A 72,089-nucleotide genomic window follows, 5' to 3' on the forward strand; every position below is an offset into this window, starting at 1 on the left:
CACTCTAATGTAGTGCAGATTTTTAGAAGCTGATGTTTAAAAAAAGACAAGCACAGCCGTGCTTGTGGTTCTGTGGGGCTGAATTTTGGCACATCGGGGCTTTGAGTTGAACGACACTGATGCTATGCCGTTACATTCTCATTCCCAACTCGTCAAATACCTACGTTTGGTCAGTGCCCATATGCATCAAACTATGACGCTCTGGGTACCCCCTCTCGAGCTTGAGATGCTCAGGGACGGCGTTTTAGTTTATGTTCATTACACATGCACACGGTCTTCACAAGATATACTTCTGTTTTCACATGGAATCTTCAATTTCCACTCATAACATGCCTCCAGTCTCCAAAATAAACTTACATCAATGCAGTTTTGTATTTGTTTTTAGGTTTGGGCAAAGTCGTGGCTAGATGATAACTCTAGATTTAGTAAACTCTCGTGAACCATTTAAAAATGTTTTTGTCTCAGTGTTTAATGTTGTCACAACAATGTGGTTGAGGTCCAGTTAGGTTTAGGCAGAAAATTAGGTTTAGGACCCAGTTAGGGGTACAGAAAGATAATGGTTTGGGTTAAAATAATTGAATCATGGAACATGAATTCTCTGGGCAGTTATTGCGAATCTGTAATTACCATCTAGACACGACCCAAAACTACTTGGTTAGGTTTAGAATAAAAGTAGTAGTTTAGGTTTAGGTTAATTATGCTTATTACTGACGTAACCTAACCTAACCTAACCCTAACCTAACCTAACCTAACCTAACCTAACCTAACCTAACCTAACCTAACCTATGTCACATGACATACATCATGTACATTGGGTTAAAATAATTAAAACATGGAACATGACTTCTCATGGGAGTTTTCCTGAATCTGCCCTCTGCAATTGCGGAGTTACTATCTAGACACGAGCCAAAACTACTTGGTTAGGTTTAAATTAAAAGTGTTTTTTTTATCATTTATCTTTATTTTAGTTTATTTGTAAAGGGACCATGTACAATATTCAACATAAATGTTGCCATTTGATGTATTGCACCAGATTTAGCTTAAAGCTAATTTGCATCTGCAGTCCCTTCACACTTTAAGTTAAAATAAGCATGTTTGTAATGTAACATAACATGACATAACGTAATTAAATGCCACGCCACATAACATCCTGTAATGTATGTAAAGTGACATACATCATGTATCTAACTGGAGATACTACATTACGTCATTAAAATAACTCAATGTTGACTTTTGATTTCACACAGGACAAAAACAGCAGTCTCCAAGCATCACTATTTGACAAGTTATGAGTAAGAACACCCTGGCTAAGCAGGTGTAATGCTTATCATTTTAACCATCTTGTGTGTTAGCACGCTATCATTTGTTCATTAGCGCTGAACATAAAGTACAGCGGAAGCTCATTGGAATGTCTTTAGATTTGCAGATATATGGTCATAAATTAAAGTTTTGGTCAATATTGACAAAAGTTTGACCTCTTGTAAAGGGGACATTACTACGCCAAATTTAATGTCAATCCATGTGGTAGATGAAACAACTAACAGGCCGACATTATTATGCTGCTGGCATGATTGAAAATCTCAGGCCATGACCCTGAGTTGCTGAAACCTGACAAGTAAGTAAACCTCCCTCACTCTCTGCCCTATAAACACAGTAAAGATTTGGTCATAACTGAGTTAAATCATGAGGCTGACATTTTTATGTTACTGTCAACAAATCTCATAAAAACAAAAGTAGCATCAACTAAACAAGTTTAATTGGAAGAGTTTATAACCGTATCAATCTCACTAATATGTGATTTAATGTGTTTAAACCACAGTTGTGGATTTTAGACTTGAGATTAGGATTCAAGTCAGGATAACTCATAAAATGAGGACCTCAATTTTTTCCTCATTTCAATTTCAGATCACATCAAATGCGTAAGGAGTCGAGTCTCAAGTGAACCAAGTCTTGCAGCGGTAAGACCAACTCAAGACTCAAGTTTTGACCTGATAATAATCTGAAAAAGCAATACAGCAACAGTCAGGCCTTCTATTGCAATATTGTATAGCTGTATTATTTCAGTGTTAGGTATTGAAATGACTCGAAATAAAAAAAAAAAGAATGCATTTTTCTAAAATAAAAAGTTGAAACTTTACTAGAACTTGACTTGTTTCAGTGAATTTAGAATTGTTTCTATTAACTTGAGACATAATTTGGAACGGTTCCAGTAGACTGTGCCTTGTTTTAGTAGACTGGAGACTTCAGACTTGACTCAGCCTTGTATTTGACTGACTTGAGACTTGATTTGGGCTCATTTTTGATACCTCTGTGCTAACTACAGTCATTGCCGGAGGCATTATGTGTTCAGGTTATTCATCTGTTCCACTGTACCCCCATACATCCTTACATCCATCTGGTTCTTGTGAATGCGATATCTCAAGAACCCCTTAAGGGAATTTCTTTAAATTTGGCACAAACGTCCACCGGGACTAAAGGATGAGCTGACTAAAATTTGGAGGTCAAAGTTACTGTGACCTTGCATCCATCTCATTGGCGAAGGTGGTATTTCAAGAACGCCTCAAGGGGATTTCTTCAGATTTGGCACAAACATCCATCTGGACTCAACAATAAACTGACTAGAGTTTTGTGGTCAAAGTCACAAAATGTCAAAGATCAACTTCACTGTGACATAATAGTGTTCTGCAAAAACACTATTATGGCCGTTATGTAATGTCATAACTCAGGAACAGAACGGGAGACGTTTGTTGAGAATTGGTGACACTAATCTTGGGTGTCCACCTTGAAACTGTGCTGATTGTAAAGATCTTCCGTGGTCTGGGTTGAAAATGTGTGTGAAGCATTCACGTTCTGCCTTCAAATACACTTATTATCTTTTGTTAAATTTCTCCAAAGTCTTCACTACATATATTATATGAGTCTGGACAGACATGGATGTAAACTATAACTTGAGTGGTTGGCAAAGGCACACAACCGTGAGGCAGTAATTCTGGTGAATTTACTTTCGACTTGACTCAGAATTGTTTCCATTTACTTGAGATTTGACTTGGACTTGCTTTGACTAACGTGAGACTTGATTTTGACTTGATGATAAGGACTTTGGACTTGCTTTAAGGAGACTTGAAACTTCCATCACACTTTTTTTGATCGACTCGAGACTTGACTTGCACCTGCCCTGAAAGACAGCTCTGGGTTAAGCTACATTTAATATATATTCATCTATAAATTAACTAGGGCATAAGATCAGACAGACAAGAAAAGCTGGAGCTAAAGAAACATATTTTCTTTGTAGCTACATTGCTTTCGCCTGCACATTCCCTGAAGATTGTCTGAAGGCAGGCAGAATATACAGTAGTGCCTGCATTTTTTATGACTCATGTGTCTGAGACTGTAAATGTAGGTGAAAAAGAGGAAGAAGAAAATATACTTTATTAATCCCCAAGGGGAAATTCAGTTTTTTGTACTCTGTTGTCATAGACACACAGGCCCAAAATACACACACATGTACAAACACGACCTATACATGCATTAAATGGAGAGATATGAGAGTGAGGGGGCTGCCTTGGAAAGGTATCCTGAGCTGTTGGGGGTTCAGTGTTTTGCTCATGGGCACCTCAGCAGTGCCCACGTTTCATGCTTTGTCCGTATGTGGGACTTAAACCAGCGACCTTCCAGTTTCCAAGCCAAGTCCCCATGGACTGAGCTAAGGTAGTAAAGGCAGTGAAATGTGTCTATCTTTTACACAGTTGCTCAACCAGCCCCAAAATATCCACACCATATTTTTCCACCTTTCCTTGTTGCTTAAATAATCAGCGTTCATCTGGCTGGACACAGTTGTCCAGAAAACATGGTTGTGACTAGATAATACTTTCTAATCTCTTGAGATCAAAAACACTTCAAGTGTGGGAACAGAATGTTCCTCAGCATCCACAGGCTAAAGATGAGAGCTCATGTGAGGAGACAGAGCTGACACCACGGTCATTGTAATTCTCTGATTGGGGTCAAGGGTCAAGAAGAAAACAATCAGAAGTCATTATCTTTAAAACAAAGATGTTGGAGAGATGCTGATTCCTGTTCCCTCCTAACTGTGGGCAGTGAAGTGAAATGGTGCAGTCCACAGCTGCAGGCATTCTTTGTCCTCCGACAGTACACAGAGGAAAGTGGATCTGGCAAATTTTGAAGGAATGTAAAAAAATTAATCCTAAGTAAAGTGAGTGATGTGGGATGTAAGAAATGCGGCCCAATCGGGTGAGATATTGTAATTTCACTGGTTACTAATGCTGAAAACTTTCCTTTCCAGGCTCCAGGCGGTTGGAGCGAAGAGAAGCCCCGAGAGGGAGACAGATGTGGACATCCAAGGCTTACGTCAGTGTAAGAGGATGCCTTTACACTGTCCTACACTGCAAAAAATATCATCAGAGCAAACCGTGCAGCAACTATGGAGTGATCAAATCCTGGAGAAATTACAGAATTATAAACTTTTCCACTTCTATACGCAGTTTCTTTGTCAATAATATTAAATCAAGTGATGCGTCTTAAGTCCTTTGAACAGTGTTCTGGATGGTCTTCTAAATATAAGAAAACAAGTAAAGCTGCAGCAGGAGTATGTTGCATCTTGCTCCCACTTGTCTTTCTCTTGCTTTCTTGTTTCCCTGCCTCCTCACAGCGGTGTCTCTACCTCTAAACGACTCGTCAGGGGGGACATGTTTTTTGTTGTGTTTTTTGCAGCGCGCTGCATGTGGTGCTGATGCTGCGCGCTCCTGAGCCAGAAAAAGCCCCTCTGGAGGCTGGAGACCAATCAGAGCGCTTATCAGACTCCAGCATCCCGTCTCTCTCTGCAAAGCAGCCGGCGCACTTGTTCGCCACAGTCCCTCGACTCTCACACTCGTCTTCCTCCTCCTGCCTCAGACAGGAAGATGGTACCGTGCACAGAGCGTCCTGCACGCGAACCCAAGGCGTCACTCATCGACTCGCTGCGGGACTTTTAAACTCACCATGCCGTGTTACGCCAGGTTTCTCTTTTTACTTTTGTGTTTGATCCTCCTCGGGGAGTGCAGGAAGCACAAAAGTAGGAAAAAGCGGTGGTCCGCGCCGGTGGAGACTCACAAGCCAGGCACGTAAGTACTGAAAAGCTTTCTTTATTTTATTTTAAAGTGAACTTTGACCTCGAGAGATCATTATAGGACAATTTTCCACGAGGAGAGCAGGGGACATCACATGCGCTTTCTCCATCGTACCTCTAAAAACTCACATTTACGCACAACTCTGTGCAATACACCAATTAACACTTGCATCTTATATATCACACACTTGTCTGACAGCAGACATCAGAGGCCAGTTAAGATTTAGAAGAGGCAGCAGCTTTCCCCTCCACTTCATTTCCAAGAACATCCAGAATGTCAACATTTGCATGCAATCTGCGCATGGCTCCGACTTGATCCTATCAATTACCTGCCTAAATCATTCTTCAGTGAGGTTGTGATAACTAAAACCACCCGTCACACCGCAGGCACACCTCTATTATGTGGTTTAATTGTCTGAAGCAAACGGTGAGTAAAAGGCAGGCGGAGCGCGCCGACCCGCTGTCCTTCACTGCGCGTAAAAACTTGTGCGTTTGTTCGCAGCTGCAGAGAAAAATCCTTCCCTGGAGATACAGTATTTTTGCATGTTTGGCTATTTCAGGTGATTGCCTTGAGGGGTAACAGGAGGGACTCCAAACAGAGAAACTGAAACGTGGAGGGATTTCAGGAAGGCTATTCTCTTTAAGTCTGTTGTTTGGCTGTGTTTTTTCCCTGACTGTCACACTTCTGTCATTTTCAAACAGGATCACACATCCCTCAGCCGCAGCTGCAGTTTCTGTTCTCATGTAGCCTAACGTGCATGAATTTATAGCTCTGGTAAAACATGGATTTGATGTCTTTGCATAGTAAACTGTAGCAGTAGTGCTTCATTCCATTTTTCAAAAATAGGGCCCTGCATAGGACTGCAAATTTTCGTCATCATTTTATCTTCCTATTATTTTCTCCTGTCATCTGTTTTGTCTAAAAGTTGGTCTTTGACTTTACCGCAGCCTGAGATGACCTTTTCAAATTGTATCTTGTGTCAAACTAGCAGTCCACAGTTTATTATCATAGGAAGAAGGCTTAGAAAGCCAGCAAATGTTTGTTTGAAAAGCAAGAACCAGAGAGTGTTTGGCCTCATTTCTAAGAAAATGAGATTAATCAAAGAAGTCACAGTTGTCGCTGATTATCCGTTAATTGGTTAATCAACTAATTGTTTCAGCACTCCTTCAGAGACAATCCAGCACAAATTGTGACTCCCCTCAGGATCAGGCTGAGCATGTGGGGGTATAAATGAGCCAAATCTTATTTTTACTGCAAAACCAACTGGTTTTAAAATGAACTTTGCTACATGTAGATTTACAGAATAGCTATCACCTACAATTATAATCACAGGAAGAAATTTCATTCAACCTGGTAGCCTGCTCAGTGTTTCTCTTATTAGGAAGTACAAAGGCATAAACAGTATGAAACACAAAACTGTGTTTTAAGTCAAATTCTGTGACAAAATACATATATCAGAGAGCTTCACATTTGTAATTAAGGGCCTCTGCATAGCTATAGATAGCTGTATAAATGTGCAAAATTATAGGTCTGTTGATATTCATTGTGCTGTCTATTGTCATCAAATCTCATGTGCAGACCAGAACCAACAATGAATGCATCCTACTGCCAAACCCTGATCCTCTGTGCCATAGAGCTTCATTGTTGTCTAAACATAATTAAATCAACCCAGTCACCAGAATAAATGTTGGCATGGTATATTTCTGCAAACCATGGGTATGTTACATTTGTACATTTTATATGTAATGGATGTGTTAAAACTATACTTTTCTTTATGTTTCAATTTTATGTTATGACAACGCTGTGATTAATGTGTGGTTAGGTTTAACCATAAAAACAAGTTGGTCAAGGTAAGGAAAAGATGATGTTTTGGCTTAAAACAGCCACTTCTCTCATGTCAAACATTGCTGAACATGTCCTGACCTGTTGTTAAAAGAAATACCCGGTTTTGTCACTACAAACAAGGCTGGACATGTCCCAAACTGTCATTTAAATACACCTGCTTTTGTTGCTAGAAACGCCGCTCAACATGTCCCAAACTGTCATTTTAATTAGAAACGCCGCTCAACATGTCCCAAACTGTCATTTTAATACACCTTCTTTTGTTGCTAGAAACGCAGCTCAACATGTCCCAACCTGTCATTAAAACACACCTGCTTTTCATCACTACAAACACAGATGGACATGTCCCGAACTGTCATTAAACATACCCACTTTTGTCACTTCAAATATATCTGCACATGTCCCAGTCTGTAATTAAAAAACACCCGCTTTTGTTGCTATGAATATGACTGGATATGTCTGAAACTGTTGTTAGAAATACTCACTTTTGTCACTACAGACACAGCTGGACATGTCCTAAAATGTTGTTACTGTTGCCACTTGCTTTTGTTGGTCTCAGGCAGTAGTCTGCTTCTGTCTGCTGCTTGGCAGTGTTTCGTCTACATGTCAGACCATCCACTGTCCTCTCCTCCTCCAAATGAAGAAAGCAGCTCATAAACATGTAAACTGAACTATGCCACTTCAGAAATCGTGATTTGCTTTGTATGAAACGTATAAATTTAACATATGGTGGTTTGCCGAGATGTACAATGCCAACTTTTTTTTGGTGACTAGGCTGGTTAGAAACACGACAGTGAGCTGCACTGTTTCACTGGATGACATGTTCCTCCATTACCATGAACACACATGTCGGAGTAATTTGATAAAACCCACAATGACTGAGCTTTAATAGCATCTCTCCTCTCTGTCTGCTTGTTGCCAGTCCTCTGTCCAAGAAGGTTGCAGATGGAACCAAAACCCGAAAGGTGAAGACCAGCCACCTTCTTCGCATAGATGAGCATGACTTCACCATGAGGCCCGCCTTTGCAGGTAAGCTCTGTGATCTTTAGGAGACGTGTCGCTGCTTGTTGACAGTGATCATGTTGGTGACAAAGTGTTGTTGTGTCTTTTAAAGAAGTGTGTTTTCTGAGTGATGCCACACACCAACAGGATTAGATTGGGTTCACCTGAGTGTGAAGTGAATGCTGATGCCACGCTGACTGAGAAAGCAGCAGCAGGTTTATTTTTCCCTACTTCCTCTCTTCCATCCAATTGCCAAACCTAAAGAGGACAGAAATAGGCGAGATGTGGAGCTCACAGCCCCGAGCGAAAGAAAACAGAAAGAAACAGAGAAACCTCAGCGGCTTCTCTTACACTGTAAATACATTGTGACACAGAGCTGAACAAGAGGTCACGCTGTAGAAAACCTGGAAGAATACCCTCTGAGGCCATTATTTGTCACTTCCAACTGTTAGTATCATCCAGCACTGACACTGATCAGTCATCTCTTTGTCATAAGTCATTAAGAGCGTCGTGTGTGTCCTTGTTTTACACCTTCAATGTCAGGACAATGGCAGTGCTGCTGGGATTTGGGGAAGCAATTAAAAATAAGAAGCTGATTTGCTGAACTAAAGAGTCCCATTCTCTGGTATTTGGCATAAACGGCTCCTGTTTAAGCACAGGAGGAGGTGGTGAGCTAAATGAAACGTCCCACAGTGAATTTCATGCTCCTCTGGGACCACAGTTGCAGCCACAGATGGGAGCGTGGATCCCACTGAGGACCACTTTTTTTGTCTCGAGTCTGTCAGCTTTTGTTTGCCAGCATAGGCAGCTTCAGCAGCAGCAGCAGCAGCGGCAGAAGAAGAAGAAGAAGAATGTGATCGTCTTATTCAAACATCATCAAAAGCTGACTTGTGTAAGCACCCCGCTGCTGCCTGTGAGACTGCCACGCGTTCATTTGGCTGAGGAAAAAGTGTGTGTGCAGCAGCTGCTGTGGTTCCTTCTGGCTTCAAAAGGAGCGACTGCAGTGTTACTAATGAAAGCCTCTTACACGGCTGCTTCCTGTTTTGCTGGGGGAACGTTATCAAGAACAGCGCTGTAACGTGCCAATGGGGATGTCAGTGTAGGGATGGGAGAAAATTCCCGAGTGACAATCAGACAAATCCTGACTGTGGAGCGTTTTATTGTCCAAATGTACACAATAAACAGCTTTGTTGTGATGCCATATCCCAAAGAACAAAGATATGGAATAGAGAAATGGTAATTGTTTGGTTGAGATTCTTCTGCTTCTGCAATATGCCTCAGAGAGCAGCGGTGGGTGAGGTTCGTATTATCAATAGTGTGCAGGTGGAGCTGTGAATGTGGATAAGGTTTCTGTTATCCTAATTGGAGCACCTGCATTGCTCCCACTGGGCGGTCCCCTACTGTGGCCCGACAAATCAAACACATCCAGGGAGCTGAGGGGAAGAAGATGTTTATTTGGATGGAATATTTGTCATCACATCCAGTTGTGATTTCCTAGGTACATCTATTTATGGAGCTCCTCCTTCCTGTCTGCCTGGGGTTTAAAAAACATCTGATCGGATGGATAGACCTGTCATGCATTAGTCACATTTGCATTAAATAGACAGCACGTTTTCTCCTCGTTTCACCCAGTCTGAAGAAGCCCTCCACCACCAAATGAATCCTTTCACTTGGATCTCTTTCCAGCCTTAGCAATATAGTGTCTAATGCTGTCTAATCTAGCCAGGGTAAACCAACAGTGGATTTACAGTTGCTAATCCATGAAAAGAGGAGCAGTCCAGCATCATTAGGTGGAATGGATAGGGTGTTTTTTTTTTCTCCCCCTAGTCTAGACACATATGTAGAAATTAGATTCCGTCACTGAGTAGATGAACAAACGAGACTCCTGCAAAGTGCAGCTGTGAGCTGAGGTATTTGACTTCTGTAAAAGCTTTCAGTGAGTAATTCACAAGATGAACTTGTTTTTGTGTGTGTGTGTGTGAGGAGGATGATGGACAGGTTTATGCATTCAGCAAACCTGTGTTTTTTTAATGGAAAAAAAGGAGGAAATAACACATTCTTCCTCATACAAATAAAAAGTGAAATAAAGAAACAGCTCAGTCGCCAAAAGAAAATGTTGGCTTAGTACGTTGCTGCAAACCACAAAAACCTTACATTTGTACGTTTCATACACATCATATCAGGCTTCATAAATGTATCCTATATCATGATGTGATATAGGAGCTGACTTTATCATTAGGAGGTGGAGGGGATGGTCGATGACGTGACAACTAGGCACAATGCATGCCAAGCTGCCGGCCACTGTTCAAGACCAACAAACAAAACTGGTTGTTTTTAGCAAGTACTTGCTGTGTTTTCTGCAGCTTTTCATTCCCCAAATGTGAGTGTTTGTCAGCAACTTGCGGCTGGTTTTCCAGCTGCTTTTAAGTCCTCAAATGTGGGTGTTTTCTAGAAACCTGTGGCTGTTTTTCCAAAGGCTTTTCGGCCCCAAATGTAGGTGTTTTTTTAGAAACTGTTGTTGTGTTTTCCAGCAGCTTTTTAGTCCCCAAACATGGGTGTTACCTAGAGGCATGTCACTTTTCCAGCATCTTTTTAATCGCCAAACATGGGTGTTTTTTAGCAACCTACGGCTGTTTTTCAGTGGCTTTTCAGCCCCCAAACGTGGGTATTTTTTTAGGGACCATCACTGTGTTTTGTGCAGATTATCATCCCCCAAATGTAGGTGTTTTTTTTGCGACCCATGGCTGGTTTTCCAGTTGCTTTTTAGTCCTCAAACATGAGTGTTGTTAGTGACCTGTGGCTAGTTTTCCAGCTGATTTTATGTCCTCAAACATGGATGCTTTTTAGCGACCTTTGGCTGGTTTTCCAGCTGCTTTTTAGTCCTCAAACATGTTGCAAGGTTTTTAGCAATCCATCACTGTTTTTCCAGGTGGCTTTTATTCCTCAAATGTGGGTGTTTTTAGGGACCTGTGGCTATGTTTTTTTGTTGTTGTTGTTTTGCAGTTTTGTACCCTTTAAACATGTTTTAGTGACCTATAGCTGTTTTTCTAGCAGCTTTTCGACCCCAAAATGCTGGTGTATTTTAGGGACCAGTCGTTTTTTTTTCCTGCAGCTTTTCAACCAGCAAATGCAGCTGTTTTATAAAGACCAATCTCTGTTTTTCCAGTGGCTTTTTTTGCTGCCAAACACGGGTGTTTTTAGTGACCCATGGCTGTTTTCCAGATGCTTTTTAGTCCCTAAACATGGGTGTTATTTAGCAACTCATCACTGTTTTTCCAGCGGTTTTTACTCCTCAAACAGGGGTGTTGTGTAAGTACCTGTCACTGTTTTTCCAGCTGCTTTTTAATCCCCAAAGGTTGGTGTTTTTTAAGGGCCCATTACTATGTTTTTCCTAGTTGTGTAGCCCCCAAACTTAAGTGTTTTGTAACAACCTGTGGCTGTTTTTTCATTTACTTTTCAGCCCACAAATGGTGGGAGTTTTTTAGGGACACAACGCTCTTTCCTGCAGCTTTTTATCCCTCAAATGTGTTTTTTTGTGTCTGTTTTTGTTGTTGTTGCTGTTTTCCCCGGCTTTTTAACCACCATATGTAGGTGTCTGTCAGCAACCCATCACTTTTTTTCCAGCAGGGATGCTGCCACGAAAATGTTTTTTTTTTGTGTGTGTGTTTTTTACAGAGAAAGAGTGTTTTTTGTGCCTAAACCTAACCACACGTTAATGTGCATCCTGTAATCACCACTGAATTATTTTGTAAAGATTCAAGAGTCAATTATTTATTGCCAGTCAACCTTTACAATTGATTTAGAATTTGTTCCCATGCACTATAGGCCTACAGCAAAACATAAAATCACCTGACTCCTGCAACAAGGAGTGTCTACAAAAACACACTGTCACAACTACAGTACAGGAACAATACAACAAATACAACAGTGCAACCATAAGCCTCATGCCTTCGCAGTGACAAGTTAAAGTGCATGTGCTTATTTATACAACCAGTGAAGCATTTAGGATACGGAATGCTTCAGGATAAGTGCTACTGTGAAAGTGAAATGTTCTGGGCTTCATACTGCGTAGTGTTTTACCCAAAGAAAGTAGAGTGAGTGGAGGGTTTGCAGGGTGTGAGGAGTCCTTTAAAATTTTCAGACCTTTCCGCTGAATGTGGATGTGGTACAGATCAGAAATGTGGTGAGTACACAGCCAATTATTTCTGAAGCTCTCCGCACGACTCTATCAATCATTTTTTCTTCGCAGGCTGTAGAATTGCTATACCATACATTTACTGAGAAGGTGAGCACACTTTCTAATACTACTTTGTAGAACAGGAAGCCAGGACTTTAAGTGCGCAGTATTTTTAGAGGACACTATATAGAGCATAAATTTACTTCTCAGACAGTAAATATAATGCATTATATAGTCGATAGGAGAGTAATTACAGACACAGCCATTTTCTCACTTCCTGTGGTGGACACTACCCATGCAGATAGATTTGGGATTTATGTGTTCAGGTTCGGAGATATCTGTCTCTGAGATTTATGAGCTCTGTACTTAACATACAGACGTGAGATTGATATCGATCTTCTAATATCACGCACATAAACACATTTCCCAAAATACTGATCTATTGCTTTGAAGGCTGGAGCAGTTTTTCAAATAATATTTTAGGGCATTTGATGCCTTTATTAGATAGTGGCCATAGAGATGACAGGAAATTAAGCAACAAAGGTTCAGGGTCAGATGCAAACCGGGGACGCTGCTTTCACGTATCCAGCCAGGCTACCAAGGCTCTTTTATTGCCCCATATTCCAGCAGCATTGTGCAATATTTATACACAAAAATAAAATAAACATACATATAAAACCAAACCCACAGTGTCTGCATGGCTAGACTGCCCTTCAGCCCTGGACCTCAAGGTGATTCAGGACCCCTTGAGGTTGAAAGTGCCAGGTTCACTGTGTCAGTTTGTTTGTGGTCTTACATTAAATATTCAGTATGAACTGTTTGTCAGATTACAACAGAGGTCCCCAGCCAGATGCAAACCACGGATGTTGCAGCTCTTGGACAGTGCCAAGGGTGCTACCAGGGCACCCCAAGTTTGTTTTATCCCCCCATATTCCTGCATCATTCTGCTATACTTACACGTACTGTGTGTTAGATACTGCAGTTTTGGTATGTTTGTGTTTGTATATGTATCCATAACATTCTTTATTGAGAAACAGTAAAATAACAAAATGTTGAAGTTTTATCAACTGTAACTGATATGACTCCTATACAGCTGAAAGCAAAATGAAACAATAAAATAAAGCAGATATCTGACAGTAGAAACGGGGACACAGGAGAGAAACTGAACTCTAAATCACAGAGATTCCATTAGCAGCTCCTAATGCACTGAGAGCTGAACACAGAGAGACTTTAAAAAACGTCTCTCTCTCTCTGGGCTCCTGCACAGACATTAGTTAAGTGTGGCAACACATGCTTATAAGGGAGGGGGTAAAGGGGTCGACAGGAGTTGACGTCGGCAAGACGTCACTGCTACCCGCTTGGGGGCAGTCGGGTGCGCATTTAGTCTGATTCTGGAGATGGTCTATCTCAGAACATTAAAACTGACAATGGAAAAGCCATGTTGGTGGCCAAGTCGACATCTTGAACTATGTCACATTCTTCTAGCCATTCCTGAGCAGGATTTTGGGGGGGTGCACTGCCATTGAGGAGTGCTGTTGCTGGAGGGGGTATATGTGGTCTGCAACAGTGTTTGGGAGGATGGTGCATGTCATCTGGCATTCACATAGATGTCCCTTGTAGCCCTCAGTAGCACTTCTGTGTGCTATATATATCTCTATATATATATATATATATGTATATATATATACATGTTAGGGCTGTGTCTGGCTTAGAATTATGCCATTCGCTTCACATTTGGCTGTTCAATATGAATATTCAACGATTAGTTCCTTTTGTTTCCATATAGAGTAACAACAGGTTAGAAAAGTGCAACAACATCTTTTGTCGACACCAGATATCAAACAACAGCCAGACACTGTATTATATTGAGCTGCTGTGAGCTGTAAATTTACCACTTCTAAGGAGAATGCAGCAGATAACGTTACCTTAGAGCCTGACCAGGCAAAGCCTCTCCTCTTCTGGGCAGCTGCCTCCATGTTTGCAGCAGCCTGTACCAAAGAGTGGCATGAAAGTGGGGAGCACTCACCCTGCAGCTAAATCTGGGGACTGAAATTTCTCCAGAAGTACACTAGTGACTGGTAAAAAAAAAGACTTCAAGAAATCTCAGTTGACTGAGGGGTCTCCGTCTGATGATTCAAATCTCCAGCTTTCAGGGGGCTGCTCTATCATAAACTATATCAGTGCTGTCATGATACTGGAATTCCTCAATACAATAACTTTAAAATCTCTAATTTTTAATACCACAGGAAAAAAAATAACATCGAGGGCATGTAATACAATACAAGTCTTTCTTTCTTGGGTAGTAGCAGAGAGCAGCAGAATGACTGTAGTAAACATTAACAGTAGGAAAAGGCGCTAAAGTTCAGCTTTTAATGGTGTATTGATACTGTGAAAAATTAGTATTGAAACAAATATTCATATGTATCAATATATTACATTTATTATTACTATTTTCAACAACACTACATGAAATATTCATGAATATACATAAATCATTGATCAAATTACCGCAAATTAATTTCACACACTGCAAACTTCCAGCATAGGAGCACTGTTTAGGGAAATGTGTTGTTTTTTTTTGTCAGAAAATGATGATGAAGCTGCAGAATGTAGTCTGCTGTAGGGCTGAGCAATTAATTGAATCATATTTTTAAAGACCATTGTGGCTTCCGATGATTATAAAAACAACATAACTGAGATGAAACAATTATTATAAGTATTATAAATCTAGTGCACCCATTTTCTTTTCAGCGGTGGGCTTTCACCCCTCCCTAAAAGCCTAAACTTACTCTCAGACAGGCTGTGGCCTGTATACTTCACCTCAAGGCTGTGCATCTGTAAAATTATACCTAAATTTCAAGAAAATCCACTTTTAAAAAGACACGTTTTACGGTGCTCTGGTAGCTCATCTGGTTGACCTTGCATCCCATGTAGGCCGAATCCTGGGTTTGGTTGTAACCCATGGCCCTTTGCTGCATGCCTTTCCCTTTCTCCCTTTCCCCTTTTCTTTCTATTTGTACAATCAAATAAAGGCAACAAAAAGGCTACATGCTAACGTCAGGGAAATGTGATCATGGTTGTAGATGTTAATTTCTCTTTGATTTCAGATCATATTCTGGCTGTAACATGTCCACTTGTGTTTAGAAGCTTTTATCTGTGATTTTTTAATGGGAAAGGGTGCCGCTATGCACAGTGATACCTGGGCTGCAAGTCCACTACTACATGTAGCCACATGCTAACACCAGGGAAACATGTAATCTTGGCTGCCAATGTTGTTAATTTCTCTTTGATTTCAGATCATATTCCTGCTTGAACATGTCCAGTTAGGTTTAGAAGCTTTTGTCTGTGACTTTGAACAGGAGAGAGTGTCGCGTTGTACAGTCATCCCTGGGCTGCAAGCTACATGCAGCCACGTGCTAACATCAGCAAAACGTTTAGCTAATCTCAGCTGCTGATGTTAATTTCTCTTTGCTTTCAGATCATATTCCTGCTTGAACATGTCCGGTTGTGTTTAGAAGCTTTTATCAGTGATTTTTAATGGGAAAAGGTGCGGCTATGCATAGTGATACCCAAGTTCACTGCTATATGTAGCCACATGCTATCAGGGAATCATGGAATCTCGGCAGATGATGTTATTTTCTCCCAGATTTTGGATCTTATTCCGCTCCCCTTTCCTATATATTTGTACTCCCAAATAAAGGCAAAATAAGCCCAAAACATAAAACTGAAGAAAAAAAAAGTTTTATGAAACATAACACAACATAACACAACATTTCCAAGGTCAATGGGTAGTTGTGTTAAATAACCGTGATAATTATCGTGATTGCCACAATCAAGCAGCTTGTTGTGCCCTATACATAATAAGCACTTAAAGGGCACCAGCTGCACATGTAATGTGATAGGGGGAAACAGAGGTGCCCACAGCTCATTTTTTCCTCACGTGTCTCATGGATGGATCCAGCCCTGCCAGAGGGAAACTGGCCCTTTCTTTCTTTCTTTCTTTCTTTCTTTCTTTCTTTCTTTCTTTCTTTTTCTTTTTTGCTAGATGCCTGCTCAGAAACTCAAAGTTTCATTAGATTAGCATGGAGCAGTAAAACAGGATTAAAACTCAGAAAATTGCCTCCACAAGTGAAATATTCCCCTGTTGCCTAATTTTAGGTTTTAGACTTTAATATGCCTGAACATTTGCTGGTACAGATCAGAATTAAAGTCCCTCCCCAACACTGACACCCTGTATTTCTTAGATTAATTATCATTATGTAGTCTACAAGTTTAACTTTCTTAATTAGAGACATTATGAATTTTCATCCACAGGGAGAAATGAGAGTCTATATACACAGTGACTGAAATAATTAGCCTGATAAAAAATTCAGTAGCTGGATAAATCCCCACATGTAGCTAATAAAATGTTTGCTTTTATGCCACGTTGTGAATGCATATGGATTATGTGCTTTTGTTTTCGCCTCTATGCTTTGACGATAATTCCATTTTAAAGAGTAAGACGTGGTATTAAATGGAGCAGTTGGGGTTTAGTGGAGCCCTCAGGAAAGCAGAACCGTGAAACGATCAATATGCCCGTTTTGCGTGCGGCGAGTGCCCATAAACAGGCTGTTTTGCATTTTAACTTTGACTTATAGTGTTTGCTCCTCTGCGATGTTGATCCTCAGTGTTGTGGTGTTCATGTTTGTGAGCGCACTCTTGCTTCATGCCCCATTTGAAAACAGGCCACACAGAAGTGCTACTGAGGGCTACAAGGGCCAACAGGAATTACGATGTGGAGCATCGCTATGACGCATTCATGGGTCTCATCTGATAATCAGTGACGTGGAATAATTCACTGATGCTGTCAGCTCAAAATAGCAAACGGAAATCTTCTGGCAAAACCACACGCAGGACATTTCATCTGTGCCTGATTGTCCCGCCTGAACACACACAAACCTCACTTTCTCAGCCTTGATCTGGAGCCAATATTTTAAACATTGAAACTCAGAAAACATTCTTCCATACCCTGTAACTTACACAGCAGTCCTCTGGACAGACCATTTTTACTGCTCCTGTGTCCTTGCAGTGCAGTTCAGCTCAGAATTGGTTCTGGCTGTGACCTCCTGTGACCCAGCTGCAGAGAGAGCTGAGATGAGCCAAATCACAGAACCATCCCGCTCCGAGAACACCGCTGGTCCGAGCTTTTTTTTTTCTCAGCAGGTGTCTGGTGTTACGTCCACCGAGGCAACATGTCAACAGGAGCTCAGGCTCTGCTGAGTCTGGCACGTGATATATGGCATATGGTGTGAGTAAGAGTAGGGAGGACACTCTGCTGACAGCTGGAGCTAGGCACGAGTTGATAGCCCCCCTTCCAGGTAGCAGCTTTGCAGTGCCACCAGTTATGTAAGGCTGGCACCCTTACTGCTGCTTAGATTAACAATACTACAGCAGCCAATGTGCCGTCTGTCATATCTGCCATATACAATATTACAAAGTTGGATGTTCATATCAAATGTGGCTAGAGTTTCAAATAATGGGGTAAACATCTGTAATGTTATAGTCCCTCTAGGATTTCTCAGGCTGTTGGGGGTAATTGTTGCAGCCTGAAATGTCTGATTACACAGAAGCTTTGTTAAAAATTGCAGTGCATGTTTTTATGGTTTTAGACAGTTTTCATCGATTTATTTATTTGCTAATGAATATTGCAGAAATATTTGCCCTTTTTTGTATAATTAATTAGAAACTGAAGGCAAGTTGTTCATGAATAAAATCACACTGTTCTGAGTGTTCGAAGTACCGTACCAAAATAGCTAATTAAAGATTTCACACCATGTTTTAACATTTTATTTGAGACTCTTTATACCTAAATTATTTTCTCTAACCCACAAACATGCACAAGCAGGCACCGTTTGTGATGCAAACAGGCCAGCACGCCTCCATCACTCCAGCTACACTAATTTTACCACTAGCCATGCATATTTAATGTCACTTTGGAAAAACTCATTTTGATTCTTTCAGTATGTGCAATAGATCTTGATGCATCAGCTCTGTCATGGTGATTTGTTTTGTCTGTTTTTCACACGTTTCAATCATCCTCTGAGTGTGTTTTGCCGTAGAAAATTGTTTGCCAATTGATAACTTTCATTTGTTTTCCACCACAATGTTAAACGCAGTGCAGCGCCCCCGCTTTCGTGCAGAACATTGGGGAATTGCTTTGCAGCAGTAATTTTTGTTGGTAAATGTGAGATGTTTGTGTCACACGTCTGCATCTTCACAACCTGAAACGAGATTGGTCTAGTTGGCTGAAAAAAAATGTTGATTGGACACAATTGCAAGGTTTTGCAGACTTCATGGGGATTGGTTGAATTTGCATTAATTGTTGTGATTGCTGGGAGATGCTGCTCAAAGTAATCTCTGTGGGCAAACATCTCAGGCTTCATACCATTCTGAATACTCCGCTTTCCAACAGAAACAGCTTTCGAGCCAAGCTGACATCAACTCTGACTGATTTCTTTAGATAAGGCACGCATCTGCAAGTGTTTACATTACATAGTTTGTACTGCTACATGTAGCTACATGCTAACATCAGGGAAACATGTAATTCTGGTTGCTGATGTTATTAACTCCTTCCTGATTTCGTATCATATTCCATCTGGAACATGTATGGTTGTGAAGATTTTGGTGTAGAAGCTTTTATTGGGGATTTTCACAGTAGAAAATGCTGCTGCAATAATGGAAGGCTTGGACTCTCAGGCTTGGATCAATGAAAGCAGACTGGGCGCTAAAATGGAGCGTTTCAGACAGAGGGTGAATACAGGTGACCCAGCACAGACAGTTGGAGGAAAATAAAGTGTTTTTTGGACATTAAAGCATGTAAACATGTTTTAATGGTGACCCAAATAGAACAGTATGAACTTAAAAAAAAATAGCATGATAGCCCCCCTTTCATACACAAGTCAAAGAAGGCTGTGTGGTTTTGTTATGCCATTGATGATGGGGCTAGGATATTCTTCCATATCACCTTAAATCCCCCACTGGGGACTTAAAAAAATCCTCTTAATCAGCTAAACAACACATATCAAAAATTATGAGAATACTGTGTGAGTTTTCATATGAAATGATTGAAGTTACTGGTCATGGCTTAGCAGCATATGAGCTGATGACAGATCATCACAACACCTGCATCTGAACTAACATCATACTTCTATTAAAATCAAGTAACATCTTTGTATATCTAATTTCGGTCACTTGATAGTCTTAATCAGAGACAGAAAACAGTACGAAACCTTTGAACAATGTAAATTCTGACAATACAAATGCGGTCACTTGTAGTGATGAACCTACAGAGAGTATCACCTGAATGTGCAGCTGCCCTCCTCTTGGCACAGAGCTTTGTAGTGACTTCCAGCTCATCGTTTAGATATCCAGCTGCAACTTTATTGTTTTGGTTCACTTTCATCACTCTCATAGAATCTTTTTAAGCTTTTAAGCTTACAGAGAAAAAGCTGTAAAACCCCACTGTATACTATCTGCTCAGCACCAAACAGTAGACAGACAGAGTGAGAGACTAGCCAGTGAACCAATACATTCTCACTTCCACCCAGTGCACATTATTTTGACAAGCCCTAAGCCCGGGAGGTTAGCTTTTATGCGCCCCAACTAGCTACCGTAAAGTCATATCATCATATGATCAAATAGAGACTTGACACTGGATGATACCAACATACATATCACCTAAAAATCATCATCACATTTGTGTAGGACAAAAATACAAAAGAAAATCTGAATTATTCATGTAATTGAATAGTTTTTTATACACTATTTATAGTTTATGTTGAGTAACCATATATTTTATATTTGAAAAGTATTTTGTTATAGATTGCTACTGGCTATTTTACCAAAAAAGAAAGAAAATAAAAATATAATGGAGATAGGTTTGCCTTTTCAAAGGCATATAAAGCACATTACACCATTTTGAATTAAATGTAAGTTTGTCTCTAAACATAGGCATATTTCTAAGGTGGCAATCTACATTACACACAAGGGCCAGTTTCCTTCCTAACATATGATTTGAGGGCTCACTCTATACGGGCCCCCTCACCCCATGGACCCCAGTGCAACTGCCCCACCTGCACTGTCTATATTTATGCCCCTGCGTCAAACTGATCAAATACAGTGTGTGTGTGTGTGTGTGTGTGTGTGTGTGAATGACAGCTCAGACTCTGTGTGATCCTAGACCTCACCATGAACTCTGGGCTAATTCCTTCTGTTATTTCCCTCCACTCTCTCTTGTCTCCATGGGTTTATGAAGTGAAGTCATAAAACCTCTGGATAAATGATAAGCATGCATTTCTTGCTCAAGTGAAAACATTTTCAATTTAGTGGAAGCAGTTCTTTGCCTCAATTTCATGGCAAACTTGTGGCTATTCATGTCTGTTCCAAAACATCATTACATTACAGAAGGTTCATCCTCTGGGAAATATGTGGTCAGTAACTTTCATGGCAGTCTGCCCCTCAGATTTTCATATGTCCTTTGTTCAAGTCAACATGTTCTTGTACGTAAATAAGAAAATTGTGTAAGGTGTTCCAGAACAGACCTAATGATCATTATTGAAAACAAGCATTTTCTGATCTCTTGCCTCCGTGGTTAGTGTTTGGTTGACTTTAGGCAACTGAAAGTCCTTGGTTAAGGTTAGCGATAATGATTTTAGGATATCAACATCGCCTGTCGGTAGTGGACAGTTCTGGAGTGCATGATTTAAGCCCAGTCCCATTTAGTTCCAGTGCAGAAAGCAGTGTGTTCTTTATGTAACGAAGCTGAGAGTACAGGAGTGGTGGAGGTTAGGGTGGTGTACGGACTTATAACACTTAAGCGTTTCATAACCTGAGTTTGTTTCCAATCATAATCCAGCTGTTAATGTTCCCTTTTTTTAACCCCAAACAACGCTTGAATGCATGCTGCTACTACCTAGTCACTACCCTTTTATAAAGTCATGACCTTACCTGCAGGCTGTGACCATGTCTCTGCAGACAAATACACCGCCACACACTTCTAGTGGGTCATAAGAAATCATTAAGAGGAATTACTTTTGTATGAGTCTAGACCAGGGGTGCTCAAAGTTTTGAGTGCCAGTTTGGGGGGCTAGCATATGATTGAGGGCCACACAGGAAAAGCACAGTTGAGAGTTGTCCACTGAAATCATTATTGTAGTTAACAACACAAGCACTGATGACAGATCATAATTCCTGCAACACTTGATAAGTACCACTTGTTGCCCTGCAATCAGTAGCTTTCAACAAGTTGTCATTTCTAATGCTTAGGGGAGTGCAATTTGATGCAGTCGCCTAGTAGTGTTTAAAATGTCAGCTATCAAAAGTGAAAGAAATTAAATGGACCGCAAATTATTTTTTTTTAGAAAAGCATGCATTTTGAGCAACCATGGTCTATATGCTGTTTTTAAGGAAAACCCTGCATAGTATACCTTTAATTAGAGTTCAGTTGCCATAACCAGAATCTGTTCCCCAAACCATACTGTAGTTAGCATGTGCAGATATTGTCAGAAAATATGATTTTTAAAGGTTTGGCATTAGACATTAAAAACATTGCCATTTAATTTAATTCATTCATTCATTTAATTAATCTGGAGCTTTACAGACTATCAGCATTCTGTCAGTAGGTTTGGTGAACCCACCCAGTGGATCTATGTGGTTCTCATATGTAATATCATTGGAATTCAGGGTGTCGGCTTAGTGGTTAGAGCAGGCGCCCCCATGTACTAAGACTTAGTCCTTGCTGCAGTGGCTGCGGGTTCACTTCCAGCCTGTGGCCCTTTGATGCCTATCGTTCCCTCTCTCTCCCCCTTCACACTACCCTGTCCTATCATTAAAGGCAAGAAAAGCCCAAAAAAACAATCTTTAAAAAAAAAAAAAAATCATTGGAATTCAACTGTTTGTCCTCTTTCCCCATTAGTATGGCATGCATCTTTGTATAATAGTTTGGCATGGAGACCTGTATTAGGGATGTTCTCATTCTTTAAGTCTTGGTTCCAAGTCTGCACTTTGATGTAACTTCAAAAGAAGCTGAGCTGGGCCTGACATAGTCTGTATGTACAGTACAGTGAGGTACGCTCTAATGTGTTTGATATTTATCTGCAGGTCCAGCTGTCCCTGTTGGAGTGGATGTTCAGGTGGAGAGCTTGGACAGCATATCAGAGGTTGACATGGTAAGTGGCTTTAGTGTGTAACGGTACACACAGTATGCGTATTGGGGGGGGGGGGGGGGGGTGTATAACAAATAACGTAGTAGCTGTAATGTGACTGCAAGAAGTCGGCTGCAGATACTGAAAATAACTCATTATGATAGACTCAGTTTGAACCTAATATTCAATCAGGGACCAACACAAACTCAGAGTAATGAGATTATAGAAGAAGTAGGATGTCATTATTAATGCTGCTTTTCCAGTGGATTATGTTACTGATGGCAAATGTATCCAGTAAATCTGTGTCAGATTCAGTTTGTAGCCGTGGAAGTTGCTGACTTAAACAAATGAGCTCATACTGCTTCAACACATGGAGAAGAAGCTGCTCTCCTCAGACAAAGCAGCTAATGAGGCGGGAACATTCTTCATTAACGGCACGGACACACAAGCACAACAGTGACTAAGACTGTGGGAACACTTGTCTTCTCAATCCAACTTTTTTGATTGGACACGCCAGATTAGAGCTCAAATATAGTTTAAAGTGATCAGTTGCCTTTTATCAGATACTATCTGTGTTCTGCCGCTGGCATTATAGGGATTCTGCGCTTTGAACTGAGAGATGAATGTCTCCTTTTAGTTATCGTCATTTAGCTGTTTTTTTTCAGTTGGATAATCAGAATCAGATTATGAAAACTCAGTGGCAGGAATTGTTTATTTTGCTCAAAGTCAGACGGAATGCATGTTGAGTAATGTAATTAAATCAACCTTCTGTTCTGGAACCATAAATTGGATCCAAAACTGTCGTCCTGGTGTTGTGTAAGCTCCTGTTTGCAAGGACGAACAAGGATTACATTTAATTTGGATCCCAGCATTCTGTATTTAATTGTTTTGGAGCAGAGGGGGGGAAAAATGAATGATTGCAGACGACGGCTGCTCTTAATGACATTATGTCATATCACAAAGCTGCAGGATGTTAAAAAGTTACACAGCAAACGAGCTGTTTCATCAGAGGTAAAAGGGTTTAGCAAAGACGAGATTTTAAAGGATATAGATGTATTATTCGAGACTTTTCTCACTGTCAGCATATCTCATGAAAAGACCCAAACCAACCACGTGTCAGCCTGTTTCTCAATTCTTTCTGCCCATAAGTTCAAATCAAAAACATTTAAAAACAAGTCACAAATACATAGTTTCAAACAGTGGTGCCCCCTAGAAATGTTTCATAGGGGTGGCCGGATTAGGTCACCGAAAATTTTGGGGTGGCACCACCAAAACCAAAAGACATAACTGAATTTTAGGAATCCTGTTAAGCTTGTAGTATATATTTATTTTAACATGACAGTTAAGGAATCTCATACTATACTTTGTGTGTATATACTTTAGTTGCTCATTTTACAGTTAATATTACTAATTATCTGATGTGCAGAGACTAATACCGGCCAGCCCTGTTTTAATGTGTTACTTATCATGAGAGGTTAGTCGTTGTTGTACAGCTTTAACTGAAGGATTAGCTTGATTGGGGGGCAGCAAATTTAGCCTAAAGTGGGATGTATAGTTCTGCCTAGAATAGACGCCGTATCTACGGCGTAGGCTCTGCGTCAACATAGAGCCTACGCTGTTCCCTACGCCATAGTCTGATGTGGACCTCCCCAGAAATGTAACTACATGTCGCAGCGACACAGACCTCCTGTCTATTTTTGTAAGCTGAAACCATTTCCCTCAGTGGAAACAAAGCTTTGATTTACTTTAATTTCATAGAAGAGAATAAAACCCCCACAAAATGGCATTTTAAGTTTTAAGTGTGATTTTTCCTGGCTTCATATGAGAAGAGGAAATCTCCGCTTGTCGCAAGGCTAATTTTCACAGTGTAAAATGCCATAGGAATGTTCTAATAACGTTAGCATGTTGTATTTGTTTCGTAACGTTACAAAATTTCACTAAATGTTGCTGTTGTCCCTGGCTTCATATGAGTAGAGGAAAAGTCTGCTAGCCGCTAGGCTAATTCATACAATGTAAAATACCATAGGCTTGTGCTAATAACATTAGCATGTTGTATTTGTGGGGAAAATGTGTCCAGCAAAAGACAAATGCTTTGTCTGTGAATCCTGCAAGTTATCCTGCGATTTGTGTGTTTGAACTTGTTTCTATTAAGCCATATTTAATGTGTGTTTAATGCGTGTTTTTGGCCTGTTTTTGAATCAACTAAACTTTACAGCACTTCACAGAAACTCCACCTCAGACTAGTGTTTTTGGAGGTGTAACTGCAAAGTGACACAGACACACCACTGCACAAGTATAGATTCTCACAATGGCGTTGGCTATGTGTGTAGGCTACAGTGTAGCCTCTGCATAGAGCTGAAATTCCTAAATTAGCTGGCCATTGAAGAAACAGGAGGAGAGGGCAGGGGCTTACTCACTTCCAACTCACTGCCAAGGGCCTTAACATAGAGAGGACCCCCCCCAGAGGCCAGGATTTTATATCTGCAATTTAAATGTATTAAAAGTATGATGGCTTTTTTCTACCTTTGTCTTATGCCCAAGTCACGATAGAGACCTTAACAAACACGGGGGGAGTAATGTTCCATAGCATCTGATCTGTCCAAGCCAACTTCATAATAAAAATGTCAGACAGTAATTGTACAGTGTGTTGGGAGACGAGGGCTAAAATGTGCTGAGATTTCAGAGCGTGCAGACTGAAGCATATCCCAGATGGCTGAGTAATACAAATGTTGGTATAAACAGTTCATTGCTAATAATCCTGATATCATTACATAAACATGTGTTAGGTTGCTGATTCAGTTATTTGTACATGTGTGAGAATGGATGTAATAAAAGGCAAAGGGGAGTTCTAATGCTGCTGAAACACAGGGCCTATTTTGTGCTGTTTGTGAAGAGTATTTTCAGCTACACCGGTGGTGTGTGTAATTGAGTTGAAATAAACTACAGTGTGTTTTCATGGTAATGAAGGAACATATCACCCAGTGCAACAGTGGCTCACTGATGTGTTTTCAATAGTTTTTAGACCACAATGGAGTTTTATGGCACAAAGGAATATGATTAGCTATATGATCTAATTTTCAAGCTATTTGAGACGCTAGATGTTTAAAACTCTATGTATGTATTCTCTAACTGTCGTCATCATTCTGAAACCAGAACACAACACATATTAAAGGTATCCTATGCAGAACTGTCAGGTACTGTTTGTAAACACGCTCACCAGTGAAAATGAAACTAAAAGCCAACCCGATTCATTCTCATTTTGCGTTTCTACTCACTTTATTTGCGTTTCTCGGTGCTGTGTCCCTTGGATGCCTGCTGCTTTCATTGTGCCATGTGGTCCCTACCTTTTTATAAAGTCCTGACCTCACCTGAGAGCTTTTGGGGTACACACCAGTAAACATCCTGAACACAAAAAAAAGGAAATCTCTACAGAAAAATACACTGCCGCACACTTCACAAGCAACGCCTTCTCATCACAACTTGCAAAATATCGGCACTTTGTCAGTGGATTTTTACATCTAAATATGATGCGCTAGCTAACCTCCTGCGTCTGTTGTTAAAAATTCTGGGACGGCATGTCAGTTTACACTTGTTGCATACAGTACATTGTATTTTTTAACATACACTTCTGTTTTCACAGGAAATGTACAGTGTTTGATCATTAGATGCATTTATTCTTTTCAAAATAAACTTCCAACAATGGTAAGACGCCTTGTTTTTATGTTCATACTTTGTGCAACAAAAGCATGAGGTTAGGTTTAGGTAACAAAAGCATGGGGCTTGGTTTTAAACTCACACAGTAACTGAGCAGCGGGCTCTTGGGTGAAAGTCCGTGGTTTGTTGGACACATCCACCTGCAATCCTGCCTGCCCCATATGGATTGTCCAGCTACATATTATGTTCTTATCAGCGTCTTTTCAAACTGACATGGTCTAGCGGTGTTACACACTGACGCCGTGAAAGGTGCCTTTGGCATCAGTGTCTGACACCAAAATCACTGACAAAGCGGCAATGTTTGACAAATTAGGAATAAGAACAGGCGGTAACAAGTAATGACAGAGAGAGATTTCTTTTGTTTGAGTGTGCACATTGTTTTTTTTTTTTGGTTTGTTTTTTAAGAAATCCTGCATAGTCTACCTTTAAGGATGACAGCTTTTCATACCACCACCTGAAAAAAGCAAAAGATTGTCTGATGTTACTATTTTTAAGCTACGTAACAGTTGGTAGCATCGGAACTTGGCATGAACAACATTATCCTCAACAATGCCAAATAAATGTGAAACAACATAAACATTTGTCCAACAGAAGAACATTTACTGAATTATATTACATTTTGTAAGGGAATAGCATAGTGGGATAAACAACAAACAACAACAAAGTTAAAGGTATTTTAGAAACCCTAAAGATTCAGAGCTTTTGAAAAATATTCTGGGCTGGAGCCTCAGACACCACCCTTTCTCTCCAACTCTGCCACAAGTAGAGAGGAGTCATAAAGTCATAGCACTGACTCTGTAATGTCATTTACACAGCAATAACTATCTAGAGTTTGCTAACATTAGCTGCCATAATGATAGCAGAGCAGAACCTCTGACTGTACTGCAACTTTTGCTAATTAACTCTTTGTTTAGTGGCAGTGATGAGGTAATTATGAATGCAGTGCAGTCACACAGTGATATCTATCTAAAGTTTGCTTGTCATTAGGTGTGAGGGAAAAATTGATACAGCATAGTATTGCGATATTTTTGCAAGGCAATATTGTATCGATACACAGACGCCAATGATTGTTTCTTTTGTATTCTATAAATTATTAGTAATGCAAATACAAATTAAACTTGTGGTATCCTATTACAATGATAAAATGAATTGCTTATTCAGTCCACTAGATTTTGAAATGAAAACGATTGAAGTCATATGAGCAGACTGACAAGTTATCTCATTAGATGGAACAGATGTGGTAATTTTTTTATTTTGGGGATAAAATTTGCAGTTGAAAAAAGGTAATAAATCACAATAGATTGTATTAAATGTTATTGCAATACTCAGCATATCACAAAACCATAAAAACTGCAATAACTGTGACCAAAGCATCGTGATAGTATCACATCGTGGATTTCCACCCTTACTTGGTTTTAGTAAATATTAGCCACCATCGTGTGTTTCATCGCTTATTATTGCAGCCTAATATTTTGTGTCAATTATGAGATCATGGTAAATGCCAAAATATAGCACAAGTAGAGAAGAGTCAGAACGCATTCACACTGCAATTTCTGTCTAAATTTGCAAGCATGCATTAGCCATCATAACTATGGTTGTACTACAGTAGATCATTAAAGGTTGTAGCATCAAAACCCATGAGTGAGGCACCTAGTGACTTGATCAAGAGTGCCTCTCATTGCTAATAAGTTCAACGTTTTATTTGTAAGAGAATGTGTTACATCTTCTTTCAAAACTTACATGGTACCGCTTTTAAAAATTCATATTTTACGATGGTTGAAATCGTTGTGACGTAACAGCGAATAAGCTGGCAGTTAGACATACGTTCAAGGATGCTTTGGTTAGATCACAACACTTAAAAACATCTCTCATTAGTAAACACATTACAGTTGGTATTCACTGGAGACATTCAGACATGCCCCTGAACTGAACTTATGCAACATCAAAGGTTCTTTTATGGTGGGTGCCAAGAGTACAATGTGTTGCTGCAGCCATTATTCCAAACTGATCTGGTCTTATGTAATGCCATGAGGAGAGTGGGATAGCGGATGATCTCTGGAGTGGGGGGGACCACTCCTGTCTGCATAGCAACAGGGGAAAGGAGGCGAGAAGACAAGGGTAATCTAGGACCACTGGAAGCTGTGGCCTGCTTAGTTAACATATGTTCAGCACTTCTCTGAACCATGTATGTTTAGTCATAAGCAATCCATATAATCCAGCAGCTGCGGGTCGTAGCACTGTAATCCCCAGAGGAATTCAATAAACCAGAGGCAGCGAGCAAGTAGAGTCCTCGTAGTGAGACTTAATCCCGAGGCTGTTTCTGTTTCACTCACCCCTCCCCCGCTCCCTCAGGACTTCACCATGACCCTGTATCTGAGGCACTACTGGAAGGACGAGCGACTGGCCTTCCCCAGCGCCACCAACAAGAGCATGACCTTTGACGGGCGCCTGGTGAAGAAGATCTGGGTGCCTGATGTGTTTTTTGTCCACTCCAAGAGGTCTTTCATCCATGATACCACCACTGACAATATCATGCTGCGGGTCTTCCCTGACGGTCATGTCCTGTACAGCCTGAGGTGAGGACACACACACACACACACACACACACACACACACACACACACACACACACACACACACACACACACACACAGATATCTGCCATCACAGGGTTTATTCACACCGACTAAATGAGACTTGGCAGGCCTTGTTGCAGCATGCATAGTGCTGGTAACATTTACACTCTGCTTTTTTTCCCCAGGGTTACAGTCACTGCTGCGTGCAACATGGATTTCAGTCGTTTCCCATTGGACTCGCAGACATGCACACTGGAGCTGGAGAGCTGTAAGTATTCATATGCTCCTGACACTTCACTCTATTGTTAAAAAGACAGCGGGAATAAAGTGCTGCTAATTATTAAAGGCCCAAAGCATTTTTGCAGCATGTTGCCTCAATTAGCACCACACTGACAAAAAAACACTGAATTGTTCGACATTACTGTTTTATTACTTTAAACTGTTATTTATCAGGAAGAGGTTGGTGCAGCAGGGGCAGAGTCAGATGTAGTGAATATTCGGGGCTCAGCCCAAAACCTAGGGGGGTCTGGGAGCATGCTACCCCAGGAAGGTACAGTGTGTGTGTTTTCATAAGCTCTTTTTAAACAGAAATTGCACTATAGAGCTGCTATGAAGTCCCTTTCACAAAACCATCACAGAAGAAAAAGAGCTGGATGGGCATGACATGTAACACAACAGCATCAGCCTCTTGTGTGACATATAACATATGTGTCAGCAGCGCATTATAAACAATAACTACAGCATAACATGGCAATAACAATCATTTACTCTCTGTCTTATGTGCCGGCTGATCTTGTCCTCTGCTCGGAGGGTAAGAAGCTCCCGGACCTCATTGTTTTCCAGTTTGTTAACATTTTTGGCCATTTTTCTTCTTCTTTATGTTAGCTGCTAACTACTACGAACTGCTTTTTAAGTTTCCTGCTGTGGGGTGTGCGCATAACATGTTGTCAAATTGTAGCACCCGTGCAGCCCATGATCCCATCCCGCCGGCTGTCCCGTATATACAGACCTCGTTTCGGTGCTGTAACTACTGCCGATGCTGCCTTAGAGGCGAAACAACTCTCCCCCCCCATTCTGCAGTTGTACCTTTTATAGAGAACGCCGGGGCGAGAAATTTCTGCCTCAGAGAGGCAGTGTAAAAGGGGCTATAGTAATAAAATAACATGACACCCACTGCAACAGTGTGGCTCATTGCTTGGTTTTTTAAATAGTTTTTGGACAACACTGGCTCTCAGTAGCACAGAGAAAGAAGTTATAATAGACTTTCAGGGGTGGAGCAAGATGTTGTAAACATTTGGGACATGGCCCAAAGCCCAAACCAAGGGGGGGTCTGGGGGCATGCTTTCTCAGGGTTTTTTTTTTTTTTTTTTTTTTTTTGCCATTTACAGCAGCTATATTCACTCTTTTTCAAGCCATTTGAGATAATGAATGCCTAAAAATCTGTACATCATTTGGGAAAAAATATCCTGTAGAGCCTCCATCCTATTTAGTATCTAACTGTTCTTCAACTATCTTCATCATTCTAAACCATAACACAACAGATGTTAAGGATGACTAATTCTAACTCTTACCACCAATGAGGCAAAAATTGTCCAGAATTACTTTTTTTTTTAACTCACATACCAAAGGCAGGGTCGGAATTTGGCATAAACAGCATCCCTAATAGAGAAACTACAAAACTTTCGCTCCATTGACCTGCCTCTTTGGACAGATTAGACCAGGGGAAATGATACAAAGTGGCCTTTATCCATCCAGCTACTGCTGCTGATACTGGAATGAGTACTCTATACTTAAACTGATGTTTTCTGTCCTGCAGACGCTTACACAGATGAAGACCTGATGCTGTATTGGAAAAGCGGTGATGAGTCCCTGAGCACAGATGACAGGATTTCTCTGTCTCAGTTCCTCATCCAGAAGTTTCACACTACCTCCAGACTGGCTTTCTACAGCAGCACAGGTAGACTGGCAAAACAAACACTGAGTGGAGTTTTACTTTGAAACTTTCTGAAAGACTATTACTCACTGGCCAAAAGTGGTGATTGCTCCTGGGGGCTTCAAAAATGAGTTTGACATAATTTAATTAACTAATTACTAGAAACTGAAATGGAAAGGACCTTAATGTGACTCCTCCGTTTGTACCTAATTTGGAGTCTGTGTATTGTCGTGGGGGCCTGTGTCAAAATCTACTTTTAATACCATTAATATTTCAATTGACATTATGCTTACGCGGTGCATATTCCTAAACAAGTTCATGTTTAATCAACTTATAATCAAGTTGGAGAGCACATGGAGAATCAGTAGGGGCCCTCAATTCACTTTTTATCCAAAGGTCTTCTGACAGGTTAATCAGACCCTGATATTGTAGACTCTGAAGTAACCCATTGCCTGAGCTGGACCTCAATGAGGTGAGCCAAAGAACCACAAGCAAAACATTAAATATTAATTTCTTTAACATCACCTGCCCTCCTTTGCATGCTTATTTTTCATGGCACTTCTTTGCATTGTGCAAGAATATTCAATTTACATATAGTTATACATAATTTAATGTTTTTCTTTCAAGTTTAGCCATCAATGCAATATTTCCTGTTCCTATTTGTTCTAAAGAACAGTACTTTGTCTTGACTTGACCACCACTCAGAACTCAATCTCCAATCTGAGCATATCCTTGTCTCTGACTCGAGCAGCCCTAACTACCACCTCAGTGCAGACAGTTGGAGTGCCTTCACTTTTCTGCCACTGTGTAAGGACTGCACCAGCACCATTTTGAATGAGCTCAAGTAGTATTAAGTTCCTCTTGGGTTTGAAATCCTTGCTGTTGACACTTAAGGTCCATTGAAGCTGAAACTTTGAAAAAAGGTCAAACAAATGCAACCTAAGAAGGATTTTTTTTTTCTAAACAGATGTAGCAAAAAAGCCTTAGTCCTATGTTACATTGCACAATTTGTGTTTTTTACCAATATTTGTGGTGCTCCTACTGCCTAAATGTCAAGGTAACATTACTGTTAAAGTAGGTGCATATACAAGTCAGCAAACAGCCTTCATCCTTGATTTTTGTATTGATAATAATAATAATAAATTTTATTTATAATGCGCTTTTACAAGTGCTCAAAGACGCTTACATAAAAATAATAACAGTTTAAAATACAAAACAATATAGAATAATAACACAATTAAAATACAGAAACAATGTAAAAGATCAGGGAGAGCTAGAATATGATGGGATAGGATAGAACAGAAAATTAGACATATTTAGTTTACAGATTAAAAGCCAATTTAAAAAGGTGGGTTTTTAGGAGAGATTTGAAGGTGTGGGGGTCTGTACAGTCTCTGATGGATTTGGGGAGTGAATTCCAGAGGGTGGGGGCGGCAACAGAGAAGGCTCTGTCCCCCCAGGTTTGGTGCTTGGTCCGAGGGGGTAGGGCGAGGAGATTTCCTTCTGAGGATCGGAGGGAACGGGGGGGGTGTAGTGGTGGAGCAGGTCTGTGAGGTAGGTGGGGGCCAGGTTGTTAAGTGATTTGTAGGTGAGTAGGAGGATTTTATATTGTATACGGTGTGAAATGGGGAGCCAGTGTAGTTTTTGGAGGACAGGGGTGATGTGTTCTTGGGAGCTGGTGTGGGTGAGCAGGCGGGCAGCGGAGTTCTGGATGTATTGGAGTTTACTGAGAACTTTTGATGATGAACCGTATAGGATGCTGTTGCAGTAATCTAGTCTGGATGTTATGAAAGCATGGATGAGGGTTTCGGCAGCAGAGAAGGTGAGTGAGGGGCGGAGACGGGCAATGTTTTTGAGGTGAAAAAAGGTGGTCCTGGTGATGTAGTTAATATGGTGGTCAAACTTAAGTTGGCTGTCAAAAATGATATCAAGGTTCCGGATGTGCGGAGATGAGGACAGAGTGCTGTTGTTGAAGGTGAGGCTGAAGTTTTGGGTGGTTCTGGTGTGGGATATGGGACCAGTGATGATAATGTCTGATTTGTCACTGTTCAGTTGAAGATAGTTTCTTTGCATCCAGTTTTTTATTTCAGAGAGACAGTTACTGAGTGTGGAGAGGGTGGTGTTGGTGATGGCTTTGGTGGAAATGTACAGTTGGATGTCGTCGGCGTAGCAGTGGAACTGTAGTCCGTAGAGATGGATGATTTTGCCAAGGGGGAGCATGTATAGAATGAAGCGGAGGGGACCGAGCACCGATCCCTGGGGGACGCCTTGTGAGAGGGGACCGAGCACCGATCCCTGGGGGACGCCTTGTGACAGAGGAGCTGTGGTGGAGGTGCAGTTGTTAGTGCTGATGAACTGGTGTCGGTTGGTGAGATAGATGTCGGATGGTGTTGAATACAAAATGCTTCCACAGTTTACTCCTCAGATGGTACGGTGTTATTGGTGTTTGCAAGTAGAACATTAAACCTTTTTCACTGTAGACATTGGAAACAATAGGAAAAGCCAAGGTGTACAAAATATTATAAATGGTGGCTGAATTTAATTTAGATGCATCACCTTCAGAGTGCTGGTGTTGTGTCATGGTTTCCTAGGATACCTGAATAGAATGTAGCCATCATTAATGTCATTAGCAACACCTATGCTTTGTCTAGCCTACTGTGATGTCAAAATGTCCGCTGTAAAGGGACAATAATAGCCTGACACTGTCAAGGACAAGGATAGGGCCAAAAACAAAACATTTGCTGCTGGTGGCAAAGCGAATTGCATCTTCACATCACGTAGAGTTCAACTTTGGTGAACTTTAACCAGCAAAGTCGCAGCCTCAGCAAATAGCAAAGAAGTATGTGTGGAGACACATTGATTGTTGTGGGTGTCTAACCAGCTGATACTGTATGATATTGACCATTAAAAATACAAACTGCCCCTCATGAAAGATGCTGCCTGGCTAGCAGAGAGTTTGGAGACAGGCATGAAATGTAAGAAAATGAAAAATGTACCAATAACATTGTTTTTTGTAGTATTTATTAGCAAGTTAGCTATCATTTCTTTGTCAGCTAGCAAGCTACCTTTTTGTGTGTCACATCTAGCACGGCCCACATTCATCACGAATATCTCCTTAGCAGGTGCTGGTCACCTGCAACGTATCCTCATACAACGATTTGTATGAGATCCTGTAATTTGGCACCCCATGAATGATGTTACGTACTTAATGTTAAGTTACAGAGGTTATATTTAGAAAAGTAAAGTTACTGTGGTTAAGTTTAGGAAAAGACAATGCTTGATCCAAAGGTTGCACAGTTAAAATTACCAGGAGCTGTTAATACAGTGTGTGCAGATCTCCTGTCTGATTCTTGCCTAGGTTTAGGAAAAGGTTGGGTGTCTTTAGGTTTAGGCAAGTAAAGTTATTGTGGTTAGGTTTAGAAAAGAGAAACATGGTGGGGACATAGCTTAAAACAACTCAGAGTTGTCATGGCTCCTAAAACCGGTCTCCAAGGGGAAAGTCCTGTGTTTTGTGACACATTCACCACCCACACCTGCCACCTTACAGGACCACTCCTGTTAGTGCACTGGTCACATGATCCCAGTTCTTCCAAATACGTAGACTACATACAATTTTGGTACATTACTTTTCATCAGAAAATGTACAAACAGTGCATGAGAATAGCCTGTGATCTGCCTGCATTCAGTCATGCGTGACCTTGCCCTTAGTCTGGCACCTCTCAATTAACACAATTGGATAGACCTACAACCAATCATAGCAATAAAACGTGACGTAGCACTGAGCGACCAAAAAAATGTAAACCAACCAAAAACCAACCAACCTCCAAGGTGAAAAAATGAAGCCAGTGCTGGAAGTGCCAAAAACTGTAGTTTATTGGATGGCCACTTGAGGCTGGCTCCAAAACAGAGTAAATCCCCACTGACCCCCATGTTAAAAATGACCAACTTTACAGCAGAAATAAACATGTTTACAGCCTGGTACCTGTATAGCTAATTTCAACATTAATGACAAGTGCAAGTGGTGTGGATTATTTTATAACTCATCTGTCAACATTTTATTAAGACCCAAAGTTACACATACTTAAAGACGGGGCCACTCAAGTGAAAGGCCGTCTGAGGCATCGCTACAGTCTATGAGTCAGATCCACCCTTGCTCCTTCACAGCTCCAGCCTCTTGTCTAAATATGGTCACATCTTGCTCCAAAAAAACATCAAGATGTCCACGGCTGAAATGCTGAACTCGAGGGGAGTTGGGCAAAACATGAGTCCACAAACCAGTGGGTGACGTCACGGAAGCTACATCCATTATTCATACAGTCTATAATGTAAACAGGATATAGTGTGCGGAGGTGAGCTATGATGGAGTAGCATCAATATTTCTGTAAACGAGTTTTGCAGTTTTTACCATCAGAACTTGAAAGGACTACTTCAGCATAAAGTTCCACATCAGCTGCAGCCATCTTGGTTGTTTTCGCAAAATGCCCCAATAGCACTCTTCTTTACTAAGCTAGGTTTACACTCAGTGTATTGCCCCCAGGGTGAGGGTGCACGAACCAAAAATAATGTCCTCACACATTTTGCGTAAAGTGTAAAGGCTCCATAAGTTGTTAGTCATCATCTCAAACATGCCCCATATTAGTTAAACAGTTATGATTGGCTTTTCCAGGCCAGCAGGAAAACTGCTCGAACAGGAGGAAGACCAGGCACTTCTGCTCGACCAAATAAAACATGAGCTTACAGATTGGTCTGGTTCCCGGCTATGACAATAGCTTAGTTTACTGATAGTACAATGGGGCAACACAATTGTTGCACACAGATAATTTTTGGCTTCAAACAGAGTATTAAAGGTTTAATATCTATTTTTTCCCATGTTCTACTGATAATTCAAATGTAAAATAAAACGTGACAATCCTAGCCCCCACTCAACAATTATGTGTAATGTAGATAAATGTCTTTTTAACTAAACATTTGCAGAGAGACACAATGTCCTGGTTACTCCCAACAATCTGAAGACTACACTGACAACAGTTACCAAAGGTAGAAAATAGTTCTACTAAAGGTAGGACATTAGTCAGTGTAAAAGCTGGAAGCTGTAACAGAGTGCAGCTTTCAGTTAAAGCTCTGAAAATAATTGTTTGGCTTGGCTCAATGAGGTTTTACTCAACCAATGAGATTAGCACTGTATCCAGAGAAAAGCTGTTCCTCTGAGAAATGTTTTTGTGACTGAGGAAGTCAACCACTGATGTAAAAAAACACACCATTGGGCTATTTTAAAAATATTTCTTATATTTCCCTCACATTGTTATTCTGCCATTACCTTGCAGTGCTCTGCTGTCATAATGTAGCTATCCAATGCAGTTATCTCTTGTATTCAGCTGTTGTTTTGTTTGTTCATTGGTTTGTTTGGTTTAATACACTCATCCAGATTTTTATCATGTCTGTGCAGATTAGTTAATTTCACCTGGCTCTGTATTTATTGTGGCATTTTAGCACATCATTTCTGTTTCCAGACACATAAAACAATTTGCAAACAGTCACTGTATTTTACCTCTTCCCTGTCCCCAGGCTGGTACAACCGTCTGTACATCAACTTCACTCTGCGGCGGCACATCTTCTTTTTCCTGCTGCAGACCTACTTCCCAGCTACTCTTATGGTCATGCTGTCCTGGGTGTCCTTCTGGATCGACCGCAGGGCCGTCCCTGCTAGAGTCTCATTAGGTAAGAAGATATGCAACACAGTGACCATCCTGCCTGTTCAAATTTAATATGTTTCCACAGCACATCACCGTGACCTGAGAGCATAACCCAGTTAGCACAGGAGACCCCCAGAGGGAATCAAACTGTTCAAGGAAAGTTCAACATTTTTAGCCCAGTTGCCAGAAGAAAATGTTGGCATTGTATGTTTCTGCAAACCACAGATAAATTACATTTGCACGTTTCACACTTATCATAATAAATTTTCTCAAGTGACATAGTATATATGCTGACTTTGTCATTGGGAGGTGGTGGGGACAGTGGATAGTGAGTCAACTAGGCAAGATGCCTGCCAAGCAGCTCGTTGCTGTGTTTTAACAGCTTTTTAGGTACCAAACATGGGTGTTTTGTAGCAACCTGACACTGTTTTTTCAGCAGCAATAGTGCCACAAACAGAAGTTGTTTTTTACTGAAACATTGCTGTGTTTCAAGTGTGAATAGTGCCAGGAACACAGGTTGTTTTATCCAGAGGTATCGCTACATTTTCAGCAGGGGTAGTGGCATGAAAAGCATTTTTTTTTACGGAGTTAGCTGCATTTTTGCAGTTATAGTGGCAAGAAAAGTTCTTTCTGTTTTTCACTTAGACATCATTGCATTTCCAGTGCGAATACTGCTTTTTTTTTTTTAATTCAGATATCTGTGTTTCCAGCAGGACAGTGGCACAAAAAGTTATATTTTTAATGAGACATCAATGCTTTTCCAGTGGGGATTGTGTCACTAAAAGCATATGTTTATGCTTAGACATCAGCGGTGTGTTTTCAGCAGAAATGGTGCCATGAAAAGCAAATTATTTTTAGGAGACATTGCATCATTTCCAGAGAGAACAGTGCCTCAAAAAGCGGTTGTTTTATACCGAGACATGACTGCATTTCCAACAAGAACAGTGCCATAAAAGGGGTTTAATTTTTACTGAGACATCACTGTGTTTCCAGCAGTAACAGTGCCTGGAAAAGCAAGTGATTTCTACTCAGATATTGCTGTGTTTCCAGTTGGATAGTGGCACAATTTTTTTTATTTTAACCAAGACATCACTGCTTTTCCAGCCAGGCTTGTGCCCTTAAAGGGATAGTTCGACATTTTGGCAAATTCGCCTATTGCCGTAATCCCTATAGTCATATGAGTAGGTACATTACCTTTAAGTGTCAGTGCGTGCTGTTCTGAGATTGGTGGAGCAGAGCTGCCTGCTGAAATGGAGGTGAATGGTACAGGTCCCTCTCTCCCTCAAAACTAATCAAATACACCATCAAATGACTCCAAAACGCTCTTGTGGACAACTTGTAGCTTACACATTCACCACGCTATGAAATAATAATGTAATATTACGAGACAGAGTTGTTTTGAAGCCAAATGCAGAGCCGGAACTACATTCCAGACATACAGTACTTGCTGGGCGGAGTGATTTCAAACAGCGTATGTTTAGTGCAGTTACTCCCGTCATCAAAACAACAAGTTTGTTGAGAAGAAGCCAGAATATACAGAGGAAGAGTTACAGGTTTTGGAAGAAGAGAGAGCAAGAAGAGAGGCTGAGGCTGCCGAGCAACCAGGGGCTGAGGGGAGACCCAGAGCCGGTGGTGTAAATGTGGGGCTTACTGGCCACTTTATTAGGTACACCTGTGCAATATAAATATAGAGTACGCCTCAAAATAATCACCGGAACACGGGGAGAACATGCTAACTCCACACTCATAAATCACCACAACTCCTGAGGGAACAACAACATAAAATGTTCCCTAGCAGTCTGTTTATTCCCAACAATGAGAATTAATGCCAGTCACTTCACTATATGCTCTGGGCAAGCACTTATCCATAACATAACCACAACAACATTTGCATTTTAGCCTTATTTACCATGCTGGGTTGTAGGCTAATGTTACTCAACATGGAGGTAACGTTACAGCAGAGGGACTGCTGAGCAAAATACACAACGATCACTTACCACGTCTGCTCGTTTTGTGATGCCGACAGATGGTATGACAGTATCTCTCAAGAAAAGCGCTTGAACCATTCCTGAGCTTCTGCGCTCCGTCCTTTCAGCGTAGTCCTCCGGTAAAAAATGGCAGGAGCACACAAGCATTTTCCGGACCGTTTCCACAGGCGTGTTGGGGTCGATGTCCAGCACAAATAGCCATTGTTTCATCCTGTCCGTATTACCGGTTGGAACTACGTGAAACTTCACTTTGCTCCATGTCTTCGGCTTGTTACTGCAACCTTTTACAATGCATGTGTAAACCATGATTTACAGAAACACTTGTAAACTTTCCTCAAACCTTCTGGTGTGTCCAGCTGACGGTACCGCAAATGCAAGGCTACAAGCAATAACAACGGCACTGTTTCAGCTGCGCACTGTGTCACTCCGCCCAGTGGTTTACTCAAGACTGCGCACTGTGTCACTCCGCCCAGTGGTTTACTCAAGAAAGTAGTTCCGAGTATTTGCTTCATGTTGCGTAATGTTACTTAATTATACATTATTATTTCATAGCGTGGGGAATGCGCAAGCCATGTGTTGTCCACTAGAGCGTTTTGGAGTCATTTGATGGTGTATTTGATTAGTTTTGAGGGAGAGAGGGACCTGTACCATTCACCTCCATTTCAGCAGGCAGCTCTGCTCCACCGATCTCAGAACTGCACGCACTGACACTTAAAGGTAATGTACCTACTCATATGACTATAGGGATTACGGCAATAGGCGAATTTGCCAAAATGTTGAACTATCCCTTTAAAAGCAAATATTTGTGCCAGGACATCATTGTGTTTCCAGCAGGAATAGTGCCACAAAAACAGTCTTTTTTTTTTTTACTGAGATATCGCTGTGTTTCCAGTTTTGATTGTGCCACAAAACTGGGTATTTTATGCCAAAATATGATCTTTTCCTAACCGTAACCAAGAGTTTTTGTGCCTACGTATTGTTGAAACATAAAGTTTCAAATTATAAGCTACACATTAATAATAATAAACTTATTTTTATAGCACCTCTTATACAAGAAATACAGCAAAGAGTGCATTACGATAAGGGCATGATAAGCACCAAATCCTTAGCCTGAGTGTCAGACTGAAGCTCTCAGAACCTTCAGTCTGACATGGCTTCCATTGAAGGCGATTTACAAGGGGGAGGGAATTTGATTTTTTCTCTAACCAATCAGTAGAGATCAACGACTCACCCAGAATCTGACGTCATTAGTATCCATGCCTCGGGGGTGCCGAAAACAAGCGAGCATTGCCCGTTTAAAATGTCTCCGTCGTCGTGCACGCCCAGCTGCATCGCCGTTAAATCCAGTTTAGCAGCTTCCTTAATTTGGTCCTCCATTAACGCAAGTAGTGGCGAAATACCTCGATAGCATCGTTAATGTGGTCTGTAGGATCTGTAGCGGTCGCCATTGTTGCTATCCTCACCAGTTACCCACCGGCGTACAGCTTGACATCAGCGTGGCGCTGATTGGCTAATCGCTAGACCCCCGGCGTTCATTGGTCCGTCCATCGTTTGGACGAGATAAATCGCAAATTCATTGAAGTATGCCAGACCAGAGATGCAAGCCTACTCAGTTGAGTGGGCGGGGTCTATGGTCTGGAACCAGGCTACCAAATCCTCACAAAATAGACATAGTGAACATAAAACAGACAAACAAATCAATTCAACACAAAAGGACATTTAAAAACTGTTAAAACAATGATTAACTGATTCAACAATTTTCATTAAGTGGTGGTGATTTGAGATCCAATTAATCAAAATCTCAATGTATGTATGTAACCTCAATAATGTGTAAGTGTAACATATCCATGGTTTGCAGAGACAATCAAATCTAACGTTTTTTTCTGGCAATTTGAATTTGTGTTGCTTTCTTTTGTCTTTTTGCTGTCTTTCTGAAATTAGAGGATCAATGTCAATCTCATGTTTGCATTAAATATAGAGCTGGGGTCAAGACATAGTTAGTCCCGCTTAGCGTAATGCATGGAAGCAGGGCTAAACAGATGGCATAGAAAATTAAAAAAAAAAAAAAACATCTTAAAACACCTCTACAGCTAATCAAAACATTAAAGGACAGAGCATGCTTCTGCTCTCTTTCCACTCACTGAAACCACTCGGTCCAGAGAGCCACAGACATGTGAGAGCACACTGAGGTTGGTGACTGTCTTCTAGGTTGAGGAGTTTAGGAAAGTTTGACCCAAAAGACACTAAATTGGTGGCTAGGTGCATTTTGTTGTAATAGTCACTAAGGGGATCTTAAAAAATTAGCAAGAAAGTCGTAAAGTTGGCAACACTGAGGCTGTAACTCCCTTTAGAACCATAAACTGCTGCATTATATTTCTCTTTATGTACGGATCAAACAACAAGAGACAATCAGCAGCCAGATAGAAACATGAATGAGCTGTGAATGTGTGTAGCTAACGGCCAATATCTGATCCCCAATGTTTGTCTTGGGACCTCCTTCTCCTATCTTTCCCCAATTTCCAGTCTCTGCCCTACAAGTTTCAAAGCTGTCTCTGCACTGGGCAGACAGAGATCACATGGATATGAATTTTCCTCATATTTAATACAAGGTTGTATGTTCTGTGTACTTCAGGTATAACCACAGTACTCACCATGTCTACCATCATCACTGGAGTCAACGCCTCCATGCCCAGGGTCTCCTACATCAAAGCTGTGGACATTTACCTCTGGGTCAGTTTTGTCTTTGTCTTCCTGTCTGTGCTTGAATACGCTGCCGTCAACTACCTGACAACGGTGAGGGATGGTAAAGACCGCAAGCTCAGAGAAAAAGTCAGGGAACAGGTACAGAAACCTTTTCAGAAAGGCTGTCCATTCATTCATCACTTGTGCTTTTCATTTCTTACTCAGTCTTTATTCCTTTCCTCTCTTTTGCCCAGTCCCAGACACTCCCCTGCACCTGTGGCATGTCCCACACCAGGACCATGATGCTGGATGGAACATACAGTGAGGCAGACGCCAACAGCCTGGCCGGCTACACAAGGGCCTCCATGGCGACTGAGGATGCATCAGAAAAACAGGAGCGAATGGTGGTGCATCTCTCCCTGGACAACGAGCCCACAGGGACCAAAAAGAAGGGCATCCGCGGCTTCCGGATTATCCAGAACACCCACGCCATTGACACCTACTCTCGCATGATCTTCCCTGGCGCTTATATCCTGTTTAACCTGATCTACTGGTGTGTGTACTGCTGAGTGTGTGCATTTTAGCCTAAACTGTAGCAGTGAAAGAAAAAAACTGCTAAATCTTTTCATTGACCTGAGAAGAGAGATACAGTTTTTTCCATCCTGCATCTGCATGTAGGGGTGGACCAAGTTTGGCAGGATAACTAAAGAATATCAGATGCTTCTGGGTGTGAATATCTCCAAATCTGGTTCACATTTCACAGCTGGACTGGACCACTTATACAGCTTCTCCTCCTTTACATAATTATATCACAAGCTCATATTCACCCCGATCATACTCCAGCAACCTCATGGGGCTGGTTGCACAAGTTTTGCTTCCAGACTAGTCTAATGCCAGTTGTACAAAAATAAAAACAGACAGGTTTTAAGCCTAAGAAGGTATCCACTATACCCAAGGCTATGGCAACAATATCAGTGTTGACTCAGCAGCTCTGCCTACTAATAAAAGGCCCACCCCAAAACAGAGGTGATTGCCTACCAGATATCATGATTTTTTTATGCTTTTGTGGTCAACCTCTTGTTTTTTGAAAATTATTTCGATACCATTGTTGTGTTAAAGGGGACCTATTATGCTTTTCCTTATTTTCTGTCATATATATATATATATATATATTGTTACAGTGTCAGATGTTCACATTAAACCTAGCCAAAGTATTAAATGAAGGGCTGAGGTCAGCTCGTGATGGGTTACTTCTTAAGGTCATCTGCTTCAGGCACGCTACTGCAAGTGTTAACATTACCTTGCCTACACTGCTACATGTAGCTATATGCTAACATCAGGAATGTTGTACATTCTCCCTGATTTCGGATCATATTCCTGCTGGAATATGTCCTGGATCTTTAGAAGTTTTGTTGGTGATTCTTCACAGTAGAAAGTGCCGTTATACGCTGTTACAGTGATTTCCCGGCTGAAGTACACTGCTACATATAGCTACATGCTAATGTCATGAAACATGTAATTTTGGTTGCCCGTATTTTGGTACATATTCCTGCTGGAACCTGGCTGAAATTTTGATTTAGAAGCTTTAACTGGTGATTTTTCATGGTAGAAAGTGCCATTCTACTTTTGTTACACTGATTCTCCGGCTGCAGATACGCTGCTACATGTAGCTATATGCAGACGTCAAAGAAAAATGTAATCTTGGTTGCCGCTGTTGTTAATTTCTCCTCAATTTTGGATCATTTTCACAGCAGAGACCATGGATGTATAAAAAGAACTGGATACAGCATTGGAGGCAGGGTCCTGTTTATTCCTATGGAATTTGATCAGTGGTGTGTCATGCCAAACACAGTATGAAAATACCCAGATCTTCTGCAGCTAGGGGCCAAGTGAGACTTTTACCTGCTGAGCGACTAACTTCTGGTTTAGTGCTCCACTAACTTTAATGGGTGTAAAACAATTAAATCATGTGGCTCATGTAGACTTACAAAATGTAATTGGACTGACTGGATGACTTCCTAATAGTGAAACAAGTCATTTTGCAATGGTTGCGGAGCTCAAAAAAATGTATCCACTGATTTACATGTCTCTTTCCTGATGTAAACAGTGTTTACCTGGGGGCTTGGCAGAGATGTCAAGACATGGAAGACCCAGAAATGCTGACCAATCAGAGCAATTTGGGCTTTTTTAGGAGGTGAACTTAAAGAGACAGGCACTATAATGAATTGTTTCAAACAGAGGGTGAATACAGGTGTTCCTGCATAGACAGTATGAGGAAAACACTGTCAGCTCATTGGATTTTTCAGCTCATTGATGACGGTTTCTACTACCATCATGACTCCGCGGCGGATCCGCAGCCTTGGCTGATGGTGTTGAAGCCCTCCTTGGCGATGGCCCGGGCCAGGACTGGCCTGTTTTTTTTGCACATTAAAGCATGTAAACATGTCCCAGTAGAAATCAAAAATACAAGTATAAACCTGAACATGAGCATAAAAGGTCCCTATTAACTTCAGCGTTAACACTATTTTCCCATGCCTTTCCACTGAAATATGTTTCTCAGCTACACTCATCACTGAAGTTTTAGTTTAATGTTTTTGCAACATTTTTATGATGTGAAGAAATTTGCTGATTTAAGAGTTGTTCTTTCTGTAAGTTGTTCTGCCGTTGTTTTTCATGATTGTATCTAGGTAGCTAGCTATGTAGGAAGATTCCCATTCTTAATCCCACCCACAGAACTCAGAATGACAACAGGGGAAACAGCTGTCAATGAGCACAACACTAGATCTATTTGTTTTGCTAAAAACAATAGAGAAGTGGGCGGTAATTCACAGTTCTGGAACAATGCTACATTGATCTTCACAGCAAGCTGAACACAAGCCATGGACATCTTGCCACCTTATAAAGTTGGTTTTGGCTAACAGCTGCCTATTTACATATCCAGCAGAAATGGAGCAACATCATTCATGTGGTTTTTGGCAACACAGCGTATGCTTTAATCTCTTTTTATCTCTGAAAAAGGAGAAAAATATATTTCATGAAGTGTCATGAATACATTGATTGGCAGAGCTTTCAGATTGTTAAGAAAGCTTTGCACATCTGAAGAACTTATATATCCATCTGAAGTTGGACTCTCAGATCTGAGCCATATTCAAATCTTTGTGCAACCAGCCCCCGCCCAGACTTCCCTAAATACCACTCTCTCCTCTGAAGCTCTCTATCTTCATGATCAAACTGTCAAACTAATAAGAGCAGATAATTTGGCTGCTATTGCCTCTGTAACCTTTGGATCTGACTGAGTCACATAACTAAATGTGTCCAGAGCAGATGGCTAATGAGGCAGTAAGTGAGCTAAATACCAGGCTTTCTTCCCTTAATGGCGCTCCTACTACAGCGACAGCATTTCAGTTAAAGTGACAGTAAATGCTGCTGCCCTGTATTACTCATGGACTACTGCATTAACCAGACTGAAGCAACCCATAAAGCCTGGACTAAACAGGATGATGCTACTGTATGGGTTTCAAAGCACCACACACCATTGTTGCTGAGCAAAGTCTTTATTTATTTATGTATTTAAAGTTCATTCACTGGGATTTTAATTTATTTTGATTTATTTGACTTCTTCATTTATTTATTTTTAGTGCAGCAATGGATCCATGTGCCATTATACCTTAAGTTGGAAGATGCACGAAACAGGGCTTGTACAGAAACTGCTTGATGCATGCTGCAGATACTGTATCTTTCTAGATGTATATTTCTCAGAAAGGACTTAACAACATGGAAAGCTTTATCAGTGATGTAACCAACTTGAACCGCCTTAAGTGAACATTTTTTTATACACCAACAGGATTTAATGGCTGAATCTTTTTTTCATTTGTTTGTTTCAGTACTGTGAGTGACTGCATAGTTATTTTTGGGTCTCTCAAAGCAGAATTGCATCCATTCCAGCATTTAATCATGGTGGTAAATAGTAGCTAAGCTACAGTAGAAGCTATTCCTCCGCTGGCTATGGTGTGATGTGTGATTTCAATCATCACAAGTGCTGCAGTTTCATTCCACAATACTGGTTTACAAGTTAGTGTCGTAAAAGCAGATTCTACCTTTAAAAATGTCCACTTTTTAAAGGACTAGTTTGACATTTTGGGAAATGAGCTTATTGACTTTGCTAAGAGTTAGATGAGAAAATATATTATCAGTTTCATGTATTTGCATTATATACTGCCTTCAAAGGGGTTGTATTTACCGTGTTAACCACAAGAGTCCATAAGAACACTCCTCTCTTGTAGTATTCACAACCTCGGAAGTGGAAATCAAAGCTCAGAGTTCACAAATTGTGACATGTTTGCTTACATTTTCAGAAATGGCAGAGACCATGGCAGTTCATTTTTCCGTGGATGGTATGTTAATATATGTTTTTGTATGAGCAAAAGGTTAATACTCCTAATGGCCTCATCTAGTCATGGATGTGTATAGAAAACTGGATTCAGCATTGGAGGTGGGGCCCTGTTCATTCCTATGAAAGTTGTTCAATGGTGAATGAAGCCAAAAAAGTTTGCACTACCCAGCCCATAGAACAAGCACAATAGTGGCTAACTTCTTATTTAGCCCTCCACTAATTTCAGTCAGTATATACGATTTAATTGTACAGCTCTTCTAGACTTTCAAAATGTTATTAGACCAAATGGATCAAATCCCGCTAGTGAAACAAGTCATGCCACAAGGTTAGTGATGCTCAGAAAAATGTATCCTCTGATTTACAGATGTCTCTTTAACAATGTCTGATGCCCAATGTGTATCATACCGCTGTAAAAAGATGCCTCTGTATGTCAGTATGTGACGCCAAAATCATCAACAAAGCAGCTGTATTTGACAAGTTAGGTGTAATAAAAAAAATGGATGCAGTGTTGGAGGCAGTTCATTTCTATGTAAGCTACTCAGTGGTGCATGAAGCCAAAAAAGCTTGTCTATAAAATTATCCAGATCTGCTGCATCCTGGAACCAATAGTGCAAGCTCACTGGAGACTGCATTCACTATTTAGCGCTCCTCTAACTGGGATTGGGATAAGATTATTTAATTGTGCAGCTCTTATAGACTTTCAAAATGTTATCAGACTGAAATGATTAAATCCTAAAAGTGAAACAAACAAGTCATTTTGCATGGGTAATAGCGCTCAAAAAATGTATCCACTGATTTACAGACATCTCTTTCACAATGGAAGTCAATGGGAAAAAGTCTTTTGGGCCCAAAAGCATCATGTAACAGTCCCAGAAGTTGTAGTTACACAGTTTGGCCACTATGAAAATAAGCTTCAAAGCCTGGCACACTTCCTGTGGGCCTGTATCTTTTTCTTTGTCAATCTGCCTTTGCATCCTGCATAGTTTTCCCTGCTTTCTAACTTGCTAAATTGTTAGCCTCGGTGTCTTCGAGACGCCAATGTTGTCATTGCTCAGCAGCGGTATTCTTATGACTTACCCAACTGAACCCAAGTGTACACTACTGTGTAAAGCCCTTTTCACACTGAGCGCGCAAAGCGCAGACCTCCGCCGACGAACCCATTCATTGTGTATGTGCTACTGCGGCGCAAGAGCGTACCGCTCTGCTGCTGAGCTGAGTGGCGCCCGAGAGGGCGCATGCCACGGTGTCTGCGCGCCGCCAGCCTGCGCTCGAATTGAAAAATTTTTCATTTCACCACAACACGCTGTGACGACACCTCGGCGCGTCCAATAGCAGAGAAGAGCCTGAAGTAGACCCGGAAGCGGTCACCATGGAGCTGTAGCTCCTGAACGAGCCTGTACTCCCCCAAATCCTGTCTTGCGCACCTTGCTCTCCGCTTGCTCTGCGCCCTACCCCAGAGTGGGCGCCGCGAAAATCGCGCTCTGTGTGAAAGAGGCATAAGAAAGAAAAATGGAAGAGACAGCCTGTCCATCTGGTTTAATTGATTTAATTCAGCTTGACATTGTGTTCATATGCTGCTTCTGTTTGTGAGGGGGGGTTTCTTTAATTAGTTTTACCCTAACCAATCAGAAGTGAACCAGCCAAGGAAAGCATAGAACAACAGCAGAGCTATTAGACTTGGCAAACAAATGTGAGGTTATTCACAGGTCAGGAACCGAGCTAGGCTGACTGTGTCCCCCTGCTTCCAGTCTTTGTTGCCAAGCTGGTCTAATCACCTCTTGGCTCTGTAGCTCTATTGCACAGATATGAGAGGCATATTGATCTTCTCATCGAACTATCAGCAAGACAGAGAAAAGGGACATTTCGAAAAATGTCAAACTGCTCTTTAAAAGCCAAGGTCTCACCCTTATTTATTATCTTTTCTGTAACTAGTAATGCGCTTTAGCTTCATGGCAGCAATCATTTGCCAAAATTAAATGTGATTTTTGTTTATTTATTTGTTTTAATGGTGCATATCATTTGGAATGAAACATGATTACAGCAAGTCGGATGGTTTCTCAGAACAAAACCAAAACAAGAAAGACAAGCACGCTTGCAGATCCATCAGCTTCCAGACCAACATCACTTCTACCTTCATCTTCAGAAAATGTTCAGAATGTAATGCTTTCAGAGCAAATTTCATAAATAAAGACTTTCTTTCACACATTGAAATGTGTCCTGATTTACAGCTTTGAAGATACAGAATATCTGACCACCAGTCTACAGAATTCAAGGGAGCTGTATGTAATATTCAGAGCCTATCCGTGATTCTGGGGCATGGATGTGTGAAGAAAAGTGGATACAGTGAAAGTTGCTCAGTGGTGCAGGAAGCCCAAAAAGTTTGTCTTCCTGGGTGTAAAATTATCCACATCTTCTGCATTGTGGGGCCCATGGAGCATGTGCACTAGAGACTGCGCCAGCTAGTGGCTAACTTCCAGTTAAGCCCTCCGCTAAAATAAATGGGGGGAAAAAATCATGGGTCCTCTAGACTTTCGAAATGTTATTGAACTGAATGTAAAAAAAATAAATAAAATACACAGATTTACAGGCATCTCTTTCACAATGTAAGTCTGTGAGAAAAAGTCTTTTTGGGCCCGGAAGTTGTGATTCCACGGTATGGCCACTACATCAAATTGACTTCAAAGCCCAGCACTGCATATAGATAGTCTGCACACAGTTCTCAGAGTGCAGGTAACCAAGGCAGTGGCTAGCAGCCAAGCGGTAGTCTTCGGGGCTGAAAAATAAAGCCAACACTGAAGTGCCAAAAACTGCAGTTCCCTGAATAGCCACTTGAGGCTGGCTCCAGAGGCCAGTCAATCCCTGTAGACCCCCATGTTAAAATCCCCAATTTAATAGCAGAAATTAACATGTTTACATGGTAAACTGCACAGGGGGTGAATTATTTTTTACTCACTAGTTTCGATTTTATTAAGGCTTAAATTACCACATATTTAAGAGCAGGACAGTTTAAGTGACAGACTGTCTGCTGATAGTGTCCTCAGCTTCTCAGTCTGATCCATCCATTGCTCCTCCACAGTGCCAGCCTCTCGTCCAAATATGGTCACTTCTGGCAAAAAAACCCCAGCCGAAATGCCGAACTCGAGGCTTTAGTTGCTACATCCATTATCTTTACTATGCTAGCAGCTAACGGTGCTAACTCAATAAACAATGATAACAATTGCAACAGTGCTGACAGAGCTAATATCTTTACCTGAGGGAAACCAAAGGGTGGGTGCTACACTTCTGTGACAAAGCTGTCCAGAATTCAGTGATATCCACCTCATGAGCACAGTGCAGAGTGGCAGTGATGGACTGCCAGTGGGATACACACACACACAGACTTACATGCAATTACATGAATGCACTACCGGACCGTCAACCATAACACTGGACAGATTCCAACACACATAGAGAGAGTGTGACTTCATTCTCAGCTCAGGATGCCATTACTCCACTATATCTTGACATAGCAAATAGTTGTTTGCTGCTATATTAAATTTCTGAACGTCGTATACAGCTTCTTTAAATATCTGAGACCACAATGCTGTCAAGCTCCTTCACTCTAGTTTCTAATGACAGCAATGGCTAAGAAGCAGCTTTACTGAAACCAGTCATAACTTCCAAGAATAATGTATCAGACACAATCTTCCTGTATGACGCACATCTGTCTTTAATCCAGATTTTAGAGAGTACTCTGGGCACATCTAATCCCCAAATAAACAAATCACGTCAGATTTGCCTATGCTACCACTACTTAAAAACACACTGCTGCAGTAAGGCAACTGATCCCACACTCTCGTCTGTGTTGTTTATTAATGCATCTGCTGCTTTAAGGTAATACACTGACTCATGCTCTAATATGTCTGGCTGTGGTTTATACCCACTGGCAGATCCTTGAGGACTTATTGTCCTAAAAGGACGTCTGCGCTGTGCCTTGTAATATGTTGCGTCTGGGATAATGAATAAACATTTACACACATTTCTTTGAAAAGCCAAAAAAAGGAAACATGGTATAAATAGTTTAACAAATCCCTGTGTGTGCAAAGCCGATGCCTCTGGGTAGTTTGGTTGGATTTCAACAGGAAGGAAAGGGATCAGATTTGAACTGAGCATGACCCAGAATTAGGGGTTTTGGACAGTTTTTTCCCCTCTCATTTTTTTTATATCATTACTCAGTAGACATTAAAAAACGCCTGGGTTACAGAGGGAACAACCCTTATTTGATGCCCTGACCTTAACCCTGATCAACAGGGTAACTCAAGTGGAATGTTATGTTGTGTCAGTAAAAAATGATGACTGTCAACAGCTTTGTTGCCTAAAATCATTGCTTTGGGACTGGGAATATGTGAAAAAATTAATTTCAGTTAACTGTCCCTTACCCATCTAGTAGGTATACAAAACCAATGAGAGTGATAATCAACAGTATTAAATATTTTAGGACCACTGATGGGCCCAGAATGCTGCTTTCAGCAGAAATGTGTTGCATAGGGTGAAAACACCAAATCAGCAATGTGTCAGCTTGCCAAAAGACAGGAGTCTGTGGAAACCCACTACTGATATGATAGAGGTTCCATCTTGAGCACTGCTGCATAAAAACACACTGGAAATCTGCAGTAATGTATTATTTGACTAGTACATCCCTTCTTTTCAACTAATTGTTTACTGTAAAATAAGTCAAAGTGTCCTAGTAATCATGACATGGATGTCGACGTGCTTAGGTTCACTGTTAATTATGGTAACATTCTCTAAAATGTTTTTTGCTAATTAAAAGCAAAAGTCAACAAAGGACTCAGTACACAACTAATTTTAAGGAAGAGTTCAACAAAGAACATATACACTTGTTTGCTTGCTTTCTGAAATGAGGAGTGCAATACCAATCTCACCTCTGTCTGTTAAAGCTGTATTAATGGATTTTTTTGGCCACTTTGGCAAAGCAGCTAACATATCTGACATATTATCACCTTTAAAAATGATAATGTGACAGTACCAGAGACTGTATTATTAAGATGGACAACATGACTGCTCCATGGATGTATAAAGAGAACTGGATGCAGCATTGAACGCGGTACCCCATTCATTCTTTTGAGAGTTGCTCAGTGGCGCTCGAAGGCAAAATGGTTTAACTGCTGCATGTAAATTTACCCAGATGATCCGGGGATTATCAGCACTACTTCCACACTGTGTCCCATAGATCATGCGCACTAAAGACTTAAGGCGGCCAAGTGCAACCGAGCAGCTGACTTGAGGCTAAAATAATTTAATCATGTGGCTCATCTAGATTTATAAAATGTTATCAGACCAAATGGATCAAATCCTGATTAAAAAACGAGTCATTTCGCGAGGGTTGTGAGGCTAAAAAAAATGTATCCACTGACATCTTTTCACAAAATAAGTTAATGGGAAGAAGTATTTTTAGGCTGCAGAGCTTTAAGTGATGATGCCCGGACATTGTATTTCCACTGTTTGGCCTCTAGGAAAACTGGCTTCATAGCCTGGCGCTTATCCTAACAGGATAAGTGGTTAGGAAAAATGAATGAATGAATAAAAATACTGACTAGTGCAGCTTTAAATACAAAGCTTGATTGTAGCATGGTTAGCCTAGCATAGAGTAGAGACTGAAAGCAGGGGGAAACAGCTAACCCTGGCTCTGTGAAAGTCAAAGAAACATGCATCTACCAACACTTCTAAAGCTCACTGATTAAAACATTGCATCTCACTTGTTTGATCTGTACACCAACAGAAATGTAAAAATGTCAATGTCTGGTTTTAGGGGGAGTTACTGTATGTGCTGGAACTATTTCTTGCGAAATATCACTCTTGTCCTCATAGTGAGGTTGTCAAGTTTGGTACTATTGTCCAGGTGTGGAGACCAAAACCAAAATCTGTGCTCACTGGTCACATCTGGTGATACGCTTTAGCCAGAGCTGCTGCACAGAAATACTGAGTGGATGGACAAACTGTTGTTTTTCAAGAAATAGTCCTAACACAGCTGGAGCTCCCCCCAAAATCACAAGTTGTCTGTTGGTTTTCGTACCTATGTTAAGATTAAACAAATAAGTTATGACTTGATAATTAGTGAGCTATGGAGGTGGATTTTTGAACTTAGGACAAAACCAGCTTTTTCCCTCTACTTCCAGTCATCATGCCAAGCTAGGTAACGCATCCTAGCTCCACCTCTGTACTTAATACATAGACATGAGACCAATCTTCTCATTTCACTCTGAAGTGAATTAGTATATTTCCCCAAAAACTGAAGTATTCTTTAAGCAATAATATAATAATATATTCTGGAAATATAAATGTGTAAGTCTAAAGGGGACATGAGAGGAGGCTTAGAAACAGCTTTGGTTTGTATGCTTCAAAAGGACCCTCGTGTATCCAGCTGTTAGGGTCAGATCTTTTTCACAGCCTGTTAGACAAATAAAAAAGCTAATGGTGCACAGTGGGAAGTAGCCTGACTTTACTGAACAGAACGACACTTCAATCATGGGTAGAGTCCAAGAGTTTACTCTGCTCTCAGCTGGAGTTTGTCAGGGATACAAACTTCCAGAACTGAGGACGTGCAGCTTTGAAGACACTGAGCAAATCAAGTCCTGCTACTGCTTAAATCTACTGAGACTATTCCTCTCGTGGCCTCAGAACCTTGATTATATTCATAATTCTATCCTCACTTGTACTGAAAACTTGCTCTGTGAATACAAGCCATCTCTGCAGCCAGCATGTTCTTAAATGTGGATGTGCAGACTGATCACAGCTTGATTTAGTTTTGTGCTTGCTCAGTAGTTTTGTTGCTAATGAACTTCCCTACTTTGCCTTCATCATGCTGGTGAAAGAGGTTGGTTTCTGTAATTTGGTCATTAGTCATGTCACTCCCCGCTATTTCAATAAGGAGAGATCGATTCCCTCCATGCCCTTGCCCCCAAGGGGTTATCAGACCTGCTCCCCTATATCCTGTCCCGGAATCTGTGGTCCTACATGGGTCTGCTCACCAGCCCCCGTACCAGCCTTTTGAGGACAGCGTCTTCAGTGTGAAAGCCCCCTCCCTTTGGAAGTCTCTTTCCTGGGAGAAATCAATAATGCTGCATCTATGAACTGCTTCAAAAACTACTTACAGCTGTTATTATTAATTGGAAGTGTATAAGAATATTGACTGAGAGATCAGTGAGATCAGTTCTTATTAAACATTTGTGAAAGCTTCAAATTCACTTCATCACTCCACAAAAAGAGTGAGGCCAAAATGTTAGTGAACAGTTGCTGATTTACACCTTCAACAGATATGGAGCAGCACTAGCATTTATGTAGAGTTTCTGTACATAAGATGAATCTAAGCTTTGTTTTGGTCTCCACAGGGAGACCTGAGAAAAATAAGATTGTGCTCAACAGGTAGTGTGCAGTTGGTTAATTGGAGCTTCTTCACAGAAAACAGCTGCTTGCTGCTGCTGGAAATGGGGTCGATGAGAGAGGTGAAGTTGAACCAACATACCAAAGTTGCCAGCCAAAACAATGAGCTGAAAGACTACTAAAATGTTCCATAGAGCTGAGAAGAACTGTAGGGTTGGTGATAATCCTCTGTGCAACAAGTCCTCCAATTCAATTCATTCATTCGTTTTCCATAACCACTGATCCTGTTAGGGGTCATGGAGGGGCTGGCGTCTATCCCAGGTGGCACTGAGCAAGAGGCAGGGTACACCCTGGACAGGTCGCCAGACTATCACAGGGCTAACACATAGAGACAGACAACCATTCACGCTAACATTCAAACCAGGAACCCTCTTGCTGTGAGGCAACAATGCTAACCACTGCGCCACTGTGCCTCCAATTTATACAACAATGTCATTGGTCCATGCCCTCCAGAGCAATAAGTCTGCATGTGATCAAAATCACCATCTAAAAAATGGTAATGTTGTTCTGATCTATGGTTTAGATTTGGTTAGGTTTCTGCACAAAAATATCCTCCGGTACTATAAGGGAAACATCATGGTTACAATCAAAAAACAACCACAATCATGGTTAAAGAAACTGTTGGTTGGATACAGGAAACCAACGGCGGGCTCCCATGTTTATGTCCACTGTTTTGTTGACCCATTCTTCCATCCCAACCTCATCCATCTGTGGATTTTGTCGCTGTATAATTAAGTCACAGTTCAGCATCCAATGTAACAAATTTCCCCAGAAAATGAAAAAAAACTTTTATTCCACAATTCTGGTGATTCATTATACACAATATGTACAACAGTGAAGTTTCCCTTTTAATTGTTTTTTTTCCTTTAGTTACTGATGTGTAATGTTGATATACAGAACTGTACAAAACATACTGCAGGAGTATTGTTGCTTCCATGAAAGGAGAAAGCTGTTCGTTTTTGTCACAAGCTCATAAGTTTCTTTCACTAAGATTTTTTTGAGTATCCATAAGAGGCTAAGGCGGGTGAGGAGTGCATCCCATTATGCAATGTGCCTTACCCACTTGAATTTCAGCAGATCACAATGCACTTAAGCGGTCACATGTCTCGAAAACAATAACATTTTGCTAAATGCGCTCACGTCACAGACGACCCTTGCATAAACTTTTACTGGCCCTGCCTTTGTTTTTCAGATATAGACATAATTCTTGCAGCTGTTAGAAGGCTTCTCACTTAAAGGTAAACATATGTTATTTGGGGGCGACTTGTTTAAACATCTTATGCTGACTTTTTTACTTGAGAGGTCAGTCTCCTCTGTGGGTTCATCACCATGAGTGACACTTTTGCAGTTTTAAGGTGTTGAATGGTTTTGATAAGGGAGGGGTCACAGGTCATCAGCTAGGAGTCAATAGACGACCACAGAGAGATTAAGGAGGGCATTCACATCTGAAATCAGAGACCATCTCTTACAAATAAACCAGAGGTTACTATCACCCCCATCTACAACTACCTCATGACCACAGTTAAAGAGTTAGATGAAGTGCTGCCAGTTGCATAAACTCCATCCATCAATGACTGTGACAGCTACATTCACTAATCATTCAGATTCATATTGTTTTATGTATAGCCACTGTAAATCTATTTGCTAAAGCTAAACACGACATTAAATGTGAACAGGAAGTTCTCTAACAGGTCAGATGAGTGACACTGCATCAACTCATATCTGATGCCCATAGTGTTAAATGCTATGTGGCAATCTGCTGACATCTGCTGGTTTTACTGAGGCACTGAGGTACATCCTACTGTGAAAGCTGTTTATCTAAATCATCATATGTAATAACTCGCTACCCTGAAATTCACGTGATCAAATATAGTACTTTTTTCAAAGATACAGAACTGTTGTGATGCTATCTCTTTAGGACATGGTGATATAACTGACGTTCACACATCCAGATTCAATAATTTGGAGGGAAAATGTGAAAAAAATTCTGTGAGTCAGTCACTATTTCACTGTCAGTAGAAACAACTCAGAAAAGGTCTTCTGATCTTTGTCATTTACATCTCAATGTTCTCATCTCCAAGTTGTGAGCCTTTTAGATAATGGATAAAACAATCTCAACACTGAGTCGACTTGTTCGCTTTCAGCTGTATCTCATGGACCTCATCAACAGATTGAATTTGCTTAGTATCCATGAAATTATGGATGTAAACGGTTTGTTTGATAGAATGTTGTGTAATAATATAACGTCTTCTAATTAAACCATTAGACTATCAATATCTTGATCAAACCTGTTTGATCATATTCTGTATATCATTTACATAACCAGATGAAATTTCCTACCCTGGGCAACTTCGTCATTTCTGTTTTTCTCCAAAACAGCATTTTCTTGACATTCCACTTAATGGTTTAAAAATTGTACAAAAGAAATCTATTGTCAGTGAGAAAAGAAAGCGTGTATCTTAAGATGGAATGCCATGGTTGACTGCAGAAATACATTTCTGTAGCATTATACAGACAGGCTGTGTCTGAGCGTGTGCCGATGTGTGACGCACAAAGCATAATGGGAAAAAAGCTGTCACTCCACATCAGGCATCCAATCATTTACTGTTGCATGTGCTGAAAACACTGTTTAGGAGAAGATGCAGTCGACTGATGCAATAAAAACAAACAGCAGTTTATCTATCAGCGGAAAGGCTCTAGTCGGCACTTTGAAATGATCCAGAATGTCAGATTATGAGATGTATCTTTGGGGTTGTGTACTCCAAAAGAAAATCAGAGTAGTGGGTACAAAAATAATTTTGTGACTGAAGAGTTGCCAGTTTGGATTCCAGTGTTTCTGTTCAGAAAAGTAAGTCAGTGACTCAGTTGCTATTCATCTCACATCATTAACATATTGCCCTTTGGCAAATGTGTTGAGCCAACATTTCTGGAATAAATAAAGGTCAAAGACAATTTTACAAAATAAAAAATAAAAATAAAAATGCTAGAGGGGTCCTAATTTGGCTGTTCTGGATATTCATTTTGTATTTTGAATCTTCTCCTTTGCTATATGACTGTGATCCACTTTTAAGATAGGATGCTCATGTTCCATCACCACCGCATGGACAATTTCTGAAGTGGAATGTATTTATCTACAGCTTACCCACCATCTATGGCAGAGCTGTCTGAGGTAAACAACCTAAGTAAATGTCTTCAGAGTTAGGTGCAGTTAGTGCAGTGTAGTGTAAGTAATATCAGGATTAAATTCATGGACATTTGGAGTTGAAAATACCCACATGCTGTGCAGGACAAAGTGCCCAAAGCCTTTACTTGATTAAAAGTAGCAACCATTAGTAATAAAGGTCCTACATTTTAAATATTAGATGGACGTAGATCCATCTAATACTATAAATGTAGGACCTTTATTACCTTTACCCATCTATGTCCCAACCTTCACCTATGGTCATGAACTCTGGGTAGTGACCGAAAGAATGAGATCGCGGATACAAGTGAGTTTCCTCCGTGGGGTGGCTGGGCTCAGCCTTAGAGATAGGGTGAGGAGCTCGGACATCCAGAGGGAGCTCGGAGTAGATCCGCTGCTCCTTCGTATTGAAAGGGGTCAGTTGAGGTGGTTCGGGCATCTGATCAGGATGCTTCCTGGGCGCCTCTTGCTGAAGGTGTTTCGGGCATGTCCCACTGGTTGGAGGCCCCAGGGCAGACCCAGAACACGCTGGAGGGAGTACGTATCTCATCTGGCCTGGGAACGCCTTAGGGTCCCCCAGGAGGAGCTGGAAAGCATTGCTGGGGAGAGGGATGTCTAGGGCGCTTTGCTCGGCACTGTTGCCGTGGTTAGCACTGTTTTTGCTGTTAGCACCATAACTCAGCTAGCTGCCGGCCAGGCCACCTCCATGTTGAGAGCCATATGTAGACAACCTCTGAATTATAGGTACACTATAGTATCACAATATCACATAGAGCTTTTTTAAGTACTGTATCAAAAGTCAAAGTACTTTTTGTGCAGAATTGATTGTTTCAGTATTATATCATGATCATGCATCTGTAAGCACTGTTTTAATATTGTCGATGTCACGGTGGAGCTAATCGAACTACTTAATGTTCAGTTGGGTAATTTAATTTTCATCAGTGTATCATATGTTATGATGACTGCACTGATTAAATGTCAGCGAAGTCCTAGTCTCACAATGCCTTGTTCCCCTGCCATGTACTAACTGTGCTGTCATGTCAGATCCTGCCACTCCTGCATGCCCTGCAGTATCCCCTTTGTTCCCAAATCCCCTATCAGACATTCAACCTGACCTTCCTCACCCACCTGTTCCCACTTCCCCATCAGCCCACTTCCATTCATTCCCTGTGAGATGCATTTGTTTTGGCCTTGTGGTCCAGCTGTTTTCTTTGCCTGCCTCATTTTAGCATGTCATGACCTCCTGAATGCCTTTTGGACACCTGCTCGCTTGCCTTGTCCCCTATTAGATAAATTTGTCTCTCCTGCCTGCGTGGTTTTGACTTTTGGCTGTTTGCCAAGTAAACTTGAACGCTTTGTTTTACTTCTGTGGTCTCAGAGTCATGGTTTTGGGTTAAAACCTGTTTTAACTGAGCCTTTACAGCCATGTATTTTGTGTGTGTAATCATAATCTGCTAAGTAATCAGTAACTATAGCTGTTGGTTAAATGTAGTGGAATGAAAAGTACAGATTTCCCTCTGATATGTAGTGCAGAAAAAAGTTTCCAATTGAAGGGAAATCAAGCCAGTGCTTATTGTTCAATGACAAAAAACATTGAGTATATGCTCTTACTGTGTTTCATTCATTTAGTATTGAGGCAGAGGTCTTGAGTCTAGTGCCAGACCAAAAATCTTTTAAGATTTGCACCAATATTGATAATACAGTTTTACGCTGAGCAGAAATACAGTTGTACCTTGCAATCATACACTGCATGGTATTAAATATTGGTAAAATAATAACAAAATATGTCCATTTGTTTCACATGACCTCAGTCAAAGAAGAGGAATAGTAAAACAAATCCTTAATATGTGGAACAAGCAACTTGTTTAACTTGGGTGTTATTGACTAGTGAAGGAAAAGAAGCTCAACTGCTGAAGGCAAGACAGACAAGATCATTGTATCTAAAAATATTTTTTTGGTGTTATTCACTTATCTGACCACACGATGGCACTATGTGGTTACCAAACTTCATCCAGCTGATAATATACTCTGTACGATCCCAAGTGAAGTCAGGTAATTTACAACTTTGTGAATTCTGTTGTTTGTGAATTCTGTTGTGCATTTGTTTCTCATGATTGCATCAGAAACACTGTTCTACTTATTTAGCTGAAGTATGTCATAGTTTGCACACTATCAGGTAAACAACTGTCTGGTGGGCATTGACAAACAGACTTGTTAAAATCTGCTGTCTTGATAACATGCTGCAGCTCAAAGAGAAAATACAGCTCTGTCAGATTTATGGAAGCTCTCATGCAGACATAACTGGCCCTAGGCAACAGCAAACTGAGGAGGAGGTTAACTTTTTCAGCTATTTAAAAAAAAATTGCTCTTTGAATCATAGTTCAACTGTGTATTTAACCTTTAAACTTTTATTAGTCATACACTTTTATGTTGTACAAATTTCAAATGTTTCGGGGATTATCTTCTAAAGCTGCACAAATCGATATGATGATATCACCAGTGGATGAAATGGTTGGACATAATATGAAAGGTGTCACTTGCAGTGATAAACCCACAGAGGATTATCCCCAACTATGCTGTTCACTCAAATCTAAGGAGCATTTCATGGCTGTCTGGTCCATAAACTCAACTCTCATCGACCAAGTTTCCAGCTTTTCTTCAGTGAAAAAACTGTGGCAAACCCATCGCACACAACCTTTCCAAACGGCAAACAAAGGTAGCAACTAGCCGAGCTTAAGGGTTGAGGGTTTAGGGGTGTTTAACAGCTAAAGAGACAGATATTTCCACCAGGAGTTGGCAGAGAGCGAAACAGAGCTAAAAGAGAGTGAATATTGGGCTTACATTCTTCAGATGCACACAAACACAGCTACGACCTAGAGACCATCTTGCAATAGGATCGCAATAGCGTGCACTAGTAACTTCATTACACCACTGGTCAGGGGCATACAGGGTTTGGGGGGGCAATGTCCCCTTCCATGCTACCTACTCCCTATTTCCCTTGCTAGGACCCAACCTGTTTTCAAACATGTTGATCTCAATCACACACCTGTAAAGTTTCATCAGTCAGGGGTGTAAATTTGGGGGAGCAATGGCCCCCTCCCTGATTCCTTACCCTCTACTTCCAGCGCCCTTGTTCAGACCACACCCATCTTCAAATTCCTCACATTACCTCAATATCGGTATTGTTGCGATATTGTAGGGTAAACTACTGGTGCTTTTATAAAATATTCACACAATAAGATTTTTGATGATTGGTCATCAGTAATGTGGATATAACAGAACACCTAGAACACCGTGGTAAGTTCAGAAAATTACATCACTTTACTGTAATGCAGCCTTTAAAATCAGGAAAAGACAACACTTGTGGAATTATGATATCCAAACTCTAAGCCAAAATTTAGTCTCATATCACAGTATAAGTATAATATCAATATATTACCCAGCTCTATACACAGCTGTAAAGTTTGTGACTGCCTCTTGCATGGTTGACAAAGTACTCAAAACAGCATCTTTGGCATTTCATGCTCGAACAGGTGTCTCCAAGACCACATTATGCCATGATCACACACACACACACACACACACACACACACACACACACACACACACACACACACACACATTCACAAGGTGAAAACGTTGTCACAGCTGGTGATGAATACTACTGTAATGTTGCTCAGTGTCTTCTGGATGTGAATATTGGTAACAATTTGCTAACACATTAACCTAACCATCAGGTAATAATACTTACGTTAATGCTGTGTTTTACATGATTTTTTTTTATGTAACCAAATAAATTTCTTTAGTGTTTTAGTCATTCTAATACAGTAATAGTTGATTTTTGCATGTTTGCAAGTGACAAAGCTAATTCTGAAGCTGCTAACCAATAGGAAAAACATCTTAACTTAAATTCCCTTTGGTTGGTTGTGTTCTGCCCACATTTCAGTATCCAACATTCCCAATTCTGCTAGCTTTCACATCCAGTGTCACGTGACTTCAGAGTATAGTAAATAATAAACCTCAGCCTTGTTTGAATTGTTAGTGTGAGAGAAACAAACAATGACAATATGCAGCTGTTTGTCTTCCTCATGTTTCAAGCTTTATCTAAACTTGTGAGAGAGTGCTGTTGACCAACAGTACAGATAGCACCATGTATCAAATTCCAGAGAGGTTGAAGGTATTTACTCTTATGGCAAAAGTTTCCTCTGGCAAAACTCAAGAGTCAAAGCAGAAGATTATGAGGTAATGTAGGATCAGATTCCTGGTCTAGAATTTGAGATGAGAGAAATGACAATGTCTTTAGTGCTTTTGGTGAGTAGCTCCCCGATGCGCATCAAAGGTCAGGGCCTGTGAAGTGGGCAAGAAAAGCACATTTACCTCAGCAAGGTTAGTGTGACTGAACTAAAGCCTCTGACATCAGCTGACAAATCACTCGGGGCTTTATGTTGGAGCTCCAGGTTGAAAGATTACACTGGTCAGGTTTCACTGGTCTTTGCTCTAAAATCTGTGGGAGTGAATCACATAGACACTCTGCTCCTCCTCTTTCTCCTCCTCCTTCCCCTCCTTCTCCTCCTCCTCCTCCTCCTCCTCATTGCATTTCATTTTTTTTTCTTGCCATATTTTTTCACTGTGATTTTGCGTGTTTGAAACAGACATGGGCAGCTGTGCAGTAGAAAAGGACTGTGTGCCACCTTCCTGTTACCTTACAGCCCAGCCGCCAGAAGAAAATGTTGGCATTGTACATTTCTGCAAACCACAAATATGTTACATGTATACATTTCATATGTATTATATCAATGTTTCTGAAGTCTTTGTCATCAAAAGGTGGAGGGGATGGTGGATGGCTTGTCACAGAGGTGAGACACCTGCCAAGCTGCAAACCACTGCAGACCATGGTTCAAGATGAACAAAGAGCAAAGTGATTGTTTTTTAGTGACTTGTCACTGTGTTTTTAGCAGCTTTTTAGCCAACAAATGTGGGTGTCTTGTATCAAACCATTATTGTGTTTCCACCAGGGACAGTGCCTTGAAAAACAGTTGTTTTTTTTCGAAGACATTGCTCTATTTCCAGCCGGATTGGTGCCAGCAAAAGTGGGTATTTTAAGCCAAAACATGATCTTTTCCTAACCATAACCACATGTATTTGTGCCTAAACCTAACCACATGGTAACCACAGCAAGGTTGAAACTTAAAGACACATTAAATTTCAACAAATGTGTTAAATGTCTATTTTCAGAACCCCACATCCTTCACATGTGCCTGTCTTTCAATCTTTGCTTTATCTTCTCACCATGAAACCAACACTGGGGCAGCACTTAGTATGTGTGAGGCTGAGCTCTATGTATTGTGAATAGTTCAGAAGAAGCCCTTAGGTTAGTGCAACACAATTTGGATCAGCTCCCATTCCTCTGACTCAGTGGATGTTTCTATAAAGCTGAAGAAAGTGTGTTGATATCAGCAGAAGGATCACTAGAGATTCATGAACTAACACTTTCACTGCACGCAATTCACGCTTCTCCAATATCTAGCTCAGTTCTTTGGAAATATTGTCTTAGGTTGACAGCATGTGAAGACGAGCACAAAGAGAAGAGGAATGACACATCTAGGCTGCTGCAGACACACCCTTTTTCCCCAGGAAGGGGCCCCTCTCTGGTCTTCCTGGCTTGGGGGCCAGTACTGTAGATGGAGGATGGGTAAGACAGAGAGACTTTGAATTAGGGAGACCTTTTACAATTACAATATCTGACAATATCTCAGAAGTACTACCAAAACATGATATGCATCCATCATTTGAAAAATTCAAATGATTGACAGCAGAAAGTTTAAAGAAATTCTGGTGCTTAAAAGAGAAAGATACTCTTTCAGATACTGATGGAAACACTCTGAAAACAGCAGAATTCAGAGTACCAATAGTGCAGGAATTTGGCATGAACAGCATTATAATCTTGAAACCTATTTTTGTTACACTATGCTGGAATACAGTGCACAGAATGAATATTTATATGACAAATCTGCAACATCTGTATCCACTGAATTAGTTTTCTTTAGGGAATAACAGAATAAACAACATGGGTATATATTATTATCTAAATGACACAAAGTTGAAGATATTAAAAAAATAAATAAACAGCTTAAGATTTGGGGCTTTTGAGAAAACTTTTGGGGCTTGAGCCCCAGAGGCCACCCCTGCTTCGCCTCTGCCACTGGCCTTAAAAACAGTCTAACCTTTGCTGGACCAGAGTCCATTTTGAGTGCATTTCATCCAGAAGTACCTGGAGAGGGTTGTACTGTCATTAGTTTCTTATTGTGCTAACTTCTTTGCAATGGAATGGAACAAATGTAGATTTGGGAGTACTGCTGTCTTTCTTGGAAATAGATTTGTGTGGAAGCCATTTTAGAGTCACAAGTGTTTTTGCAGCTCAGATCATACCATACTTTTACAAAAAAGAACTAACAGCTCTGGATGTAGCCTGTAATACAATATCAGCATGCAGTGTTAAAAAGTTAGTTTAGTATTGCACCAATTTAACACATCAAGATAAAGTCACAAGGAGTATGCCTCAGCCAGTCTGTAGCTCTGGGGGAGCTTGTAAATAGTCTGGGAAAATAACCCAGATGATGTCATCAGGTTATCAGGGGGTTATCTGAGCTTGGGCAGGGAGACTACAAATTTGTAAAGGAAAGTATAGGTTATAAACTAAAGGCGGGGAGTTAAGATATGAGCTTTGTCCAAATTTTACACCACAGACCAATTCTAAGATTTTGAATCTACAGGGTGCTCTGGAAAAGTGAAGAAAAGAACTTAAGTGCCAGTATTCAGATAAATTATAAATGGCTGGGTGGCTACAGAAAACAAATGGGAAAAATACATATGGCTCAACACTTGGAAAAATCTTAAGCTATCAGTTTTTTTTTTTTTTTAAAAAGTTGAATCAGCTGTGACATGCCAAAGTTGCATTTTGATTGACACTTGTTGGCACATGAAACATAATTGCCTTTTAGTAGAAAGAGATAAACGCACCTTGATTTTTTTTAATATAACTGCTAAATATTTTTAATAATTACTATGACATTCTGTGGGAATGGTTGGATCCAGTATTTTTTTTTTACCTTGACCCACAGGCATAGATGGATTACTGAATGGGCCCAGGGGCCCACAGTGTCAGGGGGGCACCCCTAGTCTCCACCTGCAAAATGTCACTCAAATTAACACGTACTGACCAGGTAGAGACTCAAAATGACCAAAAAAGAGACACAAAAAGACCACAAAGTCATGCAAAGGAACCGCAAAGAGACATAAAATAACTATGGAGAGGGGCAAAACAACCACTAAAGCCCTTTTAACACAGAGATAAAGCTACATGGCTGCTACTAAGTCCCTTTTTCATGCCGCCTTTACACAGAACGAAACAATGGTGGTATCATGCTGCTCCAATGTGTGATTTTAGACAGCATGCTGGCATCATGGAATCGAAAAGGGCATGACGGGTGTGACATGCATCTGCCTCTAATGTGACATATAACATATGCGTCTGCAGCAGTTTCTAAACAATAACAATGGCAATAACTCTCATTTACCATCCTTGTTATATGGCAGCTGATCTCGCTGTTTGCACAGAGGGTAAGGAGACCTTACAGTTTTCCTAATTTGTCCACATTTTTAGCCCCTGTTTTTCTTTGAGTCAGCTGCTAACTGCTACCATAATATTTTTTGTGTCTCCTTTGTGGGTTGGACACATAAGGCATTGTCCAAACATCACACCTGCGCCACCAATGATCCCGTCCTGCTAGCTATCCCTCTCATAAAGACCTGTTTCGGTGCTGTTACTGCCTCTGATGACAGCTTCAAGATGAGACAACTCTAGCCCCTTTTATACTGCCAGATTTTCAGTGAATGTTGGGCCGTTCTGCCGGCAAACTGCAAGCGTTTAGACACACAGAGCCAGACTGGCTAGTTGATCCGAGGTTCCCAATTTTCCGCCGCGTAGGGGTAAACATATTGGCGGAACCTATTTGGTTTAAAAAGAATGAGGCGCTCTTCTGCAACGGGAGGGGCTGTTAATGACTTGTGGGAGGAGCTGTTGATGACGCCGCATGTGCGACCCAGGCCCTGTTTAGACGACAACGATTTCAACTGAAAATGGTAAACTTTAGTTGCGTTTTGGCCGATCGTTTACACGACAGTGGCGTTTTGGGTGCCTGAAAACACAATGATTTGAAAACTGGTTCCAGAGTGCAACGTTTTGGAAACGGCAGCATCTTCATTGTCATGTAAACGTGCAATATGCAGTTCCTCTGAAAACTTTTCGCACATGCGCATTACGGTTCCAGTCACTAGGCATGCCAACACGTCGCTCTGCTTGCGCTGCTCACCCTGTTGATTTGAAGTGAAGTGAAGATCTGTTACTGTAGCAACTCCACCTCGTCGTCCATCCAGACAAAGTTATCTGTGCATGCTTCTGAGCTACATGTTTCACGCCCCCCATTGCCCCAAAAAAGGCGCATTCTGTATGAACAAAAGTAGGCAGGCAGCATTTTGCTGCTCTTCCCGATTTTGTTTTAATACTGCCAATGCTGAAAGAAGACTGATTGGGCTTTCCTGCAAATTTGCACAATTCCTATTTAAAAAGGGCTTCTGTCCCCCCATTCTGCGTTTGTACCTTTTATACAGAACGGTGAGGCAGTACAACAGTGTGCAATTCCCGCCTTGAAAAGGCAGTGTAAAAGGGGCTAGTCAGAGACACAAAATGTCCATAAAAAGGTTCAAAATGATCCCAAAGAGTAACAAAATGACTACAAAGAGATGCAAAACAACAAGAAAAAAGAGGTAAAACCACCACAAAGTCTGTGTCTTGCTCCTTAGAGAGGTGGTGGGGCCTTTTGCATATCTGTGCCCAGGGGCCCATTGTGTTATAATCAGCCCATGCCTGTAGGGACTAAAAGTTAGACCTATCATTAAGTGCGCTGCATCAATTTTAACCATTCTTTTTAAAGTCTTTCTCTTCCAGGTTTCCAGTTTTTATGTAAGTGCAATATTAAATCACTGGCATCATTCTAATGGTTCAAATCAAATGTGAGCTACACTTTGTTCTTTGCTTTTGTGTTGGACCACATTTTATTATGTTTAAAAGACAACGTTTGTGGTTTATATAGCAGTTTATTTGCCAAAATACACTCCACTATGATTTCATTAGGCTTTAAAAGGAAAACTTGTGTCACCAGTCTAATGGCTGGTAAATGACATAGAGTACTGGAGAAACACGACCTCTATTTGGGGCAAGTAGTTCCTCGGCACTGCTGCCAAGGGTCAAACGGGGGGAATGTTTTTGAACCGGAATTCATTCATTTGAGGTGAAAGTTGGACTGTAGTTGTACTGTGTCTTCTTCCTCTCGTTTCAGCGTATTGACAGAGTCTGTCAGCGGCTCTGTTGACATGCAAATTGGACAGAGAGGGAGGCGGCAGCGGCGGCGGGGAGGGCGACAGAAGCGACCGTGTGTTTTCACTTTGTAGTTCCCCTCTCTAACAACGTGCGCTCACGAGACCGTCGGAACTAGCTAACACCGTCTCCGTCCGAACAGACACCTGTGTGACTATTTCTCTTCGAGGTAAGTGTCCTTTATCAATGCTGCTCATTTTTCGTGTTTTCCTCTGAAATATCAGGGTTTACACGGCTTGTTTTTGTACTGCGTAACGTTACAGTGAGAGGAGGTGACGAGCTCTATGTTGGGACTCCGCTGACTTGAATTACAGTCCGACCTCGACAGAAATCACTGCAATATTTACATAATGTAAGCTAGTTAGCTCCCACAGTAACTTTTATTTAACTTTTAGCTTCATGTTAGCTTGTTCTGGTAAATTTACTGCGAACTTAAAATAAATGTTTTTGTTATTATAGTCGCTAAACCACTGTTCCTGAAGTACCTCGTCGTAACCCCCTTACTCCAAGTTAACATAATAACGTTTATATATACTTTACAGCCTGGCTGTAGCTAAATGCTAAGCTTATAGTCACTTGTATTCACTTAAGGCATTCCTTTTAAACTTGGGGTGGGCGTCTCTGTGACCTGATACGGTTAGAAATCCCTGTAATCCTTATTGGGTTTGTCATACCTGTTATATTACGTTGTCATGTTTTAGGCAAGGTAAGGCAAATTTAATTATATAGCACATTTAATACCCAAAGGCAACCCAAAGTGCTTTACAGCTTACACTGGTAAAAGCACAAGATACAAATGATAAAAATCATAAAAGCAAGCAATCAAGGGCACATAGAACAGGAACAACAGGCAAAAGCATACAGAGGAAAAACACACAAAAACACACAACAGGACTGTCCATAGAATGAAAAACAAACAAACAAACAAACAAAAAAAAATGATTTAAAGAGAATTAATCAAAAGCAATGGTGATAAGATGGGTCTTCAGCTTGGATTTGAAAGTGCTCCCCACTGTCTTTAAGAACCTTCACCATGTGTAGTTTTTACTCTGGGAATAACCAGTAATCCAGAACCTGAGAGATCTGTGAGGTTTATACAGGGTCAGGAGATCTGATAAGTATTTTGCATCCAAACCAGTTAGTGAATTATGGTCAAGCAGAAACTGCAGCCAGTGTAGTGATGTGAGAACTGGAGTTACATGCTGAGCCTTTCTGGTCCTTGTTACAACCCTGGCAGTTGCATCCTGGATCAGCTGAAGCTGTCTGATTGCTATCTCAGGCAGACCTGAGAACGGTCCATTGCTATAGTCCAGTCTGCTAGTGATGAAAGCATGTACAAGTTTCTCTAGATAATGGTTAGACATCAAGTCACTGAATCTTTTGATATTTTAAAGATGGGAGAAGGCTGATTTTGTGATTGATATAATGTGACTACTGAAATGAAGGTCTGAATCCAGGTTAAGATAAGATTTAGTTAAAATCTGAGTTGACATGCCTTCTCAGACATCACTTAAGGAATCTACTGTATTTAAGTGTACTTGCTGCTCACTATTTAATACCCTTGCCAAGACATCCCCTCTGTTATCTCATTATAGTAACATAATTCCCCAGTAGGGAAATGCTGATGTTACAGCATAATACTCTTATAAAATGCATCACTATTTTTAAGAGCTTTGTTATGGACTCTGATGGGCTCAGTGCAACCAAGTTTATATGAAAGATGCCTGAAAACAAGATGAAGTGAAGCAATTAAAAATGAATCAGGACATTGGGTGCTGTATCTGATGTAAATTAGGCTACAACTTCTGAAAAAATAAAAATGTGAAATGAAATAGGCTTAAGTGAAATCTCCTCTGCAGCGTGCAACTTAGCCTCAGGCTTAACCTAAATATTTAAGTCTACAAGGGTTCAAATTGAGGGTATTTAGCAGTTTAAGATATGAGCTCATTAGGGAAGGCCGGTCAGTAATGTGTTATAATGATAATACCTCAGCACAATTCAGCAACCTACACCCAGAGGACATAAGAAGTGGTTGTTATGAGCTCGTAGTAACCTTGATGAAGTGCACTTTTATTTGAATGGGATTTGTTTATGAGGCTTCAGTGTCTTCAGTGTCAGGGGAGGTCAGGGAGCCTGAAGGGATAACCACAAAAATGAGGACTCTTTTCTTGTTAGATTGAGTTCCTCCACTAGAAATGAACCAAGTAAGATAATGCAAAACTTAAGTTTTCACCTTGTTTTCTGACTCCTGTAATATTGACTGACAAAAACACCTCCTTGCCTGGTAAATACCCGTATCATTCATCTTTTCTGTTGTTAATTCGGAGTCTTTAAACTTGTCTGAATTAAGGGTACACCATAAAGTGACTACTGTGAAGCATTGTCTTCAAGAGTGGGACCCTGATTTTTAGCAATGCACCAGTAAAGGGAGGAAAGAGGAATTCTAGAAAGTTAACAATGTAATATAAACGATGTTGGCCTCAAATTCAGTCCAGACTGGATCTGCAGAGGATTTTTTCCGGATCCTTTTATTTATTTTTTTTAAGGAAATGCACTTTAGGCATTTATCAGGCCTCAAAGATAGACACGGTATGTTTGTGAGAAACAGTTAATGCAACCATAATTTGGAAAAGAAACCCTACATGTTACCCCTAACTCTGATTTCATCATCAGTCGGGGTGTAAACCACAAGTTTTATCATGATTTGCAGGTTCCTTGGACAATGATACAATATTTGCCGATGTAAAGGTGTACCTTAAAAATTATGACTTGTATCAATGCTTTCACTTTGCACTGATAATATTGGATTGTTGTTCATTAAATTGATGTACTGATCCAGACTGATGTATGGTTTCACCTCAAACCATCAAGATTTTTTCGTCAGACTTGACAAAGTTCCAGGGGTGGGGGAAAATATCGATACAGCATTGTATCATGATATTTTTGTGTGGCAATATCGTATTGTCACACAGTGCAAAGTATAGGTTTTTTTTAATAGAAATTATTCATTCATTATGCAAATACAAATTAAACTTGGTAGCCTACTCGAATAATACAGTATAATCAATTGTGTGAGATGAACAGACTGAAAATTTATCTAATTAGATGAAACAGATGTTGACAAAGTTTTCCTTTGGGACAAAACTTACAGTTGAAAAAAGGTAACATATCACAACATATTTAAAATCACAGTAATATTGTATCGTGACTTAAGTATCGTGATAATATGGTATCATGGATGTGGTGATTCCCACCCCTACAAAGTTCCTCCAGAGTCTACTTTATAGGCTAACATACAACTGTTACAGACTTATATCCAAACACATGTATAAAGTTTTCTACTTTGTACAACTCTTCAGAGGAATAACACTCATTTTGAGTAAATTGACTTTGATATGTAGAGAAAGTCCGTGTAGTGCCCCTTTTAAAGCAGAGGTACCATAATGTAAAGGGTATGACATGAACTAAATACCTGTATACAACTGTAGTCAGTAACCTACTCAGTGCATGGAGCACCAGTTTAATTGAATTAGTCATATTGCCTTCAAGACTCATAGTACATAATTGACTCACAGAAGTAGGCATATAACCATTTATTAAATTTTACAAGCTGCATAGTAATGCATAGTTTGGTTCTGAACTGAACATAACAGTGAAACAGCGACAGAACTTACCGCAGTGACAGAAGTGGCTCTGTGAAATGATGACGTTAGGCCCGGGTGTCAAAGAGCTATTGAATTCATGTGAGATTAAGTTACACTGATGATTCATTCATTTTCCCGAATTCCTAGTCATCCAGCTTTGCTGTTTGGTAAAAGCTGGTTTACAGTTTCCAAATCTGTGATTTGATACAAGCAGGAATAGATGGCCTTCCATGGACTGAGACCATTTTACAAATACCTGTTTTTATAAAAAAAAAACAACTTTAAAAACTTTGGACAGTATGAATCGCAGATGGAAGCTTTGAACCTGAATACAGCGACATGTAGTCTTGCTGTGTGTGCTCAGTGTGAAGAACTTGAATGCACCCACGCTGCCTTACCCGTCTGTCCGTCTGCTCACGTCCCCAGGGAGCTGATTAGCACGGCACAGTGCTGACGAGGTCAGAGGTCACCAGGTGTATAATGGGCACATAATAAGCCTTAATGGGACACAGGGTGGGGGGGGAGGGGGTATTTTACAGGCTCCAGAAACTAGACACTGTATGAGAGACAATTATTAGATTTCTCTGTCAGATGGTGAGATGATGCCTATTGTGAGCATTTGTTGTCAAGTGCATGTAAACAGATCTGCTTATTCCCATGATGCTTTGTGAGTGAAAATCAATGTGAATAATGTCACATTAGTTTTTGCAGCGCCTTTTGACCATTATTCTATATTAAATTATGATGTTAATGCTGTGTTTTAAGGAGATGATATCACTGTGGAATGAGATTTACACATTAGAATTTTAAACCCAGCCCCAGGTGGTACTATAATAGGATAGATCCTGGGATTAGCACACTGTTTGTCATAGCACTGCTTCCTAGTGAGGCACTGGAGGTGCAAGTGAATAGCTCTGTGGCATTAGAAAAGGAGCTTTCTTTGGTCTTTAGCCTTGAAGGGGTTCTAAATCCCACTTAACCCTTTATTGGTAGCTTGAAACAATGAACTCTAGGGCCATGCACAAACCCTCGCTCTTTCTCAGACACTGCATCTGCTGTCATTAAGTTCTCCCCGAGCAGAGGATTTAAGAAGTGGGGGAAATGTTGGTGTATGGTCGCTTTTTTTCAAGAGCAATGTGAAAAGAGACAAAAGGCTGGTGCAGCGGGATAGAGCCAGTACTTTATGTGTGTGTGTGTGTGTGTGTGTGTGTGTGTGTGTGTGAGGGGGGGTGTTGTGCTCTGCCCCACAGCTGACACTCAGCTCTCTCCAGCTGGAGATGAGGCACCATGGCCAGCTACATCTCCTCCTGCTTGTTGTTATGTTTTGGTGTATGTATGTGCAGCAGGTGAATGCTTTCTTTCTGTCTGTGGGAGTCATTGTAGATGTACATGAAATAACTCCAGTTTATTTCTGCTTGGATGTTATTTTCATAGTTTTGGGCATCATATTTATTAGTTCCTGTATGATAACAATGAACTTGTCAAGTTAATTGTTAAGATCTGAGAACACAACAACAGTAGGTTACAACCACACTAATACATTTTTGCTTTAAAACTCATCACCCTGGCTACATTTACACATGCAATCCACACTACTCCGACATTTTGGAACCATTAAAAACAGAGACTTTTCAAAATGCTGTGTTTGACCCTGTTTGTGTTTGAAAACTCCAGGGTTGCATTTTAGTCTGGATGGGCAAAAAACAGAGAAACAAAATGATGGCACATAGACCCACGTTTACTTCCTGATTGGTTCTTATCATTCATGACAGGTCATGTTAAAACATTATAACTTGGCCCACAAACATTTTATGATTTCATCCTTCTTGTGTGGCTACCCCTTTCCAATTGCCATGGCGATGGATAATACTCCTGGTACCACTCTAATATGTCAACATATTTGCTTTGCAATGACTCCCAACTTATTTTCTGCGGCTTTGACTGTCTTATATTTGTGTTACTTTCAATATGGTTCCACCTCATTGTTGGGCAAAGCAAAGAATTGTCTGGTCTTACTTTTCCACATCTCTGTAACTAAGCAACCAGCTGCACGGTAGTCAATCTGCTTCCTGTTTACACCAGCACATGCATGCCCAGTATCCGTGAATGGTCATGTGATATGTGTTTGTTCAGGTGTGTTATGCATTTTCATGTAGCCTAACAAAAAGCCAGAGGGGGACGGAACATGGTAGTCAGAAAGATTATCCACGTGGTCTAAACCTGTGGTTTCCAACCTGAGGATCAGCAACACATTTTTTGTCCTTTTGCAATTTTAGTTTTTTTTTGTTTTTTTTACAAAAATCTTTATGTAATAACTGGAAAATGTTACCTCTTTAAGACTCAAAATACTTTATATGCAGCAATGCAAAAATGAAGAATTGGTCCAAAGTGAAATAGCTTTATTTTAAGAGGTTGCAAACCAAAAAGGTTATGATCCACTGCTTTAAACAGCTTTATTTGGAGGTAAAACTAACAGCAAGGACACTTAACATGTAAACAATAATCCTTATTGCACAGGAAACTAGGGGTGGGGGAAAAAATTGATACAGCATAGTATTGCAATTTGTTTGTTTGGCAATATCGTTTCATCACACAGTGCAAAGTATTAATTTTTTAAATTATAAAAATTACTAATATCACAAATACAAATTAAACTTTAGGTAGCCTACTAGAAAAATATAATCAATTACATTTTCAGTCCACGTGATACATTTTGATGCTGCAAAACAGTGGCTGAAATGAGATGACTTTATCTCATTAGATAGAACATGTATTGACAAAGTTTCCCTTGGGGACAGTTGAGTAAAGGTAATAAACTACAATATTTTTTATTGCAATATTTAGTATATTGCAACATATTTAAAATTGCAGTAATATTGCATTGAGACTGAACTATCGTGATGATATTGTATCGTGGATCTTCTGGTGATTCCCACCCCTACAGGAAACTGTATGTGCAAACAACTACAGTAAGTACAGTGCAGGAACAGTCTGTAAACTACAATGAATGTTTACAACAGACTGTTTCAGTATTAATTTTACCATTTTACTTTTGTTCTCTCCTCCAGATAAGTTTGACTAACC

The 72,089-nt window shown here is 40.6% G+C and overlaps 2 protein-coding genes across 4 annotated transcripts in view; both read left to right on the forward strand.

The window, feature by feature from the left end:
* The first annotated feature begins 4,987 nt into the window (after positions 1-4,987).
* On the forward strand, positions 4,988-41,936 carry LOC126398859 (gamma-aminobutyric acid receptor subunit rho-2-like). The gene is made up of 9 exons (XM_050058501.1): positions 4,988-5,117; positions 7,888-7,994; positions 22,282-22,349; positions 28,392-28,615; positions 28,801-28,883; positions 30,432-30,572; positions 36,114-36,266; positions 40,862-41,070; positions 41,166-41,936. The coding sequence occupies exons 1-9, from the start codon at positions 4,996-4,998 to the stop codon at positions 41,478-41,480; spliced, it is 1,422 nt and encodes a 473-aa protein (XP_049914458.1). The 5' UTR covers positions 4,988-4,995; the 3' UTR covers positions 41,481-41,936.
* A 23,435-nt stretch (positions 41,937-65,371) lies between these two features.
* Positions 65,372-72,089, forward strand: part of ankrd6b (ankyrin repeat domain 6b) — a 60,945-nt gene continuing 54,227 nt past the window's right edge. For all 3 annotated transcript variants that reach the window (XM_050058471.1, XM_050058474.1, XM_050058473.1), the window contains exon 1: positions 65,372-65,530. The gene's annotated coding sequence lies outside the window, so the exon portion shown is untranslated. The remainder of the gene's footprint in view (positions 65,531-72,089) is intronic.

The sequence above is a fragment of the Epinephelus moara genome, chromosome 12, assembly GCF_006386435.1.
Source record: "Epinephelus moara isolate mb chromosome 12, YSFRI_EMoa_1.0, whole genome shotgun sequence".
Lineage (NCBI taxonomy): Eukaryota > Metazoa > Chordata > Actinopteri > Perciformes > Serranidae > Epinephelus > Epinephelus moara.

Excerpts from the sequence above, each read along its gene's own strand:
- LOC126398859 (XM_050058501.1), top strand. The coding sequence starts at position 4,996 with ATGCCGTGTTACGCCAGGTTTCTCTTTTTACTTTTGTGTTTGATCCTC. Across the intron at positions 28,616-28,800 it reads CATGTCCTGTACAGCCTGAG|GGTTACAGTCACTGCTGCGT; the intron begins GTGAGGACACAC and ends TTTTTTCCCCAG. Across the intron at positions 41,071-41,165 it reads GAGAAAAAGTCAGGGAACAG|TCCCAGACACTCCCCTGCAC; the intron begins GTACAGAAACCT and ends TCTTTTGCCCAG.